Genomic DNA, 70819 nt, shown 5'->3' with positions numbered 1-70819 from the left:
TGGAACCATAAGGATTCTGTTGGGAGAGAAAAGTTATATGTCTTCTGGCACCGCCAGTCTGGATTCTCCTCTGTCTCAGGTCTGAGGCCATGGCCACAGAGAGCCTCAACCTTCTGTCTCACTAGTACCACATTGTTGTTGTTTTCTTGTATCATGCAGTCTGCCGTGTAGTAATGGTCCAGTTCCTATCTTTAACAGAGGACTCCTCCCAGTTCCTTCCCAGCGTTCCATGGAGTGGTCTCCAAGTTTTAATCAACTTGGCATAATTGGAGTGATTTCCTGTCTTACTTTATTTTTCAATCCATCTGTATAATTAGGCTGAGTTAAAGTCAGATGGAGCATAGAGGGAGAGGGCTACAGTAGACCCTCCCCTGCCCATTCACCTTCTATTTAAACCACACACAATTACACACCAGCTTGAGAGAAAGAGGAAATTACCTTCTTTGTCATCTCATTTTTCACTGGGGGCTCAGCACGCAAAGCGCTATTCACTGTTACTTAGCGTCAACTGTAATTAATGCATTGCAACCTGGGCTTGTGAATATCTAATATGACACATTAGACAATTACCACCACACTTTTAGCAAACCACTCACAGATAATGTATTGTGTTCAGATCATCTACATTGTCTCAGGACCAGTGTGTTTGGGAATAGGGAAGAAAAGCATCACACTGCAGGTAAACACAGGTCTTCATTTCTCTGGGTGGGTAACAGCCATTACTGTGAAATGTCGATGTCAAATACAGTACCATCATTGGACTTCATGGTATCCTGATATAATGTGCTTACTTCCTATCCCGATAGCTAAACAACCAAAGCTTCTGTGCATGTGCGGAATTGTCTACTTTACACACAGATTATTTTACATTTACATTTACATTTCCCTTGGTTGTCAGTTATGGTTAGGGTTGAGGCTTGAGGTTGACACGGGAACAGGACTGCTATGGGTCTTGCGGGTCCCAAGGGATTCCTGCGGGAACAGGAGTGAAATTCTAGAGTCAAGTTTGGGACCGGATTGGACAGGATCAACAGACTACAGGAACGGGCAGTACAGGAATTATTAGAATTTTTGTTAGTTTTAAGCAGTTTTAGTGGGACATATTGTTTTGAACGTTTTTCCCAACTGTAACACACATTCTTCGGTCTTCAATCACTATTTCAACATGTATAATAGGCCTTTATCAGCTGGCCAGGCAATGAAAAGAAGCTAGCTAACAACTCGCTCTCCCATCTCATCTCTAGAGCAACCCAAAACGGAGCCGTTGCTATGGAAACTCACACACGCAGCAGAGTGCAGGTAGGGGAGACAGACAGAGAAGAGCTGCTAACAGAGGAAGGTATTTCTGCGTGTTAAAATGAGCACGGGACGGGAGTGATTTTTATCAGGACAGGACAGAAAAGTTGTCGGGGTTATAGAACTGTTGCGGGATTGGGACAGTACAGGAAAACATTTTTACAGGACAAGACGGGACAGAAATGAATATCCACTCCTGTGTCAACCTGTAGTTGAGGCTAGGGTTAGGGTTGAACTGGGATATGGACATGAAGCTAGGGTTAGGGTTGAGGCCAGGGTTAGGGTTGACCCGGCACGTAGCACTATCCCTAACCTTCACCCTAACCCTGGATTGGTACCTACAGCAGTAACGCTAACCCTAGCTTCATGTCCACATGTCAGTTAAATGCTAACTCTAGCCTCAACCCTAACCCTCAACCCTAACTCTAACCCAAGCCCGTTTGTCCACGATTGCAATATAGAACTAGCAATTTAGGATATGCACCCCCTGGATGTGATCCAACTTCATCATCTTCATTTGTTCTCCGTCTCTCTTGTCTTCTTCATATCCTGGCTGTAACATCAATCCCAAACTCGCCAGTATGTCTGTTCTCTTCCTAACCTGTAGTCCAACCCCGAGGCCAGCGGATTGACACTGACCTCTCTCTCCCCCACTCCCTCTCTCAGTCAGCCCACTCCCAGCTCATTTCCCGGCGCTCACCACTTTCCTAACGGCGTGTGTCTGACAGCCCATTTCCACTGTGGCAGGGTGCATCTATCTCCTGTAATGCTGCAGATTAGAGGACCTGGTCAGAGGTGAGATCCCCCAGATACCACCACTCAGACTCACAACGCAGGACCCTCCACATCTTCATCAGACCTCTTTGGCCTCATAGGACTCTGGGTCAGCTCTACTCTATGTCATATCTTCTGTGGGATCCAGGTCACAGCACCAGTGTATTGAACAAATATCCTACACTACTCAAACCTGTGTTAGCCAGCTATGCTGAAACCAAGCTGTTAGCTGGACGATATTGTCAGCATAACCAGTGATTCTCAAAATAATTTGTTTTTTATTACCTAATGACTATAAGATTGTTAACATTACAAAACTAAACAAAATTGATTCAATTATAATAGATAAACAGACATTGACGAGTTTAAGGATCAGACATGAAATGGGTTTAGAATATTTATTGAGGAAATGGAATGGATGGGAGAGTGAGGATTCAGTGAGGAAATGGAATGGATGGGAGAGTGAGGATTCAGTGAGTAAATGGAATGGATGTGAGAGTGAGGATTCAGTGAGGAAATGGAATGGATGGGAGAGTGAGGATTCAGTGAGGAAATGGAATGGATGGGAGAGTGAGGATTCAGTGAGGAAATGGAATGGATGGGAGAGTGAGGATTCAGTGAGGAAATGGAATGGATGGGAGAGTGAGGATTCAGTGAGGAAATGGAATGGATGTGAGAGTGAGGATTCAGTGAGGAAATGGAATGGATGGGAGAGTGAGGATTCAGTGAGGAAATGGAATGGAATGGATGAAGCCAAGGGCTGCAGATGAAGGATCCGAAGGGGTTGACTCTGTAGGGTTTGGCTTGGAGTCTCAGGTAGACATCACCGTCAGGCCATGGTAGTTAGGCTGCTGTGGTGAAGGCACGCACCCTCCCCCCCCAAAAAAAGTTCCTTGACGCAACCTAAGTGAAAGGAGGAGGAGGGATGCAACACAAAACAGAGAGGAGGAATGACTGTTTGGTCAGGTTTAAGTAGGGTGGTGGTGGTGATTAAGGAGAGTGAGAACAGGTGTTGAGGCCGATTAGCAGTTAGCAGCAGCTGGAGCTTGTTTGACGTGTTACGTTCAAGGCAACTTGTTACAGTAAAAGTGTTGCAAACAGTAGGCAATGGTTAGCAGCTGGTGCTTGTTGAGTTGCTAGGGAGCTGCGTTCTAGGCAGCTAGTTAAGTGTTACAGTGGGGGAAAAAAGTATTTAGTCAGCCACCAATTGTGCAAGTTCTCCCACTTAAAAAGATGAGAGAGGCCTGTAATTTTCATCATAGGTACACGTCAACTATGATAGACAAAATGAGAATAAAAAAATCCAGAAAATCACATTGTAGGATTTTTTATGAATTTATTTGCAAATTATGGTGGAAAATAAGTATTTGGTCAATAACAAAAGTTTCTCAATACTTTGTTATATACCCTTTGTTGGCAATGACACAGGTCAAACATTTTCTGTAAGTCTTCACAAGGTTTTCACACACTGCTGCTGGTATTTGAGATCTGGAGACTGGCTAGGCCACTCCAGGACCTTGAAATGCTTCTTACGAAGCCACTCCTTCGTTGCCCGGGCGGTGTGTTTGGGATCATTGTCATGCTGAAAGACCCAGCCACGTTTCATCTTCAATGCCCTTGCTGATGGAAGGAGGTTTTCACTCAAAATCTCACGATACATGGCCCCATTCATTCGTCCTGGTCCCTTTGCAGAAAAACAGCCCCAAAGCATGATGTTTCCACCCCCATGCTTCACAGTAGGTATTGTGTTCTTTGGATGCAACTCAGCATTCTTTGTCCTCCAAACACGACGAGTTGAGTTTTTACCAAAAAGGTCTATTTTGGTTTCATCTGACCATATGACATTCTCCCAATCATCTTCTGGATCATCCAAATGCACTCTAGCAAACTTCAGACGGGCCTGGACATGTACTGGCTTAAGCAGGAGGACACGTCTGGCACTGCAGGATTTGAGTCCCTGGCGGCGTAGTGTGTTACTGATGGTAGGCTTTGTTACTTTGGTCCCAGCTCTCTGTAGGTCATTCACGAGGTCCCCCGTGTGGTTCTGGGATTTTTGCTCACCGTTCTTGTGATCATTTTGACCCCACGGGGTGAGATCTTGCGTGGAGCCCCAGATCGAGGGAGATTATCAGTGGTCTTGTATGTCTTCCATTTCCTAATAATTGCTCCCACAGTTGATTTCTTCAAACCAAGCTGCTTACCTATTGCAGATTCAGTCTTCCCAGCCTGGTGGAGGTCTACAATTTTGACCATAGTGGAGTTTGGAGTGTGACTGTTTGAGGTTGTGGACAGGTGTCTTTTATACGGATAACAAGTATCAAACATGTTGCAATAATACAGGTAACGAGTGGAGGACAGAAGAGCCCTCTCTAAAAGAAGAAGTTACAGGTATAGTGAGAGCTGAAATCTTGCTGTTTTGTATGGTGGACCAAATACTTATTTTCACCTAATTTGCAATAATTCATTAAAAATCTACAATGTGATTTTCTGGAATCTTTTATCTAAATTTGTCTGTCATAGTTGACGTGTACCTATGATGAAAATTACAGGCCTCTCTCATCATTTTTAAGATGGGAGAACACTTGCACATTGGTGGCTGCTAAATACTATTTTTTTCCCCCATGTACGTTCAAATCTGGTCCATCCTTAACACAATAAAACAGATCAAATAAAAATGAAACAGATAATGTGTACTTCAATTTTGATTTAAGATTTCGCCCAAACAGAAAACAGAGGTGCATGCTAAATCCTTTGGTATTGGGCAGAGAGAGAGCAGTTTTCAGAGCAGTTTGAAGTATGAAACAGAAGAACCCTTTTGAGAGCAGTATGTACAACAACTCCCAGAGGCCCTCACTGACAAAAGGCTTTTTGTTTTACCACAGCACTTCTGACAAAAATTAAGTTGCGTCAAGCATCAAAAGTTAGAGGACCAATTCACTTTTTGGTGTAGCTAATGCAGCGGTGGAATTATAGTTGTATAAGTTTGAAATGATTTTTAGTAATGTATGATCATTAGTGCAGGTCATTGCTCCTAAAACTGCCTATTCTCTATACGATGTGAACCTCAATTAATTTTATGAATAAGAATGAGATAATGATAACTATTAATTCATAGTCAGTACATTCCTCAGTCTCAACATCGATTCAGGGTAGAAGCATCATTGGATGTGTAATCAGTGGGTAGACGTATGAAGATATAGGCAGTGTAACATCGAATGTCGTAATATGTACCCAAGCACCCCTCTTGTTAACTCCAGGCATGACATTTGTGCAGCCGCATAATCAGAGCGCTGTAGTGAGCTAGCAGTACTGCTGCTGCTGCTGTACAACACAAACCAAGCTGTAAGTAAAGTGCAGTTTACACTACAGTCTAACAACTCTAGACAATCTAAGGCCTTGTTGTTTCAATACTTTTATGTCTGTAGTCTTTGAACCTCTGTTATGATGATGTAGGCCTATTGTTCTGATGTAACGATGTAGGCCTATTGTTATGATGTAATGATGTAGGCCTATTGTTATGATGTAACGATGTAGGCCTATTGTTATGATGTAATGATGTAGGCCTATTGTTCTGATGTAACAAGGTAGGCCTATTGTTATGATGTAATAATGTAGGCCTATTGTTCTGATGTAACGATGTAGGCCTATTGTTATGATGTAACGATGTAGGCCTATTGTTATGATGTAATGATGTAGGCCTATTGTTATGATGTAACGATGTAGGCCTATTGTTATGATGTAATGATGTAGGCCTATTGTTATGATGTAACGATGTAGGCCTATTGTTATGATGTAATGATGTAGACCTATTGTTATGATGTAATGATGTAGGCCTATTGTTCTGATGTAACAAGGTAGGCCTATTGTTATGATGTAATAATGTAGGCCTATTGTTCTGATGTAACAATGTAGGCCTATTGTTATGATGTAACGATGTAGGCCTATTGTTATGATGTAATGATGTAGGCCTATTGTTATGATGTAACGATGTAGGCCTATTGTTATGATGTAACGATGTAGGCCTATTGTTATGATGTAACGATGTAGGCCTATTGTTATGATGTAATGATGTAGACCTATTGTTATGATGTAACGATGTAGGCCTATTGTTATGATGTAATGATGTAGGCCTATTGTTATGATGTAATGATGTAGGCCTATTGTTATGATGTAATGATGTAGGCCTATATGTTATGATGATGTAGGCCTATTGTTATAATGTAACGATGTAAGACTATTGTTATGATGTAATGATGTAGGCCTATTGGTATGATGTAACGATGTAAGACTATTGTTATGATATAACGATGTAGGCCTATTGGTATGATGTAACGATGTAAGACTATTGTTATGATATAACGATGTAGACCTGTTGTTATAATGTAATGATGTAGGCCTATTGTTATAATGTGATGATGTCAAATCAAATCAAATCAAATTGTATTTGTCACATGCACCGAATACAACAGGTGTAGACCTTACCGTGAAATGCTTACTTACAAGCCCTTAACCAACAATGCAGTTCAAGAAATAGAGTTAAGAAAATATTTACTAAATAAAATAGAAAGAATAAAAATAATAACACAATAAAATAACAATAACGAGGCTATGACAAAGGAGATGATTGTGGACTACAGGAAAAAAAAGAGGACTGAGCACGCCCCCATTCTCATCGACGGGGCTGTAGTGGAACAGGTTGAGAGCTTCAAGTTCCTTGGTGTCCACATCACCAACGAACTATCATGGTCCAAACACACCAAGACAGTCGTGAAGAGGGCACGACAAAGCCTATTCCCCCTCAGGAGACTAAAAAGATTTGGCATGGGTCCTCAGATCCTCAAAAAATTCTACAGCTGCACCATCGAGAGCATCCTGACTGGTTGCATCACCGCCTGGTATCACCGCCTGGTTTTTTTTTTTAGGCTGGGTTTCTGTACAGCACTTCGAGATATTAGCTGATGTAAGAAGGGCTATATAAAATAAAATTGATTGATTGATTGATTGATTGGTATGGCAACTGCTTGGCCTCTGACCGCAAGGCACTACAGAGGGTAGTGCGTACGGCCCAGTACATCACTGGGGCAAAGCTTCCTGCCATCCAGGACCTCTATACCAGGCGGTGTCAGAGGAAGGCCCTCAAAATTGTCAAAGACTCCAGCCACCCTAGTCATAGACTGTTCTCTCTGCTACCGCACGGCAAGCGGTACCGGAGTGCCAAGTCTAGGTCCAAAAGACTTCTCAACAGCTTCTACCCCCAAGCCATAAGACTCCTGAACAGCTAATCATGGCTACCCGGACTATTTGCACTGCCCCCCCACCCCATTCTTTTTACGCTGCTGCTACTCTGTTAAGTATTTATGCATAGTCACTTTAACTCTACCCACATGTACATATTACCTCAACTACCTCAACTAGCCGGTGCCCCCGCAGATTGACTCTGCAACGGTACCCCCCTGTATATATAGCCTCCCTACTGTCACTTTATTTTACTTCTGCTCTTTTTTTCTCAACACTTTTTTTGTTGTTGTTTTATTCTTACTTTTTTTGTTTAAAATAAATGCACTGTTGGTTAAGGGCTGTAAGTAAGCATTTCACTGTAATGTCTGCACCTGTTGTATTCGGCGCATGTGACCAATAACATTTGATTTGATTTGATTTGATTTGATTTGATATACAGGGGGTACCGGTACCGTGTCAATGTGCAGGGCTACAGATTAGTCGAGGTAATTTGTACATGTACAGTGGCTTGCGAATGTATTCACCCCCCTTGGCATTTTTCCTACTTTGTTGCCTTACAACCTGGAATTAAAATGGATTTTTGGGGGGTTTGTATCATTTGAGTTACACAACATGCCAATCAATTTGAAGATGCAAAATATTTTTGGGGGTGAAACAAACAAGAAATAAACTTGAGCGTGCATAACTATTCACCCCTCCAATACTTTGTAGAGCCACCTTTTGCAGCAATTACAGCTGCAAGTCTCTTGGAATATGTCTCTATAAGCTTGGCACATCTAGCCACTGGGATTGTTGCTCATTCTTCAAGGCAAAACTGCTCCAGCTCCTTCAGGTTGGATAGGTTTGTCACGATCGTTGAGAGACGGGTCAGACCAAGGTGCAGCGTGATATGCGTACATATTTATTAAGACGAATAAACACTTGACGAAATAACAAAACAACGAAAATGTGAAGTCCTATGGGCTATACACACAACAAGCCTAACAGGAACACAAACAAGATCCCACAACTAAGGTAGGCAACCAGGCTACCTAAGTATGATCCCCAATCAGAGACAACGAGCGACAGCTGTCTCTGATTGGGAATCACACCCGGCCAAATACAAATACTAGATCATAAACATAGAATCTAATAACATAGATCTCAAACGACACTCACACCCTGACCCAACCAACAACAGTTATCTCGATCAGGGCGTGACAGGGTTCCACTGGTGTACAGCAATCTTTAAGTCATACCACAGATTCTCAATTGGATTGAGGTCTGGGCTTTGACTAGGCCATTCTAAGACATTTAAATGTTTCCCCTTAAACCACGTGAGTGTTGCTTTAGCAGTATGCTTAAGGTCATTGTCCTGATGGAAGGTGAACCTCCGTCCCAGTCTCAAATCTCTGGAAGACTGAAACAGGTTTCCCTCAAGAATTTCCCTGTATTTAGCGCCATCCATCATTTCTTCAATTCTGACCAGTTTCCCAGTCCCTGCCGATTAAAAACATCCCCACAGCATGATGCTGCCACCACCATGCTTCACTGTGGTGATGGTGTTCTCGGGGTGATGAGAGGTATTGGGTTTGCACCAGACATAGCGTTTTCCTTGGTGGCCAAAAAGCTCAATTTTTGTCTCATCTGACCAGAGTACCTTCTTCCATATGCTTGGGGAGTCTCCCACATGCCTTTTGGCGAACACCAAACGTGTTTGCTTATTTTTTTCTTTAAGCAATGGCTTTTCTCTGGCCACTCTTCCGTAAAGCCAAGCTCTGTGGAGTGTATGGCTTAAAGTGGTCCTATGGACAGATACTCCAATCTCTGCTGTAGAGCTTTGCAGCTCCTTCAGGGTTATCTTTGGTCTCTTTGTTGCCTCTCTGATTAATGCCCTCCTTGCCTGGTCCGTGTAGGCCTATTGTAATTATGTAATGATGTAGGCCTATTGTTATGATGTAATGATGTAGGCCTATTGTAATTATGTAATGATGTAGGCCTATTGTAATGATGTAATAATGTAGGCCTATTGTTATGATGTAATAATGTAGGCCTATTGTAATGATGTAATAATGTAGGCCTATTGTTATGATGTAATATTGTAGGCCTATTGTAATGATGTAATAATGTAGGCCTATTGTAATGATGTAATAATGTAGGCCTATTGTAATGATGTAATAATGTAGGCCTATTGTAATGACGTAATAATGTAGGCCTATTGTAATGATGTAAAAATGTAGGCCTATTGTAATGATGTAATAATGTAGGCCTATTGTAATGACGTAATAATGTAGGCCTATTTCAATGACATAATAATGTAGGCCTGTTGTAATTATGTAATAATGTAGGCCTATTGTAATGATGTAATAATGTAGGCCTATTTTAATGACGTAATAATGTAGGCCTATTGTAATGACATAATAATGTAGGCTTATTGTAATGACGTAATAATGTAGGCCTATTGAAATGATGTAATAATGTAGGCCTATTGTAATGATGTAATAATGTAGGCATATTGGATGTCACAAATGAAAGTCCCAGACCAAACAGAGCCATGTAATTATCTGTCATATAATTCAGTAAAGATTAATTAAAGTTCAGTTAAATTAGGGATACTCATGCTTGAGTTTTTATCTGATTGTTAGAGCAATGTGAAGACCAGATAACATGGGCACTAATATTACATCATAAAGTAATGAATACAGGAATACATTTTCCATAAGAAGAGTTCAGTTATCTTGGCGGCTACACACAGACACGGTAAATGAGTGTAAATATTTTCATAAGAAAGGGGACAAATCACGTTACATTTTTTTTGTCACATGAAGCATTTTTCCAATTAGTGTTAGTAATTGGGGTGTGTGTGCAGGCAGCGCCCGGACACACAGAGGATAATCTGGCCTTTCTGTATTAGATAGGAAGTGGACCGTGAAAGTAATTGGTGAGTGTACCACAAATTGGATCTTAAGGTGATGTGGTTTTTATTCCTCTGAGGCAAAGTGATTAGAACAATGCTGCTGCTGCACATTTTCAAAACGTTTTATTACATACGTGTAACATTTATGATCACATTCTTAGCAGGTTTAGTAATCACTCAACTGTTTCCAAACTGTTTCCAATTAGAATTCAGATTAGACTGCTCTGAAATAAACTGGCAAATCAAGCATAACAAAAACGGATGCAGTGTTGTTTTACAAGGAATCCCACAGAGACTAAAAAGGCTTATTTCTATACCAGGGGTTCCTGTTAGGGATGTTTTAAAACAGGTTTTAACCGTCAAACGCTGTGTGAGGCCTTTACAAATAACACGATTAGAGACAGATTCATTAGGCAGTATCACCGCGGTAACACCGCTGGGTAATGAGATGTGGTGCTGGAGCGGTAACCACCAGGGGTTTGGTAAGCCTGCCTTTCTCACACCGCTGTGACCCTGGGATCAAAATACCAGAGATATTGGAATATCTGCAGCCCATGGAACACCATGGAACACTATGGAACACAGAGGAACACCAAGGAACACAGAGGAACACCACAGAACGCCTCCAGCTGATAAATGGTAGTTATCACCTGGGCTAACCAACCCATGGCCAGCAGACATGCCTGGCTGAATACTGAACAGCCTTATTTTATGGTGACTTAGCCATGTTCTGTATAACAGGGTTTTCACCCTGAGAGAGAGGAGGTTGTGTTGTATCTGTATTGAGGTGTGGATGTGGATGTCGTCTGGAGTGGAGCTGTTGAATAAGCTGGGAGCTTCAGAACAGGAACGGGTCTCTGAGTTGAGAACCGGACTACAAACACCACACAAGAAGATACTGTAGGGTTAAGGATGAGATGATTAACAATAGCAGACATATTTACAGCAATCTCAATCTCTGGCTGTTTTCAGCTCATCCCTAATCTTATTGGTGAGAGTGAATTGTTGGAAACGGGTCCAGTCCCTCCCACTTGCTGCTAGGTGCCTGTGGCAGTAAACCCCCATCAATTACCCGCAGTATGTTTCATGCTGAACACGGAGGAACATGTCAACACCCCTGGATATTGCACTGCACACACTCGCACTTAGGGATAGATTTTATCATATCTGCGCTAGCCGACCACGGCATAGCAGCTGTTTTGGTGGTGTCGGAGGTGGAAATGCATTACAGTGGGTTTTCAACAACAACGAATTAGGCCTACATTAGGCTGATAGAAATCCTCATTATTTAGTTTAATTACTTTCAATTTGAGCATCATTATTTCTATACTGGACAAAAATATAAACGCAACATGTAAAGTGTTGGTCCCATGTTTCATGAGCGGAAATAAAATATCCCATTCTAATTGGCTGGGCCTGGCACCCCAGTGGGTGGGCCTATGGCTGTGTGTGTGAAATCCATAGATTAGGGCCTAATGAATTTATTTCCATTGACTGATTTCCTTATATGAACTGTAACAGTAAAATCGTCGAAATTGTTGCATGTTGCATTTATATTTTTGTTCATACACTTTCTCATTCTGAACTTCTAATGTGTGTTGGACGGGTGTGGCTTCATGACGGTGACCACACAAGCAGCTGCTCACCGATTCGACATCTCTACACTCAAAAAATTAAGGCTTCAACAAGGGTTCTTCTAAGATCTTCAAAGTTCTTTGAAGAATCTTAGGGTTCTTGGCACTGAAAATTGCACCCAAAAGGTTCTTCCAAGAACCCCATAGGAGGTGGGGTTCATCGAGGAACCTCCTTAGTTGGTGAGGGTTCTTGCAGGAACCTAACTGCCCAACTGAAACATTTGTATTTGAATTTGAAAGGACAGCAGGTGCAGGCACTTAACTGAAAAATTTAAAGATCTCCTCAATTTAAGGTAAGGTTTGTCCCTTGTATGATCTAAATTGATATTGTTTTCTGATGACACTATCCATCTTTTCATATATGTGCAAATCTTTCTAAAACAGAAAATGGACACAATTCAATGGATATAAATCAACAAAGAGGTAAGAATATGTACTGTAGGCTATAAGAATATGTTGAAGGCTAGCTGTATTGTGTGCAGATGACTGAACTGCTCACTTTTGTGTCTGTGTCTGTAGGTATACAGACGAGGAGGCATACAAAGGTATATCAATTGGTATTAGTATGTTATGCAGATCACATGTACCATCCTCCTCCCTTACCTCTACAATGAATATCCCATAGGCCTCTACATTATGGACAAGGTATGTGTATTAAAACCATTATTAAAACAGTTTTTTTCATTCACATTTACCACAGAAACCAAGGTATGAATACTGTCGTGTGCATGTTTTGTTAATCATCTGTATAATTACTATTTTTTGGATTCACAGACTTCACCCTCCCTACACCTCTGATGATGTGAGAGTGTGATTTGAAGGAGTCAGGCGCAGGAGGGTAAATCACTGAATCCAGAGTTTATTCCGTAGGACACAGTTACGCTGGATAGCGTCAGCAGCACAGGGCGTAATACAGGCGCACTGGAACACAATACAGGCACACAGGGAGAAATAACCCCGGCAATACAAAGTACGGGTAGCTCAACCGAGCTACACTCATCTTCACATAAAACAATCACCCACAAGGACAAGGGGGCAGAGGGAACACTTATACACGGACTAATGAGGGGATATGAACCAGGTGTGTGTAATTGACAAGACAAGACAAACGGAATGATGATATATGGAGCGGCAGTGGCTAGTAGGCCGGTGACGGTGAACGCCGAAGCCTGCCCGAACAAGGAGGGGAGGCAGCCTCGGCGGAAGTCGTGACAGATGAATATAACAGGAAACCTGCTCGATCACCATGCACTGCAAAATCATTCTGGCTATGGGTACGGAGAACATCAACACATTAACATCAACATGCCAGAGGATATACCCATTGGACTTGGGGCTCTGCTGGGATTTTACCTTTTGATTTTTCTATTCTGCTTTGCCACTAAAATCAGAATAAACACTGACAACTAAAATATTGTGTTATTGTTGTTATTGTTAAGCGTATTATTAATAATAATAATAGGGGGGTGTTGTTAAAAAATGAACCCCAAAAGGTTATTCAAAAGGTTCTTTGAGGATCCATTAAAAGGGGTTATTTGAAGAACCCTTTTAAAGAGTTCTTTGAAGAATTTATAGGCATTCCCCCACAGTTTCAATTTGAAGAACCCCTGAAAGATCCTCCAGGAAACATTACTTTTTAGAGTGTAAAGCCTCCGACACCGGGTGTCGATTATCACGGGTTAAAGCTTGATCTGATTGAATCTAGGCGTTACCCACACACACAAACGCATGCTTACACACCCACACAAACCCCTACAAACACACACACACACATGCGCGCACATAGACACGCATGCACGTGCGCACACAGACAAACACACACACACGCAGACACAGTAAAGCCTGGACATGCAAAGAGAGGGAAAGAGGAAAACCCCTGACAGCATAAATTAGTGTGTGGAAAAAGGGGAAAGCTCTGTACATGTATCACGCCTTGTCTCCTGTCATACAGGGCAGATAGGAAAACAAAGGGAGGAGGAGACCAGCAGAGAAAGAAAAAGAGTGGGATAGAGGATGAGAGAGAGGTAGGGAATGAAAGAAAGGAAAATGGAGATAGAGAGGGTGGACAGAATGGGGGAGACACCCAGTTAGCGCATAACGTTCTGAGAACCATATGTTTCACCGTGGTTGTCCTATGGTTATTTTTTGCATACAATCTTCCCACAACGTTCTGGGAATGGTGCAGGATAGTTGCTTGGCTTTCTCAGTTGGGAGAGCATGGCGCTTGCAACAACGGGGCTGTGGGTTTGATTCCCACGGGGGACCAGTACAAAAATGTATGCACTCACTATGGTAAGTCGTTCTGGATAAGAGCATCTGCTAAATGACTAAAACGTTAAATGTAAAACAGACAGGGGAATCCTCCAGTATTGGAGACAGTCTCTTGGCCAATCAACAGGCAGGGGAAGCCTCCAGTATTGCAGACAGTCTCTTGGCCAGTCAACAGGCAGGGGAAGCCTCCAGTATTGCCTTCCCATAACACTATCATGGTAAACCAGAAGTAAAAATAGCCCTCAGTTGTTAGTGCTGGGTAGAAGAAGATAAACAACCCGCGGTGTATGGTGGTAGTGTGAGGGAGAGGAGCACTAGAACTCTGTGATGAGAGCTGTGTTTGGATCCTCCCAGAGCAGGGCCCAGCCAGGCATCATTAATCAGAACAGCTCACCCTACAAAGAGACCCAAAATAACGACGCATCTCCCTAAATATCTCCCTGCTCCCATTTCTCCTTCTCCATCTCTCCCCCATCTCCCTCTCCCTCACTTTACCTCTCTCTCTCTCGGATCCTCTTAATGTGCCGCCATCTCTTCGTGTTAATTTGCTGCTTCAGTGACACGCATCATTGAGGGAGTCGTTTCTAATAACCCCGCCAGCCCTCATGCAAAAGCCTTTGAGTCGTGCACAGAGGTGTCACTCAAATTATTAACCATAATGGTGACAAGGATGCGTTTCTAAAGCCTGGCTCCCATGTGACATGACCGCAGTTCACTCAAAGCGTTCTCCTCCCGCCCTCCTCCTCTCTCTCCAGATATGAGCCCCTGTCCCTATCACGGCTCTGTGAGGAAGGAAGAGCACGTACCGGGCTGCTCTTTAGGCTTGAATCGTTTCATTTCCCTGAGCGGCTTGCCATAAAAATTGAAAAAATAATAATCCTTGATTTCCAAGGATCTTGGCATGTAGCGGCCTCCTCAATGTCACCTTCTTATCACAATTTGTGATGTGGGGTTTTTCATTTTAGGGGGGCTGGAGGGGAGTGGGTTAGAGGTATTTTTCTCTCTCTTCCTGACTGAAGTCAAAGTAATTATTCATTGTTCTAGCGCCGTCAGGGATGATGTCTCTGGCATTTCCTCTCTCCCGCTTTGTTGTTGCAGAGCCAGGGAGCCCAGGCAGGGAGTGGAGGCAGTACAGGGAGGAACGTCAGAGCCCTGCCCTGGTTGTCTCCTTTAGCTAAGGCAGGAATAAACCTTCCTACTCTAGGTCTAAGAAAGTGACTCATACTGACCCAGGGAGGTACGGTGTGTGTGTCTGTGTGTGTGCGCATGCCTGTGTGTACTGGGATTAGGATGTTTAATGTCTTATTTAAAGACAGGTTCTGGACCTACACTACTGAGCTTTGCGATGTGTGAGTGACAGATACTTATATCCAAACATACAAATTAACAGTAATATATTTATTGATGTTTTACTGTAGAAGCAATTAGCTAGTCCACGGATTACAACTACCTTCCTAAAAGAAACATCTTAATTTGCTGAGAGGTTGATAAATGTACTAGGACTACAGTGCCCAAAACCATACAGTGTGGAATTGCTGAATTCAACTTCAGAACCAGCCATGTCCAACAATTTCCTTTGTACTCATTTATTTTTGTCTGTTAACGTTGTATCATATAAAATGGAGTTGGATGGCCCGATAATCTAGCTGTGTTTTTGATTCAAAAAGCAGAAAGAAGATGCCTTGGTAATAAAGACAATTGTACAGGCAGCTCCACCATCTGTTGTTCTGGGTGACCACAGTAATGAGAGGAGTTATGGGAGGAAGGTTATAGTACACAGCAGAGGAAATGGCAAATGTTACTCATCATAAACAGCCAATTACATAGAACCTCATCAACTCAACTGAGAAAGTGGAAAGTGAGAACTGAGTTTGAACCTTATACTGCAGTGGGCTGAATCAGGGTCACACAGAGTTTCTTTGTAGTCTTAAACAAATCTACTTTGAAACAAAAGTATACACCTCACACACATGGTGATGGGTTTTAAAAAAGAAGACACCTGTACCATGCCAGATATCAGGTTGAAATGTATTCCATTTTGAGTTTGAATTCAAATATTACATGTTATATACATCAGAGAAGACTGAATATTATTATTATTTTTTAAGCAGTTTTTAAAAATAGAATTCCACCCATGAGGCCACTAGAGGGCACTTTTGGTCATTGACTGCAGGAAAGGGATACGTATATACTATGTCTTTATGTCCATTTGTATATTACTGACGCATTGCCAGCCTTCTGACCTCTACGAGTGTGGCTCAGCAGGAGTCTGAAACACATAAACACAGCCATGTCTAAGACATGGCCCAAATTCACACTGGAAAAGCCACATCTGTATTCCTATAACAGCCCTCTTGCTCTTTTGCAATCCTCTCTCTCTCTCTCTCTCTCTCTCTCTCTCTCTCTCTCTCTCTCTCTCTCTCTCTCTCTCTCTCTCTCTCTCTCTCTCTCTCTCTCTCCCCCCCCTCCCTCCCTCCCTCCCTCCCATCCATTTCTCTCCCAAGGGTGTGAGGCTTGAGTTGGCACAGATGAGTGGTAAGGTTGTAAGTGTGTGTGTGTGTGTGTGTGTGTGTGTGTGTGTGTGTATGTGTGTTCAAGTGTGTGCGTGTGAGTGCGTGTCTGCAGGGACCTTGCTCGTCGCTTGGTGATTAACTGATTGTGCCTCAGAGAGTGGTGATATTCATGCTCAGGGGTCAGCCATTGTTCTCCTCACAATGGAGCTGCTGGGGACAGGGACACTACACGGCTTCTAGGAAACATACAGTGTTGATGAGGACACTTATCTACTGGTTCAAAGTCTTTAGCTTGTAACAGTCTGTTTCATGGACAAACATATACTGTAGCAGAGACAGATGCAATGATCTTGGGTTTACCTTGGGTTTTCCTTTGATTTACCTAGGGTTTACCTTGGGTTTTCCTTTGATTTACCTAGGGTTTACCTTGGGTTTTCCTTTGATTTACCTAGGGTTTACCTTGGGTTTTCCTTTGATTTACCTAGGGTTTACCTTGGGTTTTCCTTTGATTTACCTAGGGTTTACCTTGGGTTTTCCTTTGATTTACCTAGGGTTTACCTTGGGTTTACCTAGGGTTTATCTTGGGTTTACATTTGGTTTACCTTGGGTTTACCTAGGGTTTACATTTTGTTTACATTGGGTTTTACCTTGGGTTTACCTAGGGTTTACATTTGGTTTACCTTGGGTTTACATTGGGTTTACCTAGGGTTTACATTTGGTTTACCTTGGGTATACCTTTGGTTTACCTTGGGTTTACATTTGGTTTACCTTGGGTTTACCTAGGGTTTACATTTTGTTTACATTGGGTTTTACCTTGGGTTTACCTAGGGTTTACATTTGGTTTACCTTGGGTTTACATTGGGTTTACCTTGGGTTTACATTTGGTTTACCTTGGGTTTACATTGGGTTTTACCTTGGGTTTACCTAGGGTTTACATTTGGTTTACCTTGGGTTTACATTGGGTTTACCTTGGGTTCACCTAGGGTTTACATTTGGTTTACATTGGGTTTACAGTGGGTTTACAGTGGGTTTACCTAGGGTTTACCTTGGGTTCACCTAGGGTTTACATTGGGTTTACCTTGGGTTTACCTACGGTTTACCTAGGGTTTACCTCGGATTTACATTGGGTTTACCATGGGTTTTTCTATTCACACAACATTCCATTTCACTGGAGATGTCTTTCTGTATACCATTATTATTGTCCATATCAACTATAGTACTAAAGGATGGATATCTGTTTCACCTGTTGTTTTCTCTCCATTCTCACCATTAGGTTCTGTGTGTGTGTGTGTATGGTGTGTGTGTGTATGGTGTGTTTGTGTATGGTGTGTTTGTGTGTGTGTGTGTGTTTGTGTGTGTGTTTGTGTGTGTGTATGGTGTGTGTTTGTGTGTGTGTATGGTGTGTGTGTGTGTGTGTTTGTGTGTGTGTATGGTGTGTGTTTGTGTGTGTGTATGGTGTGTGTGTGTATGGTTTGTTTGTGTGTGTGTGTATGTTTGTGTGTTTGTGTGTGTGTATGGTGTGTATGTGTATGTGTGTGTGTGTATGGTGTGTTTGTGTGTGTGTGTATGGTGTGTGTTTGTGTGTGTGTTTGTGTGTGTGTATGGTGTGTGTGTGTATGGTGTGTTTGTGTATGGTGTGTTTGTGTGTGTGTGTATGGTGTGTGTTTGTGTGTGTGTGTTTGTGTGTGTGTATGGTGTGTGTTTGTGTGTGTGTATGGTGTGTGTGTGTATGGTGTGTTTGTGTGTATGTGTATGGTGTGTGTTTGTGTGTTTGTGTGTGTGTATGGTGTGTATGTGTGTGTGTGTGTGTGTGTATGGTGTGTTTGTGTGTGTGTGTATGGTGTGTGTTTGTGTGTGTGTTTGTGTGTGTGTATGGTGTGTGTTTGTGTGTGTATGGTGTGTGTTTGTGTGTGTGTATGGTGTGTGTTTGTATGTGTGTGTTTGTGTGTGTGTATGGTGTGTGTTTGTGTGTGTGTGGTGTGTTTGTGTGTGTGTATGGTGTGTTTGTGTGTGTGTGTATGGTGTGTGTTTGTATGGTGTGTGTGGTGTGTTTGTGTGTGTTTGTGTATGGTGTGTTTGTGTGTATGTGTATGGTGTGTGTTTGTGTGTGTGTATGGTGTGTGTTTGTGTGTGTGTGTTTGTGTGTGTGTGTGTGTATGGTGTGTTTGTGTGTGTGTACGGTGTGTGTTTGTGTGTGTGTGTATGGTGTGTGTGTGTTTGTGTGTGTGTATGGTGTGTGTTTGTGTGTGTGTGTGGTGTGTTTGTGTTTGTGTGTGTATGGTATGTTTGTGTGGTGTGTTTGTGTGTGTGTATGGTGTGTGTTTGTATGGTGTGTGTTTGTGTGTGTGTATGGTGTGTGTTTGTGTGTGTGTGTGGTGTGTTTGTGTGTGTATGGTGTGTTTGTGTGTGTGTATGGTGTGTGTTTGTGTGTGTGTATGGTGTGTGTGTGTTTGTATGGTGTGTGTTTGTGTGTGTGTGTGGTGTGTGTTTGTGTGTGTGTGTGTCATTCTTTCCCATTGCCATTCCATCGGTACTGGCAACAAAAGCTGGCCTTGACAAACCAAATGCATTCTCCTTTTTCCTGACAGCTTTTCTAAAGGAGATGAAGGGATGTGGAGGTAGAAATGCCTCTCTCTGACAGAGCACGATGGACGCATGCACTTACTGCACACACACACACACACACATACGCGTGCACACACACTTCAGAGGGATTAATTGTCAGTGTAGTCACGGTCTGACAGAGCCTCTCATATATGAGTTCCAGAGACAGACAGACAGACAGACAGACAGACAGACAGACAGACAGACAGACAGGCAGGCAGGCAGGCAGGCAGGCAGGCAGGCAGGCAGGCAGGGAGGGAGACAGGCAGGGAGGGAGACAGGCAGGGAGGGAGACAGACAGACAGACAGGCGGACTCTTTATTTATGCATGGATGCATTGTTACATGTGAACATTCCTCTACCTCTATTGTCAAGCAGACAAAGGTTGTACAGTACAGTGGATGCACTGTTGATCACATGAAAAACACAGAGACTGTCTGTCCCTTATTTACAGTCCCTGTGCTACTGCCTATCTAGTGCACAGGAGGCTGCTGAGGGGAGGACGGCTCATAGTAATGGCTGAAACGGAGTGAATGGAATGGCATCAAACACATGGAAACCATAATACCATTCAATCTATTCCATCCCAGCCATTACCAGGCCTCCTGTAGCTCTATTCCATCCCAGCCATTACCAGGCCTCCTGTAGCTCTATTCCATCCCAGCCATTACCAGGCCTCCTGTAGCTCTATTCCATCCCAGCCATTACCAGGCCTCCTGTAGCTCTATTCCATCCCAGCCATTACCAGGCCTCCTGTAGCTCTATTCCATTCCAGCCATTACCAGGCCTCCTGTAGCTCTATTCCATCCCAGCCATTACCAGGCCTCCTGTAGCTTGCAACGCCAGGGTTGTGGGTTCGATTCCCACGGGGGGCCAGTATGAAAAAAGTATGAAAAATGTATGCGCTCACTAAGACTCTGGATAAGAGCGTCTACTAAATGACTAAAATTTAAAAAATTTAAATTACTATGAGCCCCTCCTCCCTAATTAAGGTGCCACCGGCCGCCTGTGATTTAGTGGTACAGTAGCCGACATGCCCTCCTGTAATTAACGCAACAAGAAATTGTGTGGTGGTTTTGGGGCGTTGTCTCCCACTGTGTTCGTTAACACACATCGTTAATCAGGGAGGTTTCCATTAAGCAGGTCATTCAGGATCATGCTGAACAACTAAGGCTGATTAAGAGATGTTCATCAGCTCTGGAAGGAGACAATGAATGTGGAAGGAGAGATGGGAAGAGGATCTATGGGTTTAGGAAAGACAAAGGAACGGGGAGACAATTCTAAAGTAGTTCATAAAATGAAAAAAATGAAGTTGATAGCTAAAGTGAGGGAGGATGTACACACAAACACACACTTATAACACTCACACACACTTATAACACAAACACACTCACAGACAAATATATCTCAAAGACACTCATGCATAACAGGTTGTCACAGTCATGTACAGTGCCTTGCAAAAGTATTCATCCCCTTGGCGTTTTTCCTATTTTGTTGCCTTACAACCAGGAATTAAAAATTATTTGTTTGTATCATTTGATTTACACACATGCCTACCAATTTGAAGTATCTACCGTATATACTCTATCTATCCACAGTATCTATATACTCTAGCTACAATATATACTCTATCTATCTACAGTATATATACACTGAGTGTACAAAACATTAGGAACACCTAATATTGAGTTGCACCCCCTTCCGAACTCAGAACATCCTCAATTCGTCAGGGCATGGACTCTACAAGGTGTCAAAAGCGTTCCACAGGGATGCTGGCCCATGTTGACTCCAATGCTTCCCACAGTGTGAAGTTGGCTGGATGTCCTTTGGGTGGTGGACCATTCTTGATACACACAGGAAAATGTTGAGTGTGAAAAACCCAGCAGTGTTGCAGTTCTTGACACACTCAAACCTGTGCGCCTGGCACCTATTACCATACCCCGTTCAAAGGCACTTAAATATTTTGTCTTGCCCATTCACCCTCTGAATGGCACACATACACAATCCACGTCTCAAATCGTTCTTTAACCTGTCTCCTCCCCTTCATCTATACTGATTGAAGTGGATTTAACAGGTGACATCAATAAGGGACCATAGCTTTCACCTGGATTCACCTGGTCAGTCTGTCATGGAAAGAGCAGGTGTTCCTAATGTTTTGTATACTCAGTGTACAGTTGAAGTCGGAAGTTTACATACACCTTAGCCAAATACATTTAAACTCAGTTTTTCACAATTCCTGACATTTAATCCTAGTAGAAATTCCCTGTCTTAGGTCAGTTAGGATCACCACTTTATTTTAAGAATGTGAAATGTCAGAATAATAGTAGAGAGAATGATTTATTTCAGCTTTTATTTATTTCATCACATTCCCAGTGGGTCAGAAGTTTACATACACTCAATTAGTATTTGGTAACATTGCCTTTAAATTGTTTAACTTGGGTCAAACGTTTTGGGTAGCCTTCCACAAGCTTCACACAATAAATTGGGTGAATTTTGTCCCATTCCTCCTGACAGAGCTGGTGTAACTGAGTCAGGTTTGTAGGCCTCCAGTTCTGACCACACATTTTCTGTAGGATTGAGGTCAGGGCTTTGTGATGGCCACTCCAATACCTTGACTTTGTTGTCCTTAAGCAATTTTGCAAGTATGCTTGGGGTCATTGTCCATTTGGAAGACCCATTTGTGACCAAGCTTTAACTTCCTGACTGATTTCTTGAGATGTTGCTTCAATATATCCACATAATTTTCCTTCCTCATGATGCCATCTATTTTGTGAAGTGCACCAGTCTCTCCTGCAGCAAAGCACCCCCACAGCATGATGCTGCCACCCCCGTGCTTCACGGTTGGGATGGTGTTCTTCGTCTTGCAAAGCCCCCCTTTTTCCTCCAAACATAACGATGGTTATTATGGCCAAACAGTTCTATTTTTGTTTCATCAGACCAGAGGACATTTCTCCAAAAAATACGATCTTTGTCCCCATGTGCAGTTGCAAACCGTAGTCTGGCTTTTTTTATGGCGGTTTGGGAGCAGTGGCTTCTTCCTTGCTGAGCGGCCTTTCAGGTTATGTCGATATAGGACTCGTTTTACTGTGGATATAGATACTTTTGTACCTGTTTCCTCCAGCATCTTCACAAGGTCCTTTGCTGTTGTTCTGGGATTTATTTGCACTTTTCGCACCAAACTATGTTCATCTCTAGGAGACAGAACGCGTCTCCTTCCTGAGCGGTATGACGGCTGCGTGGTCCCATGTTGTTTATACTATTGTTTGTACAGATGAACGTGGTACCTTCAGGCGTTTGGAAATTGCTCCCAAGGATGAACCAGACTTGTGGAGGTCTACAAAATGTTTTCTGAGGTCTTGGCTGATTTCTTTTGATTTTCCCATGATGGAATTTTCCAATCTGTTTAAAGGCACAGTCAACTTAGTGTATGTAAACTTCTGACCCACTGGAATTGTGATACAGTGAATTATAAGTGAAATAATCTGTCTGTAAACAATTGTTGGAAAGATTACTTGTGTCATGCACAAAGTAGATGTCCTAACCGACTTGCCCAAACTATAGTTTGTTAACAAGACATTTGTGGAGTGGTTGAAGAACGAGTTTTAATGACTCCAACCTAAGTGTATGTAAACTTCCGACTTCAACTGTATCTACTATGTATCTCTCTATCTATTACACTAGAAAGGTGAGTGCACAGTAGATCAGCGTAGTGAAACGTGGGGGTGAGCTATGCAGCCATTGAAGACTCAGTTGTAGAGGATAAGAGCCACATAGATTGAGATCAGTTAGGACTGGTGGGTTGGCATACTGTGGTGGTGGTGGTGGTGGTGGTGGTGGTGGCAGCACACTGGGCTGTTGGGGATGAGAAAGGGACTGACTGCCTCTCAGCTGACACGCAAAGCTGACAGACTTCTGTGGTAACCTGGGCAACTGCCACTGTCTCTGAGCTGAACCTCCCTCTACATAATGAATAGAGGGTGTGGTGAGTACGTCTAGTGTCTAGTGCATTCTGGTGTACATGCGTGTGTGTGTGTGTGTGTGTGTGTGTGTGTGTGTGTGTGTGTGTGTGTGTGTGTGTGTGTGTGTGTGTGTGTGTGTGTGCAAAAATAATAAAGTAGGATAATGACTATAATTGATTTATCTGTTGAACCGATTGGGCTCAAAGTGCAAATGTCATCTTTCATCATATATTAATACAACAGAGCTTGTGAATCTGAGTCATTATTGATATCAGTTACACAAAGGGTTTGTATAATTATAGCACATGGTCTTTAGACTAGCCTCAGCTAGTTGCCCTCCCAAATATCAAACGTCTATAAAGACCTGCACAACTGTTTCAACATGCCCTTAGCATGAGACAGGAGACCAACAGAGAAACAGGCCAGAGAGAGAAAGAGAGAGAGAGAGAGCGAGAGAGAGAGAGAGAGAGAGAGAGAGAGAGAGAGAGAGAGAGAGAGAGAGAGAGAGAGAGAGAGAGAGAGAGAGAGAGAGAGAGAGAGAAAGAGAGAGAGAGAGAGAGAGAGAGAGAGAGGAGAGAGAGAGAGAGAGAGAGAGAGAGAGAGAGAGAGAGAGAGAGAAAGAGAGAGAGAGAGAGGAGAGAGAGAGAGAGAGAGAGAGAGAGAGAGAGAGAGAGAGAGAGAGAGAGAGAGAGAGAGACAGAGAGAGAGAGAAAGAGAAAGAGAAAGAGAAGAGAAAGAGAAAGAGAGAGAGAGAGAGAGAGAGAGAAAGAGAGAGAGAGACAGAGAGAGAGAGAAGAGAAAGAGAAAGAGAAAGAGAAGAGAGAGAGAGAAGAGAGAGAGAGAGAGAGAGAGAGAGAGAGAGAGAGAGAGAGAGAGAGAAAGAGAAAGAGAGAGAGAGAGAGAGAGCGAGAGAAAGAGAGAGAGAGAGAGAGAGAGTGCCACAGTACTACAATCTCTTAGTTGCGGTTGGAATGTAAGGTATGTTCATGTCAGTGTAAGGTATGTTCATGTCAGTGTAAGGTATGTTCATGTCAGTGGCCTGTGTATGAAGTCAGCTGTGGCATGTAGGAAGGGTCTGCCTGGCCATTAAGCCCTGGCAACACATGGTAAACATATGACACTCTACACTGCTTACTAGACTAGCCATGATCATCCCTGCAGCCTGTCATTAAGAACCATTGATCCTCCCAAGACACCACACTTAACATGATGCTATGTTATAATTGGGGGATCACACAAAACCATCTACTGTTTCCCTGGAAGAGCAATTCATTTAAAAGGAAGTGGTGGAACGTTTACAGTCATCTCCAAAAGTATTGGGACAATGACACATTGTTTGTTGTTGTTTTGGCTCTTAACTCCAGCACTTTGGATTTGAAATCAAACAAAGACTATGAGGTTAAAGTGCAGACTGTCAGCTTTAATTTGAGGGTATTTTCATCCATATCGAGTGAACCGTTTAGAAAGTACAGCCCTTTTTGTACATCATTTTAGGAGACCAAAAGTAGTGGGACAAATTCACTTATTGTCACGGTTTCGGCCGAGGCGGCCCCTCCTCCTTGTTCGGGCAGGTTTCGGCGGTCGTCGTCTCCGGAGTACTAGCTGCCACCGTTCTATGTTTCTTGTTTGATTGGTTTTGTCTGTTTGTCACACCTGTTTTGTGTTATGTCTCATTAAGCACCCTATTTAGTTCCTTGTTGTTAGTTAGGTGTTGTGTGTAATTGTTCTTTGTCGTGTTGCTGCGCTACCTGTATTTTGTTACGCTATTTTGTAGCTTACCTCCTTGTTTGTATTTAGGAGAAGATTACGCACTTGTTTAGTGCGCCCGTTTGTGTACGCCTGTGCGCGCTTTTGTCGCCTCCGGGCTGGTTTTGGATTATTTTTGTGTGATCTACTAAAGTATTTTGTTGGACTTTACTTCTGCGTCCTGCGCCTGATTCCACACCACACCTACCTACAGCAACTCTTGACAGAATTACACACCACATATGGAATCAGCAGGAGCACCCACCGACAGCATGGAGGAGCGTCTTCGTGGTCAAGAGGATCGAATCAACCAGATCGGGCACGCCTTGGACCGCGTCATGAACACCCTCCATCGATGGGAGACCAGCGGGGTACCCACACCCCCACCTATCGCACCATCACCATCGGACAGCCCGCCCGTCCAACTACCGGAACCCAGTGGGATTCGGCTCTCGCTCCCGAGGGCGTACGACGGCACCGCTGCCGGGTGTCAGGGGTTCCTATTACAAGTGGAGCTCTACCTTGCCACCATACACCCGGCGCCCTCGGGATACGAGAGCGTTTCCGCCCTCATCTCCTGTCTCACCGGCAAGGCGTTGGAGTGGGCCAACGCCGAATGGAGGGGAATAGACGCCGCCACAGTCACCTATGCGGAGTTCTCCCGCCGCTTCCGTGCTGTCTTCGACCATCCACCAGAAGGGAAGGCGGCGGGGGAGCGTCTATTCTACCTCCGACAGGGGATGAGGAGCGCTCAAGAGTTTGCGCTGGAGTTCCGGACTCTAGCGGCAGATGCAGGGTGGAATGAGAGGGCCCTCATAGACCACTTTAGATGTAGCCTTCGGGAGGACGTCCGCAGAGAGTTAGCGTGCAGGGATACTACACTAACATTTGACCAGTTGGTGGACATGGCCATTCGGCTGGACACCCTGCTCGCGACCCGCGGACGTCCCAGGTGGGGGCCTCCCATTCCACCCTCCAGCGCCTCCGAGCCGAGCCCGATGGAGCTTGGAGGTGCTGGCGCTAGAGGGAGGAGAGGAAGGAGCCCGAGGGGGGCAGTCTCCTGCACCAACTGTGGCCGCGGAGGGCACACCGCGGCTAGGTGCTGGGGAGGGTCTCCTGGTGAGGGAGATGGCAGGTCACACATTGGGGAGTCCTCCCAGGTGAGTAGGCGCCCTACTTACCCAGAGCTTTCTGTCGTACACATTACATTACCTGTTTGTTTCCCACAGGTTGCACCTCGTTCCCAGCATAAGGCGCTAGTCGATTCAGGCGCAGCTGGGAATTTTGTAGATCGTAAATTCTGTGTTGAGTTAGGGATTCCCCTCCTTCCAGTCGATAAGCCCTTCCCTGTACATGCCTTAGATAGTCGTCCATTAGGATCTGGGTTGATTAGGGAGGTCACGGCGCCACTTAGGATGATGACGCAGGGGGGTCATGAGGAGACGATTCAACTCTATCTGATCGACTCTCCTGTGTATCCGGTGGTACTGGGGCTTCCCTGGTTGATTACCCATGATCCTACGATTTCGTGGCGAGAGAAGGCTCTTAAAGGGTGGTCTGCTCAGTGTGAGGGGCTATGTCTGGGTGTTTCCGTAGGGGCGACCTCGGTGGAGAGCCCGAACCAGATGCCAGCACTGCACATTCCGCCTGAGTATGAGGATTTGGCACTCGTGTTTAGTAAGACCAGAGCGGCACGGTTGCCGCCTCATAGACAGGGGGATTGTGCGATAGACCTCCAGACAGGAGCTGCGCTCCCGCGGAGCCATGTGTATCCTTTGTCACAGGAGGAGAAAAGGGCAATGGAGACTTACATTGCCGAGTCTCTGAGACAAGGATACATACGGCCCTCCACTTTTCCCGCGTCCTCAAGCTTCTTTTTTGTGAAGAAAAAGGATGGAGGTTTGCGTCCGTGTATTGATTACCGCGGTCTCAATCAGGTGACTGTGAAATATAGTTATCCACTCCCGCTGATTGCGACCATGACGGAGTCATTACACGGGGCACGGTTCTTCACAAAATTGGACCTCAGGAGCGCATATAACTTGGTGCGCATTAGGGAGGGCGATGAGTGGAAGACAGCATTTAGTACTACCTCCGGCCATTACGAGTATCTCGTCATGCCATATGGGTTAATGAATGCTCCATCAGTCTTCCAATCATTTGTAGATGAGATTTTCCGGGACATGCAGGCGCAGGGAGTAGTGGTGTACATAGATGATATTCTTGTGTACAGTTCTACTCGGGCCGAGCATGTAGCCCTGGTGCGCAGGGTATTGAGGAGACTGTTGGAGCATGACCTGTATGTTAAAGCCGAGAAATGTCTGTTCTTTCAGGAGTCAGTCTCCTTCTTGGGTTACCAGTTGTCTGCGTCAGGGGTGAGAATGGAGGTGGACCGAGTGTCTGCCGTGCGTAATTGGCAAACCCCAACTACGGTTAAAGAGGTGCAGCGGTTCTTGGGTTTTGCGAATTACTACCGGAGGTTTATCCGGGGTTTTGGACAGGTGGCAGCTCCCATAACGTCTCTTCTGAAGGGGGGTCCGGTGCGCTTGCAGTGGTCGGCTGAGGCGGACAGGGCCTTTGGGAGACTGAAGGACCTGTTTACCTCGGCTCCAGTGCTGGCGCACCCGGATCCCGCTTTACCCTTCCAAGTAGAGGTGGACGCATCTGAGGCCGGTATCGGGGCAGTTCTTTCACAACGGTCCGGCACACCACCTAAGCTCCGCCCCTGTGCTTTTTATTCTAAGAAGCTCAGTCCGGCGGAGCGGAATTATGACGTAGGGGACAGGGAGCTGTTAGCCGTAGTACAGGCCCTAAAGGTGTGGAGGCATTGGCTTGAGGGGGCTCAACACCCTTTCCTCATTCTGACCGACCACCGTAACCTGGAATACATTCGGGCAGCTAGGAGACTGAATCCTCGCCAGGCTCGATGGACTATGTTTCTCGCCCGGTTTGTGTTCAAGATCACTTACATCCCTGGGTCCCAGAACGGGAAGGCAGATGCCCTGTCCCGGCGGTATGACACGGAGGAGAGGTGCGTGGAGCCCATTCCCATACTACCGGAGTCTTGTCTGGTGGCACCGGTGGTGTGGGAGGTCGATGCGGAGATCGAGCGGGCATTACGCACCGACCCTAGCCCTCCACAGTGTCCGGTGGGTCGGACGTACGTCCCGCTCGAGGTCCGGGATCGGCTGATTTATTGGGCTCACACGTCACCCTCCTCTGGACATCCAGGTATTGGCCGGACAGTGCACTGCCTTAGTACGAAGTACTGGTGGCCAACGTTAGCCAGGGATGTGAGGGTTTATGTCTCCTCCTGCTCAGTGTGTGCCCAGTGTAAGGCGCCCAGACACTTGCCCAGGGGTAAATTACAACCCCTGCCCGTTCCACAACGACCCTGGTCTCACCTCTCGGTGGATTTTGTTACCGACCTTCCCTCCTCACAAGGGAATACCACCATCCTGGTCGTTGTGAATCGGTTCTCGAAGGCCTGTCGTCTCCTTCCCATGCCGGGTCTTCCTACTGCCCTACAGACCGCTGAGGCTCTATTTACTCACGTCTTCCGGCATTACGGGGTACCCGAGGATATAGTGTCCGATCGAGGCCCCCAGTTTACCTCCAGAGTCTGGAGAGCCTTTATGGAACGGTTGGGGGTCTCGGTGAGCCTTACCTCGGGTTACCACCCGGAGAGTAATGGGCAGGTCGAACGAGTCAACCAGGATGTGGGTAGGTTTCTGAGGTCATATTGTCAGGGCCGGCCGGAGGAGTGGGCGAGATATGTGCCCTGGGCCGAGATGGCACAGAACTCTCTCCGCCACTCCTCCACTAGACTAACCCCTTTCCAGTTGTGTTAGGGTACCAGCCGGTTCTGGCACCTTGGCATGAGAGCCAGATCGAGGCCCCTGCTGTGGATGAGTGGGTGCGGCGCTCTGAAGAGACGTGGAACGCTGCACACGTCCATCTGCAGCGAGCCATCCGTCGACAGAAGACGAGCGCCGACCTACACCGCAGTGAGGGGCCAGTGTACGCACCTGGAGATCGAGTCTGGCTCTCAACCAGAAACCTGCCCCTCCGCCTGCCCTGCCGGAAGCTGGGTCGGCGGTTTGTGGGGCCTTTTAAAGTCCTGAGGAGATTGAACGAGGTGTGTTACAGGTTACAACTGCCCATTGATTACAAGAATATTAACCCCTCGTTCCATGTGTCTCTCCTCAGGCCGGTGGTAGCTGGTCCACTCCAGGACTTTGAGATTGAGGAGACTCCTCCGCCCCCGTTGGACATCGAGGGGGCTCCGGCGTACACTGTTCGGACCATCCTGGATTCGAGACGCCGGATGGGGGGTCTCCAATATCTCGTGGAGTGGGAGGGGTACGGTCCGGAGGAGCGGTGCTGGGTGCCGAGGAGGGACATTCTGGATCCGTCCCTGCTGACCGAATTCCATCGTGGTCATCCTGCGCGCCCTGCTCCGCGTCCTCCTGGTCGTCCCCGAGGCCGGGGGCGGCGCACGGCTGGAGCCGCACTTCAAGGGGGGGGTACTGTCACGGTTTCGGCCGAGGCGGCCCCTCCTCCTTGTTCGGGCAGGTTTCGGCGGTCGTCGTCTCCGGAGTACTAGCTGCCACCGTTCTATGTTTCTTGTTTGATTGGTTTTGTCTGTTTGTCACACCTGTTTTGTGTTATGTCTCATTAAGCACCCTATTTAGTTCCTTGTTGTTAGTTAGGTGTTGTGTGTAATTGTTCTTTGTCGTGTTGCTGCGCTACCTGTATTTTGGTACGCTATTTTGTAGCTTACCTCCTTGTTTGTATTTAGGAGAAGATCACGCACTTGTTTAGTGCGCCCGTTTGTGTACGCCTGTGCGCGCTTTTGTCGCCTCCGGGCTGGTTTTGGATTATTTTTGTGTGATCTACTAAAGTATTTTGTTGGACTTTACTTCTGCGTCCTGCGCCTGATTCCACACCACACCTACCTACAGCAACTCTTGACACTTATAGGTGCATGTCAGTCAAAGGATCAGTATTTGGTCCCATATTCATAGTACTCAATGATTAATTCAAGCTTGTGACTCTACAAACTTGTTGGATGCATTTGCTGTTTGTTTTGGTTGTGTTTCAGATTATTTCATGCCCAATAGAAATGAATGGTAAATATTTTGGAGTCACGTTTACTGTAAATAAGAATGTAATATTTTTCTAAACACTTCTACATTAATATGGATGCTACCATGATTACAGATAATCAGGAATAATGATGAGTGAGAAAGTTACAGAGACTAAATATCATACACCCCCAAAAAAAATGCTAACCTCCCCTGTTATTGAAATGGTGAGAGGTTAGCATGTCTTGGGGGTATGATATTTGATATTTAATGTAGAAGTGTTTAGAAACATATTCTATGTACAAAAAGTGCTGTAATTTCTAAACGGTTCAACTGATATGGATGAAAATACCCTAGATTTAAAGCTGACAGTCTGCAATTTAACCTCATTGATGTTGTGTCATTTCAAATCCAAAGTGCTGGGGTTACGAGCCCAAAAAAATAACTGTCCTACGGGTTTGGAGCTGACTGGTCTATGCCATGGTCACTAAAATTATATGTTAACCTAAACATTGCATGAGATATAGCGATAGAGAGAGAGAGAGATAGAGATATAGAGATAAATCAAATCAAATCGTATTTGCCACATGCGCCGAATACAACAGTTGTAGACATTACAGTGAAATGCTTACTTACAAGCCCTTAACCAACAATGCAAAGTAAAACAAATAAAAAAAGTGTTAAGCAAAAATAAAATAACAGTAGGGAGGCTATATACAGGGGGGTACCGGTGCAGAGTCAATGTGCGGGGGCACCGGCTAGTCGAGGTAATATGTACATGTGGGTAGAGTTAAAGTGACTATGCATAAATAATAAACAGAGTAGCAACAGAGTAAAAAAGGGGGACAGGGTGGGGGGGGGGGGGGGGGGGCAGTGCAAATTGTCAGGGTAGCCATGATTAGCTGTTCAGGAGTCTTATGGCTTGGGGGTAGAAGCTGTTGAGAAGCCTTTTGGACCTAGACTTGGCACTCCGGTACCGCTTGCCGTGCGGTAGCAGAGAGAACAGTCTATGACTAGGGTGGCTGGAGTCTTTGACAATTTTGAGGGCCTTCCTCTGACACCGCCTGGTATAGAGGTCCTGGATGGCAGGAAGCTTGGCCCCAGTGATGTACTGGGCCGTACGCACTACCCTCTGTAGTGCCTTGCGGTCGGAGGCCGAGCAGTTGCCATACCAGGCGGTGATGCAAACAGTCAGGATGCTCTCGATGGTGCAGCTGTAGAACTTTTTGAGGATCTGAGGACCTCCTGAGGGGGAATAGGCTTTGTCGTGCCCTCTTCACGACTGTCTTGGTGTGTTTGGACCATGATAGTTCGTTGGTGATGTGGACACCAAGGAACTTGAAGCTCTCAACCTGTTCCACTACAGCCCCATCGATGAGAATGGGGGCGTGCTCTGTCCTCTTTTCTTCCCTGTAGTCCACAATCATCTCCTTTGTCTTGATCACGTTGAGGGAGCGGTTTTTATCCTGGCACCAGATGGCCAGGTCTCTGACCTCCTCCCTATAGGCTGTCTCATCGTTGTCGGTGATCAGGCCTACCACTGTTGTGTCGTCGGCAAACTTAATGAATGTGTTGGAGTCGTGCCTGGCCATGCAGTCATGGGTGAACAGGGAATACAGGAGGGGACTGAGCACGCACCCCTGAGGGGCCCCCGTGTTGAGGATCAGCGTGGCAGATGTGTTGTTACCTACCCTAACCACCTGGGTGCGGCCCGTCAGGAAGTCCATGATCCAGTTGCAGAGGGAGGTGTTTAGTCCCAGGATCCTTAGCTTAGTGATGAGCTTTGAGGGCACTATGGTGTTGAACGCTGAGCTGTAGTCAATGAATAGCATTCTTACGTAGGTGTTCCTCTTGTCCAGGTGGTAAAGGGCAGTGTGGAGTGCAATAGAGATTGCATCATCTGTGGATCTGTTGGGGCGGTATGCAAATTGGAGTGGGTCTAGGGTTTCTAGGATAATGGTGTTGATGTGAGCCATGACCAGCCTTTCAAAGCACTTCATGGCTACAGATGTGAGTGATATGGTCGGTAGTCATTTAGGCAGGTTATCTTAGTGTCCTGTGCACGGGGACTATGGTGGTCTGCTTGAAACATGTTGGTATTACAGACTCAGTCAGGGGACATGTTGAAAATGTCAGTGAAGACACTTGCCAGCTGGTCAGCACATGCTCGGAGTACACGTCCTGGTAATCCGTCTGGCCCTGCGGCCTTGTGAATGTTGACCTGCTTAAAAGTCTTACTCACATCGGCTACGGAGAGTGTGATCACATAGTCATCCGGAACAGCTGGTGCTCTCATGCATGCTTCAGTGTTGCTTGCCTCGAAGTGAGCATAGAAGTGATTTAGCTCATCTGATAGGCTTGTGTCACTGGGCTGGTCGCGGCTGTGCTTCCCTTTGTTGTCTGTAATAGTTTTCAAGCCCTGCTGCCGGTGTAGTACGATTCAATCTTAGTCCTGTATTGAGATATATAGAGATAGCGAGATATAGAGATAGAGAGAGATATAGAGTTAGAGATAGAGAGAGAGAGCTATAGAGATAGAGAGAGATATAGAGATAGAGAAAGAGAGATATAGAGCTAGAGAGAGAAAGAGAGATATAGAGCTAGAGAGAGAGAGAGAGAGAGAGAGAGAGAGAGAGAGAGAGAGAGAGAGAGAGAGAGAGAGAGAGAGAGAGAGAGAGAGAGAGAGAGAGAGAGAAATGGAGAGAAACGGTCCTGAAATGCTAATGTTCCCTGCTTGTCCCCGGCAGCTGGCCTGTGCTGTTTGACATGTGTGATGAATGGTGTATCGTTGGTACTGCTGCCCTCTCCACTAATGGGCACCAGTCCAGAGACTAACGGGAGGAGAAAGTCAAGAGGAAAAACCCAGCAGCACCAGCAATGGATGCTTCCTTCAATTAACACACCCCAACAGCTCCCTACCCTGCACACACACACACACACACACACACACACACACACACACACACACACACACACACACACACACACACACACACACACACACACACACACACACACACACACACACACACACACACACACACACACACACACACACACTCATCACTGCTCATATCTCACTGCAGTGCTGACGGGTATCTGCTGAGCACAGCTTATTTCCCTCTGCTCTGACAGTTGCTGTGTGTTTCTCCCCACTTGCCTGTAGTCACCCGTGTCTCACATGTGGCAATTACTACAGACACATGGAGGTGTAGAGGCTTTTTAGGGTGTGGAGAGGCAAGACACAGAAGAAAAACAGAGCACTCAAGCGACAGGTGAAAAATGAGGGGAAAAGCGTACATAGAAAAACATCCAGGGAAACAGTTGGAAATAAAGATGGGGAAAGAGGAGAAAGATGCTTAGTTGGCAAAGAGCGGGGCAGTCATTACTCACCCTGCCCCCGGTCTGAGGCTGGGGCTTTTTGGGGCTGAGGCTGGGAATGAGGCTGGGGCTGGGGCTGTTTGGGGCTTTTTGGGGCTATCGCTGGGAATGAGGCTGGACCTGGGTCTGAAGCTGTTTGGGGCTGAGGCTGGGAATGAGGCTGGGAATGAGGCTGGGGCTGGTTTGGGGCTGAGACTGGGAATGAGGCTGGGGCTGGGGCTGAGACTGAAGCTGGGTCTGAGTTTTTGGGCTCAGGCTGAGGCTGAGGCTGAGATTAGAGTTGAGGCTGGGGCTGGGGCTGAGGTGTGGAATAGTGAACAGTCCCTGCATCACCACCACTGATGGATTGATTGCTGAACCGTTGCCATGAAGATGAGTGCAAATATTTTCCAACTGTTTCCAGGTCTTATATCATGTACCTGGAGGGAAGGAAGGCCTTGGGAAAACACACTGATCTGAGACGGGAGAGAGATCGGTCTCATACCCTATTACGCTCCTCCTCCTCTCTGCTTCAATCATTCACATTGATCAAAGAGAGGGAAAGAGCGAGAGAGGACAGGGATGCAGTTTAAGCCCCACCCTCTTCAACATATATTTACATTTAAGTCATTTAGCAGACACTCTTATCCAGAGCAACTTACAAATTGGTGCATTCAACTTAGGATAGCCAGTGGGACAACCACGTCTCGATCACATATATCATATATATCAACAAATTGGCAAGGGCACTAGAACAGTCTGCAGCACCCGGCCTCACCCTACTAGAATCTGAAGTCAAATGTTTACTGTTGGCTGATGATCTGGTGCTTCTGTCCCCAACCAAGGAGGGCCTACAGCAGCACCTAGATCTTCTGCACAGATTCTGTCAGACCTGGGCCCTGACAGTAAATCTCAGTAAGACAAAAATAATGGTGTTCCAAAAAAGGTCCAGTTGCCAAGACCACGAATACAAATTCCATCTAGACACCATTGCCCTAGAGCACACAAAAAAACACACATACCTCGACCTAAACATCAGCGCCACAGGTAACTTCCACAAAGCTGTGAACGATCTGAGAGACAAGACAAGAAGGGCCTTCTATGCCATCAAAAGGAACATAAAATTAGATATACCAATTAGGATCTGGCTAAAAATACTTGAATCAGTTATAGAACCCATTACCATTTATGGTTGTGAGGTCTGGGGTCCGCTCACCAACCAAGAATTCACAAAATGGCACAAACACCAAATTGAGACTCTGCATGCAGAATTCTGCAAAAAATATATTCAGTGTACAACGTATAACACCCATAAAATGCATGCAGAGCAGAATTAGGCCGATACCCGCTAATTATCAAAATCCAGAAAAGAGCCGTTAAATTCTACAACCACCTAAAAGGAAGCGATTCCCAAACCTTCCGTAACAAGCTTGCTTAGGGGACTCTTCTCCAGGCTCATCTCTCCCTGGAGAAGAGTCCCCTAAGCAAGCTGGTCATGGGGCTCTGTTCACAAACACAAACAGACCCCACAGAGCCCCAGGACAGCAACATAATTAGACCCAACCAAATCATGAGAAAACAAAAAGATAATTACTTGACATATTGGAAAGAATTTACAAAAAAAACAGAGCAAACTAGAATGCTATTTGGCCCTAAACAGAGAGTACACAGTGGCAGAATACCTGACCACTGTGACTGACCCAAAATTAAGGAAATGTTTGACTATGTACAGACTCAGTGAGCATAGCCTTGCTATTGAGAAAGGCCGCCGAAGGCAGACCTGGCTCTCAAGAAAAGACAGGCTATGTGCACACTGCCCACAAAATGAGTTGGAAACTGAGCTCCACTTCCTAACTTCCTGACAAATGTATGACCATATTAGAGACACATATTTCCCTCAGATTACACAGACCCACAAAGAATTCGAAAACAAATCCAAATTGGATAAACTCCCATATCAATTGGGTGAAATACCACAGTGTGCAATCACATCAGCAAGATTTGTGACCTGTTGCCACAAGAAAAGGGCAACCAGTGAAGAACAAACACCATTGCAAATACAACCTATATTTATGTTTATTTATTTTCCCTTTTGTACTTTAACTATTTGCACATCATTACAACACTGTATATAGACATACAGTGAGGGAAAAAAGTATTTGATCCCCTGCTGATTTTGTACGTTTGCCCATTGACAAAGAAATGATCAGTCTATAATTTTAATGGTAGGTTTATTTGAACAGTGAGAGAATAACAACAAAAACATCCAGAAAAACGCATGTCAAAAATGTTATAAATTGATTTGCATTTTAATTAGGGAAATAAGTATTTGACCCCCTCTCAATCAGAAACATTTCTGGCTCCCAGGTGTCTTTTATACAGGTAACGAGCTGAGATTAGGAGCACACTCTTAAAGGGAGTGCTCCTAATCTCTGTTTGTTACCTGTATAAAAAACATCAGTCAACAGAAGCAATCAATCAATCAGATTCCAAACTCTCCACCATGGCCAAGACCAAAGAGCTCTCCAAGGATGTCAGGGACAAGATTATAGACCTACACAAGGCTGGAATGGGCTACAAGACCATCGCCAAGCAGCTTGGTGAGAAGGTGACAACAGTTGGTGCGATTATTCGCAAATGGAAGAAACACAAAATAACTGTCATTCTCCCTCGGCCTGGAGCTCCATGCAAGACCTCACCTCGTGGAGTTGCAATGATCATGAGAACGGTGAGGAATCAGCCCAGAACTACACGGGAGGATCTGGTCAATGATCTCAAGGCAGCTGGGACCATAGTCACCAAGAAAACAATTGGTAACACACTGCAGGACTGAAATCCTGCAGCGCCCGCAAGGTCCCCCTGTGCAAGAAAGCACATATACAGGCCCATCTGAAGTTTGCCAATTAACATCTGAATGATTCAGAGGAGAACTGGGTGAAAGTGTTGTGGTCAGATGAGACCAAAATCGAGCTCTTTGGCATCAACTCAACTCGCCGTGTTTGGAGGAGGAGGAATGCTGACTATGACCCCAAGAACACCATCCCCACCGTCAAACATGGAGGTGGAAACATTATGCTTTGGGGGTGTTTTTCTGCTAAGGGGACAGGACAACTTCACCACCTCAAAGGGACGATGGACGGGGCCATGTACCGTCAAATCTTGGGTGAGAACCTCCTTCCCTCAGCCAGGGCATTGAAAATGGGTCATGGATGGGTATTCCAGCATGACAATGACCCAAAACACACGGCCAAGGCAACAAAGGAGTGGCTCAGGAAGAAGCACATTAAGGTCCTGGAGTGGCCTAGCTAGTCTCCAGACCTTAATCCCATAGAAAATCTGTGGAGGGAGCTGAAGGTTCGAGTTGCCAAACGTCAGACTCGAAACCTTAATGACTTGGAAAAGATCTGCAAAGAGGAGTGGGACAAAATCCCTCCTGAGATGTGTGCAAACCTGGTGGCCAACTACAAGAAATGTCTGACCTCTGTGATTGCCAACAAGGGTTTTGCCACCAAGTACTAAGTCATGTTTTGCAGAGGGGTCAAATATGTATTTCCCTCATTAAAATGCAAATCAATTTATAACATTTTTGACATGCGTTTTTCTGGATTTATTTGTTGCTATTCTGTCTCTCACTGTTCAAATAAACCTACCATTAAAATTATAGACTGATCATGTCTTTGACAGTGGGCAAACGTTGTCACGCCCTGGCTCTGGGGACTCTTATATGTTGAGCCAGGGTGTGTAGGGTCTATGTTTTGTGTTCTATGTTCAGTTTCTAGTTCATGTGTTTTCTAGGTTGGCCGGGGTGGTTCTCAATCAGAGGCAACGAGAATCAGCTGTTGCTTGTTGTCTCTGATTGGGAACCATACTTAGGCAGCCTGTTGTGCACTTGTGTTTTGGTGGGATCTTGTTCCGTGTTGGTTTGTGTTGTTAACCGAGGACTTCACGTTTCGTTTTGTTGTTTTTGTTATTTGTCTCGTGTTGCCAGTACACTATTAAAAAGATGTACGCATATCACGCTGCGCCTTGGTCCAATCATTATGACGATCGTGACAAACGTACAAAATCAGCAGGGGATCAAATACATTTTTTCCCTCACTGTACTGTATATGACACTTGAAATGTCTTTATTCTTTTGGAACTTTTGTGTTTAATGTTTACTGTACATTTTTTATTGTTTATTTCTCTTTTGTTTATTATCTATTTCACTTGCTTTGGAAATATGTTTCCCATGCCAATGAAGCCCCTTAAATTGAAATGGAATTAAATTGAAATGAAATGGAATTTAATTGAAATTGAATTGAGAGAGAGCGAGAGAGAGAGAGAGAGAGAGAGAGAGCAAGAGAGAGAGCGAGAGAGAGAGAGATGGAGAGAGAGAGATGGAGGGAGACAGAGAGAGAGAGAGAGAGAGAGAGAGAGAGAGAGAGAGAGAGAGAGAGAGAGAGAGAGAGAGAGAGAGAGAGAGAGAGAGAGAGAGAGAAAGAGAGACAGAGAGACAGAGAGAGAGGAGAGAGAGAGAGAGAGAGAGAGAGACAGAGAGAGAGAGAGAGAGAGAGAGAGAGAGAGAGAGGGGAGAGAGAAAGAGAGCTAGAGAGAGAGAGAGAGGAGAGAAAGAGAGGAGAGAGAGCGAGACAGAGAGAGACAGAGAGAGAGACAGAGAGAGAGAGAGAGAGAGAGCGAGAGAAAGAGAGAGGAGAGAGAAAGAGAGATAGCGAGAGAGAGAGAGAGAGAGAGAGCGAGACAGAGAGAGAGAGAGAGGAGAGAGAAAGAGAGATAGAGACAGAGAGAGAGATAGAGAGAGAGAGGGAGAGAGAGACAAACAGAGAGAGAGATAGTGAGAATAATATACAATTTGAAATGTCTACTTTATTTAAAAACGTTTGTGAGTGTAAATTTTACTAATGTTTCCCTTGTTTATTTCCCTTTTGTTTATTGTTTATTCCATTTTCTTTGGCAATGTAAATATATGTTTCCCATGCCATTAAAGCCCTTTGAATTGAATTGAGAGAGTGAGTAGTGATTCAGGGAGTTGGAGAACTGGTAAATGTAACTAGTTCTTAACTTACTTTCTCTTATGAACACATACTTGTAGGGTTGGTTTGGTAGAGGAGAGTGAGGGGAGCTGTTTGGAACGCTGTTCCTCAAGCTATTGGCTGGAAAGACCCCTTATAGGGCTGAGGTGCCCTAACTCTTGCCTGTTTTAAAGTCCCAGACATAGAGAATTCAGAACAGAGAAGAAGAGAGAAAGAAAGGAGGAGAACGAGAGAATGGGGGGAGAGAAAACAATAGTGAGAGAGAGGAAGAGAGAGGGAGAACTCAAAGATATTAACATGAATAATTGCTGTCATTTAGGTGGAGCGGAGAGAGAGAATGGGATAATGAAATTATTTAATGAACTATAACAGCCTTTTATTGGTTTTCATTACATGAGCCATCGTTCCTTAATTCCATCAGACTATCTCGCTTTCACATTACAAATTAGATGGAGGTCCGTCTATGCTAAGGAGAGCATCACACAAAGCAGCCTGTAAGAACACAGACATACCAAATGACAGGGGACAGAGTGTAACCTAACATTCAGATGAGACATTAGCTTAATACAGTAATAGCAAACTAAGTTGCTATAATGACCTTGTTAAGGAGACAGTATGGACGAGTTTTCCCTCCAAGCGGTTATCAACGCCTCGTTCTGCCACATTTGCTGACTCTCTTTGGTCACATCTCAGTGTTCAAAAAGGAAAAAGATAAAACGCAGTATCTGAGCCACATTTCTGTCTAAGTTATTTTAAGTTAAGTATTAATCAAAGCGAGGGTGCCTGTTTCAATGATTTGATGGATTTGGCGTTCCATTTTATGTTTGCCCTCAGTCAGGCACCCTCTCGCAAACACATACAGTACACACACACACACACACACACACACAAAAGCACACACACACAAACACGCACACACACACACACACAAACATCACAGAAGGAAACTACCAATACCAACACTATTATTTTTAGAGACTTCAGAGTTTTTCTCTTTCTCTTGGAACAAAATATGTCCAGAAAGCCTCTAGATGACAAACAATATAAAAATGGTACAGGAACTTTTCAGCTGAGTTTGAATGATACTGATATTGTGTATAACACCTTGTCAATCAACAGAGTGAAAGGCAAGGGTTCACATTTTTTTACAATATTTTATTTGTTGATAGTGATCCAGGTACAAGGAAAGAAAATAACTTGGATTTATCTTACAGGACATGGAAATGAGACTTTCTTGCTCCAATTTTTTCTTGTTCTTGGACAAGGACATGCAAGTGAAAACAGAAAGTTGTTTACAGGAAAGAAAAGAGAATAAATTCCATTGGAGAGAGGGTATCACCTTGCCCCGCACTGTACAGAAAGACTTCACCCAACAACTTTCTCTTTTTGTCTTTTTTTAATCCTCTTTTTTTGCAAAAAGGCAACACACAGATCCAACAATACTGAGAAAAGTAACAAAAGAGAGGGAAAGTACTTCTCAACCTCCCCAAAAAGAACATTTGTATCTGTCTTGTCAAGCAAATGAGGAACATATCACTCTTTGTGTTTGGAAAAGGTTTTAGTTTCTTTCGTTTTGAGATTAGAGGAAACAGAGTAGTTAACATGCAGGACCAAGTGACTCGGGTATCTCTGACAACTAATGACTCAGCATTGCATCTTACTGTGGACCTGGAGAGTCAATCAAGTCCTTATGGCCTTCTCCGACAGCAAAGTTCACAAAAAAAGAAGACATTTTATATTCCACAAATCTTTATGCATATTTCACAATATACATTTTTATTATCATTTTAATAAATACAAAACAACAACACTGTGATTTAAAAGAAAATCATGAGTATTAAAAACACACAAAAACGCATTAGACATTAGAAATATCGATATTAATTTGGTATGTTCTGTTACTGACATCTTGCCTTAAGGTGGATGGACCAGCACGTTAAACTTGGAATTAAAACCACTGGCGAAAATAAAATGAAACAGGACAGCATCGGACATAAAAGGGGGATATCTTTCAGTAATGAAACTGGAATGAAATAACCGAGTGGAGATGCATATGAATATATACACATATATACACACATACATGAACACCGCCAGAATGTAAAATAACCTGAGATACTCCTTGCACCTCATTTCCAGAACACTGGCCACTAGGTTGATGATCTGACATGACAATGACATGAACACGACAGTACAACAGCATATCTGACAAAGCATTCCTTTTGCTTTCCAACTCTCCTTTTATCAACATTAAGCAGTACAAAAGAAGACAAAAGAAACAGTAATTGAACCAGTAAAATCGTGAACGTTGATTTTGAATTGTTAAGCAGCCTTTTTGAGTCCATGAAAGACATACAAAGAAACAGGATTTAAAAAAATGATAAGAACATTGTTTAAAAAGATACAAATTGAACATCTGAGGCTGAATAGTTCCATGCAGCAGAAGGAAAATGTGTTGTGTTGTGACTGTTGGGCAGATAGAAAGCAGTGGTCTGCTCTACGCTGTAGAGACAGAGGTAGTGGGATCTGCTACTGCAGGTGGCCCTTCTCCATTCTGACTGTACTCTACCTGACTTCCTCTCCACTATCTGATGCATTCTGGGAGTTAGAGTCCCAATAGGGAGTCTAGTTAGTGTTCTACTGTATGCTAGTCATAATACAGTACCATACTTCAGGGCAGGGACTGCAGTGCTCCGACTGAAACAGATACAAAACAGTTGAGGCAGAAGCAGGCCATTGTGTTGTTTTCCATGGGACGACATGGATGTGGAGTACATTAAGTGCTCTAAATTAAGCAAACAAAAGGAAGCAAGTCCTTTGTCAGTGTTAGATTATAGATTAGACCTATTGAACCATGGCGGTGAGGCTCTTCATAGTGTATTCTAAGTGCTGTGGCTTCAGTGACTAGATTCTATTGGTGTACAGGTGGTTGAACATACACCTGCCACACTTGCAGATGTTCACTTTGTGTTATCTACCGTAACTCCATTTTGCTAGACGGATTATACAAATGATCTTCGGATGAAAACAAAAACTCTAGAATTCAATGAAGATAGAATCAAAGAAGATGAGATGAAGATGAAGTTAGAATCGAATAAATAGTGTTCAGCTAGACGTCCATTGTAATGTGGCTGTGTTATGTTCTGAAAACAAGACAATGCCTGGACTGCCTCACAACTGCCAGCTCTAACACGTCTGTATCAGCCTATTTGTAGGACTATAAGGTTTACAATAGAATCAGATGATGTAGGATCGAAGCTAACCCAATAATCAACTCATAGTTAGACGTGAGTCATCATCTTGCTGAACAAAACCCCCTCTCTGCCTCTTCTCTGTCCCCCTACCTCAAAGACACTAACAAACCCCATCTTCTTTCTGATTAGTCCTAACTTGGGAATGGGCATCCATTTAGTTGCTATCCATAAGCAACCCCTTACTCTTTATTATAAACTGGGTGGTTCGAGCCCTGAATGCTGATTGTCTGACAGCCGTGGTATATCAGACCGTATACCATGGATATGACAAAACATTTATTTTTACTGCTCTAATTACGTTGGTAACCAGTTTATAATAGCAATAAGGCACCTCAGGGGTTTGTGTGTATATGACCAATATACCACGGCTAAGGGCTGTATCCAGGTACTCCGCGTTGCGTCGTGCTTAAGAACAGCCCTTAGCCGTGGTATATTGGCCATATACCACACCCCCTCGTGCCTTATTGCTTTAATATCTCTCTGTACATTAGTATATAATTCCTCATCTCTCTTCAGAAACTCCTCTTCACATGTTCGTCCGGTTCTTCATGTCAGCAGGAGCTATGCGTTTGTGCTTATCACCAAAAATCACAGTGCAAAAAACAATAATTAATAACAATAATTATGATAATAATTAATAAATGATAGATATTAACAAATGATGGATTATTAAACAATTATTTTATGGCACAACAGCCTATCAATTCATATATAATACAAATGACTAGATATAACCAACAGCATGGAAAGAAAAACTCAAACTGCAGTAGGCTTGCATAGCAACGCAACAACAATGGAAATTATCTATTTACAGGAAACAACATTCCCTTTTTTCACCAAGGACGGTTATTTTGAAAATTAGTTTTCCCATATAGACGTTTTAATTGTTTTGTTCACTTGCTATTTTCTGACTGAAAAAAATTAAGGTGGGAGGTGGGAAATAATTTTGTTGAGGACAACAACATAGTGGGATGTACAGTATGTATGTCTCCGTTTATACATCACATTTACAGTTCTGTTATGGTGGTCATCATCGTCATCTTCCTCTCCTCTCCTCTGATAATACACAAAGAAGGACAAAGTTCATCGCACCAACGGGTGAGGCTTCATTCTGATGAGGACGACGAGGCTTTCTCCAGTTCAGTTCAGCTCCTACTGCAGGCAGGCCACTCTGTGAGAGAGACCGAGAGAACAGCAATGTCAGGACAAAGCAAAATCTTTGTCAAAATGCTATACATTAAATCAATATAGTTACCTATGACATCACAATGCCTTCTTGCGATAAGACAGTAGACAAGAATGGTGTGATACTTACATAACTCGCCCGAGTACTGTCCCTGTCCGTTGGTCCCCAGGAAGTCGCTGTGGTCTGTGGCAGTCCGTTGGTGTGGCCCTCGAGGCCCATCTCCCTTGCGTGGCCCCGTGGAGCCCTTGGAGGAGGCTGTCCCAGAGGAGCTGTGGCCCCCGGGGGAGGGGAACGAGGGTTTACTGTAGGGGGGTAGGCACCCCTCTTCTGGACAAACACACAGAGGGAAACAATTCATATTGTCACTAGTAACCCTGATTTTAGTTGGGAAGTTGACCGTTATTAATTTTTTATTTTAATTTAACCTTTATTTTACCAGGCAGGTCAGTTAAGAACAAATTCTTACAATGAATGCCTCGCAAGAGGAAAAAGGGCTCCTGTGGTGCTGGGGGCGAGGAGAATACATTCTCATTCACAGAAATGACACGGGGAGGAGCAACAAAAGGTTAGAGCGTTTTACAACATGATGGTTTGTAGATTCATCATGGGGGACTAAGTATGTGTTTAGGCAGCTGCAGGTGGAGAGGCGGGGTGGTGTTGGTTACAGAAGGTGCTATAGTGAGACAGAGGCAGCTGCAGGTGGAGAGGCGGGGTGGTGTTGGTTACAGAAGGTGCTATAGTGAGACAGAGAGCCTGTTGGCAGACCTCCCTTCTAATGACATCTGCAGTGTGTTGGTGGCAGCAGGCAGTGTGGGCTCACACATGGGTCCCTCAGCTAACGCCCTTATGAAGGCAACTACAGATGGGTTAGTGTCTGCTGTGACACCCCCTGCTCCAGGTCAGTATATTGTAGCTCTGACCTGCTGTGACACCCCCTGCTCCATGTCAGTATATTGTATCTCTGACCTGCTGTGACACCCCCTGCTCCATGTCAGTATATTGTAGCTCTGTCCTGCTGTGACACCCCCTGCTCCATGTCAGTATATTGTAGCTCTGACCTGCTGTGACACCCCCTGCTCCATGTCAGTATATTGTAGCTCTGACCTGCTGTGACACCCCCTGCTCCATGTCAGTATATTGTAGTGCTGTCCTGCTGTGACACCCCCTGCTCCATGTTAGTATATTGTAGTGCTGTCCTGCTGTGACACCCCCTGCTCCATGTCAGTATATTGTAGTGCTGTCCTGCTGTGACACCCCCTGCTCCATGTCAGTATATTGTAGTGCTGTCCTGCTGTGACACCCCCTGCTCCATGTCAGTATATTGTAGTGCTGTCCTGCTGTGACACCCCCTGCTCCATGTCAGTATATTGTAGTGCTGTCCTGCTGTGACACCCCCTGCTCCATGTCAGTATATTGTAGTGCTGTCCTGCTGTGGTCTCTAGATCTATAGCATCACATATCATCTAAAATCATCCCACTGTTCCGTTAATGACTCTAACTGGGATTGTCTTGACCCCTCAGAACTCTGTAGTGCATCAGTCAACTTGGAGGGCCTTCTGAACTCTGCTGTGTATCAGTCAACTTGGAGTACACCTCTCATCAAAGCTAGGACAGAGAGACTGAAAAACAGCTTCAATCTCAAGGCCATCAGACTGTTAAATAGCCATCACTAGCCGGCTACCACCCGGTTACTCAACCCTGCACCTTAGAGGCTGCTGCCCTATATGGAATCACTGGTCACTTTAATAATGGAACACTAGTCACTTCAATAATGTTTACATACTGCTTTACTCATCTCATATGTATATACTGTATTCTATTCTACTGTATTTTAGTCAATGTCACTCCGACATTGTTCATCCTAATATTAATATATTTCTTAATTCCACTCTTTTACTTTTAGATTTGTGTGTATTGTTGTGAATTGTTAGATACTAACCCACTGTTGGAGCTAGGAACACAAGCATTTCGCTACACCCGCAATAACATCTGCTAAACAAGTGTATGTGACCAATAACATTTGATTTTATTAGATTTATTGTCTCCTTAAGAAGAATCTGATCAGTGTGACGCCTCTCTGTGTCTCCTGGTCTGTCTGTCTGTCTGTCTGTCTGTCTGTCTGTCTGTCTGTCTGTCTGTCTGTCTGTCTGTCTGTCTGTCTGTCTGTCTGTCTGTCTGTCTGTCTGTCTGTCTGTCTGTCTGTCTGTCTGTCTGTCTGTCTGTCTGTCTGTCTGTCTGTCTGTCTGTCTGTCTGTCTGTCTGTCTGTCTGTCTGTCTGTCTGTCTGTCTGTCTGTCTGTCTGTCTGTCTGTCTGTCTGTCTGTCTGTCTGTCTGTCTGTCTGTCTGTCTGTCTGTCTGTCTGTCTGTCTGTCTGTCTGTCTGTCTGTCTGTCTGTCTGTCTGTCTGTCTGTCTGTCTGTCTGTCTGTCTGTCTGTCTGTCTGTCTGTCTGTCTGTCTGTCTGTCTGTCTGTCTGTCTGTCTGTCTGTCTGTCTGTCTGTCTGTCTGTCCTGGCACAGAGAGGACAGGAACACAGCATGGCGAGGGCTAATGACTCCACACACAGGCAGATGGGTGGAGTGGCCGGCCACTGTTTGTCTGAGAGGGGAAAGCTGGGATGATTAGACTGCATCTGTCTGGCTGGGGCCTCCTGCCTGGACTGGGCTGGAGCCGGACACCATTGGCGACGACTACAGGCTGTGTGTATGTGTGTGTGTGTGTGTGTGTGTGTTTGTGTGTGTGTGTTTGTGTTTGTGTGTGTGTAGGGGGGGAACATTCTGGAAGACAAGTGCAAGTGGTAGACAGTGCAATCTGTTCATGGGAGCCCGGTCTCCTCTCAGCAGGAGAGCTGATTGAACACCAGGGTTTAGTAAAGTTTCTGGGCTGCCAAGGCACCGCAGCCATCAGGACCCTGCTGTCACACAGTTAAGGGCTCTGGATCTCTCTCTGTACAGTAATGACTGCTGACCTAACCACAGATCTACTGGCTCCATACTGTGGTGTGGAATATGAGTTCTATCCTACTGTTCTAAATAGGGTGTTCGCTAACATCCAACACACTGCCACAAGTGCAGAATACAAGAAATTGGCATCTGTAAATTAGAATGAACACATGCACACTGAATGAAATGTGTGGATCAGATCTTAGTCTTTCAGACAATGTGCTGGCATTCTGACTTGCTTCTACCCTCCAGTCCTGTACCTGTTTTGTGTCCCCTGCGTGGGTCGTCTCCTCGGTCCATGGATCCTAGCCTGTCCTGGGCCTGGCGGTGACGCTCCATAGAGGTGCGTGTCTGTCTGTCCATGGAGCTCTTCATCTCCTCCAGCCCAGACAGGGGCATGGCGGCACACATGGGCTGGCGCTCCAGGGACGAGGCCTGCCTCTCGGCTGGGGGGCCCATTCCGCCTACACTACGGGCCCCATGGATATGCCCTGGTCCCTGGATGGGCGGGGGATCAGGGGGAGGAGGTAGGTCTGGGATGGAGGAAAGGGAGGAAGGGTGATGTGGTTAGCTACATGGTTACAGTCTGGTGATATATCAGTAATCAGTCAATCAGTATTAATCAGTCATTCTAATGCAGTCCAAGTCCTTGTAGATCAGGGCTCTCCAACCCTGTTACTGGAGAGTTACCCTCCTGTAGCTTTTCTCCAACCCCAGTTGTACAGTAACTATCCTGATTCAGCTTTTCAACCTGCTAATGATTAGAATCAGGTGCGCTAGATTAGGTTTGGAGTGAAAACCTACAGGACGGTTTCTCTCGAGGAACAGGTTTGGAGTGAAAAACTACAGGACGGTATCTCTCCAGGAACATGATTGGAGTGAACACGTACAGGACTGTATCTCTCCAGGAACGGGTTTGGAGTGAAAACCTACAGGACGGTATCTCTCCAGGAACAGGATTGGAGTGAAAACCTACAGGACGGTATCTCTCCAGGAACAGGATTGGAGTGAAAAACTACAGGACGGTATCTCTCCAGGAACAGGATTGGAGTGAAAAACTACAGGACGGTATCTCTCCAGGAACAGGATTGGAGTGAACACGTACAGGACGGTATTTCTCCAGGAACGGGTTTGGAGTGAAAACCTACAGGACGGTATCTCTCCAGGAACAGGATTGGAGTGAACACGTACAGGACGGTATCTCTCCAGGAACAGGGTTGGAGAGCACTGTTATAGATGATGAGTAAGTTGTGTCAGAGGTAACACTTCGCTGAGACAATGTTCTGGGAAGCTTCTGGTTCAAGCACCGTGCCACCCCAGCTTCTTCTCTTACCGTCTGCACTGGCGTCTCTCCTGTGGGGCGCCGTGCCCTGTCCCCGGGGCTTGCGGGTGGGCCGGGCGGCCCTCTGGTGGCCCAGGCTGTGTGTGCCCACCGTGCTCCCATCTGTAGAGAAGGGACTGCTGGGCCGGGGCCGGTGGGACAGCCCTTTACCTGGAGCAGGAGGGAGAGAAGGAGAGATGCCCCTGTGTTATTGGAGGTACTGAGAGGAACATGGAGAGAAGAGGGTTAAGGAGCATGCCTGGGAAGAGAATGTAGATTTCCAAGCAGGAAGCTCGCAGGATCCCAAGGAAGGTTCAGTTAGTTAATCAGTCAAACACCAGAAATCCTCAAAATCACACCATTATTTTGGTAATGACAAAGTACAGGCAGTGATAGAAGCCTGCAAAGAAATCACCAGTGAGTTCACCCAGATAATTGTCCTCTATCCCAAGTTCGTAGGAGTCAGAGTGCAAAGCTGGAGGAAAGTTAGAGTTGAATCAGGGTTTGTATCCTTTGTTCAGCCACATTTTGTAGACCCATGCAGATTCTCCACCAAACGGCATCCTCCTCAAGCAGCAGTAGAAAGGAGAGCACACCAGCCAGCAGATGGCAGAAGTAGATCAATCACTGAGTCATACAGAGGTTCCAGAGAGAACAGGCTGGAGCGGCTCCACTCCTCATATACCAACCTCTCTTGGCCAGGCTGGTGCCCTCCAGGTGGTAGCCTGCCTTGTCAGCGGCTGCCACCAGGGCTTGGGCGAAGCTACAGTGGGTGTAGAGGGACCCGTCAGAGGAGCTGCCCACGCTGGACCTGTGGCTGGAGTAGTGACGGTCATCTTCCTCTGAGGCTGACCCCCAGCCGTTAACCATGGACCCTGAAGGGCACCGGCAGCTAGAGCATCAGAGCACTGTGCAGGGTGTGTGTGTGTTCACAAATCAGGTAACAATCTTCAATATCCAACCGCACCATGTTTACAGCCTCCAGACCCCAACCGAGGAAATTCCACGGACACAAAGGCTCTTGAATGATCTGCCATATTGAACACCTGCGCTGCGGCTATAGGTTTCAATGGATTCATGTGCTGTGTAATCTTATAATGAGGGGTAATATCAAGTTGTTAGGGTTTCATCTCAGATGGGTTTCTCTGTGCTGCAGTGCCTCTGTGTTCTGACAGACAGACAGACACATGCTGATGGACAGACAGACAGACAGACAGACAGACAGACAGACAGACAGACAGACAGACAGACAGACAGACAGACAGACAGACAGACAGACAGACAGACAGACAGACGCTGATGGACAGACATACAGACAGACGCTGATGGACAGACAGACAGACAGACACGCTGATGGACAGACAGACAGACACTGATGGACAGACAGACAGACAGACACGCTGATGGACAGAGAGACAGACAGACACGCTGATGGACAGACAGACAGACAGACAGACAGACAGAGAGACAGACAGACACGCTGATGGACAGACAGACAGACAGACAGACATGCTGATGGACAGCGTAATCGGGGCCTCTTGAGTTGCTTTTGATTGAGAAAAGTACTATACTTGTCCAGAGCTGAGCCCCAGTACTGCCTCAGGTGACACAGATGAAGCTGCTCACTAAACACCTAATGGTTTAACGGTATAAACACCTGGCTCTCTTATCACGGCTTGCTAAGGCACTCTACGCTCTGTAGAAAGTCCTGCAGCATTGACTTGTGATATACAGTTGAAGTCGGAAGTTTACATACACTTAGGTTGGAGTCATTAAAACTCGTTTTTCAACCACTCCACAAACGTCTTGTCAACAAACGATAGTTTTAGCAAGTCGGTTAGGACATCTACTTTGTGCATGATACAAGTAATTTTTCCAACAATTGTTTACAGACAGATAATTTCATTTATAATTCACTGTATCACAATTCCAGTGGGTCAGAAGTTTACATACACTTGACTGTGCCTTTAAACAGCTTGGAAAATTCCAGAAAATGATGTCATGACTTTAGAAGCTTCTGATAGGCTAAATGACATCATTTGAGTCAATTGGAGGTATACCTGTGGATGTATTTCAAGGCCTACCTTCAAACGCAGTGCCTCTTTGCTTGACATCATGGGAAAATCAAAAGAAATCAGCCAAGACCTCAGAAAAAAAAACTGTAGACCTCCACAAGTCTGGTTCATCCTTGGGAGCAATTTCCAAACGCCTGAAGGTACCACGTTCATTGTACGAACAATAGTACGCAAGTATAAACACCATGGGACCACGCAGCGTCACTCTGTCTCTTAGAGATGAACGTACTTTGGTGCGAAAAGTGCAAATCAATCCCAGAACAACAGCAAAGACCTTGTGAAGATGCTGGAGGAAACAGGTACAAAATTATCTATATCCACATTAAAACGAGCCCTATATCGACATAACCTGAAAGGCCGCTCAGCAAGAAAGAAGCCACTGCTCCAAAACCGCCATAAAAAAGCCTGACTACGGTTTGCAACTGCACATGGGGACAAAGATCGTACTTTTTGGAGAAATGTCCTTTGGTCTGATGAAACAAAAATATAACTGTTTGGCCTTAATGACCATCGTTATGTTTGGAGGAAAAAGGGGGTTGCTTGCAAGCCGAAGAACACCATTCCAACCGTGAAGCACGGGGGTGGCAGCATCATGCTGTGGGGGTGCTTTGCTGCAGGAGGGACTGGTGCACTTCACAAAATAGATTACATCATGAGGAAGGAAAATTATGTGGATATATTGAAGCAACATCTCAAGACATCAGTCAGGAAGTTAAAGCTTGGTCGCAAATGGGTCTTCCAAATGGACAATGACCCCAAGCATACTTCCAAAGTTGTGGCAAAATGGCTTAAGGACAACAAAGTCAAGGTATTGGAGTGGCCATCACAAAGCCCTGACCTCAATCCTATAGAAAATGTGTGGGCCGAACTGGAGGCCTACAAACCTGACTCAGTTACACCAGCTCTGTCAGGAGGAATGGGCCAAAATTCACCCAACTTATTGTGTGAAGCTTGTGGAAGGCTACCCAAAACGTTTGACCCAAGTTAAACAATTTAAAGGCAATGTTACCAAATACTAATTGAGTTATGTAAACTTCTGACCCACTGGGAATGTGATGAAAATAATAAAAGCTGAAATAAATCATTCTCTCTACTATTATTCTGACATTTCACATTCTTAAAATAAAGTGGTGATCCTAACTGACCTAAGACAGGGAATTTTTACTAGGATTAAATGTCAGGAATTGTGAAAAACTGAGTTTAAATGTATTTGGCTAAGGTGTATGTAAACTTCTGACTTCAACTGTAATAGGAATACCAAATCAATGAAGGTCAATTATATCACTAAACCAAAGCAGCAGAAATATGTAGCCCGTTATATCACTGTCAGGAGGCTTTAAAGACAAAAGGGGAAAATGTCACAAAATAATCAATATCTAGATTTCCCAGAAATACTGGAAACTTATGGAAACCCTCGTGGATGGAAGCTGTTCCCGTAAAGTATAGCCTATATTGTGAATGTTTCTGCTGTTAGTTTGTCTTTATCCTTTCAGATCCTTCTAAAGAAAACCTTTCCAGCACTTGAAATAAAAAGTTTAATCGTGCCAACAAAAATATGCCATTCTGGCAGGCGAGACTACAGTCAGCTTATATGACAGCTTTCTGAGAGGCTTGCTTGGCAGACACAGTGAAGTGGCACTTATCCAAACTCACACACACATAATCCCGTGGTCCGCAGACAAGCACATGAGACGAAAATGAAAAGCAGCATGATGGTGTGATGAAGAGAAAGGAGGAATATGACACAGAGCTCAGATGAAGGAGTAAAGTCATGGGGAGAGAGGGGTACTGAGATGGGTTCAGAGGGGAACAGAGGGGTACTGAGATGGGGTCAGAGGGGAACAGAGGGGTACTGAGATGGGGTCAGTGGGGAACAGAGGGGATGAGAGGGGTACTGAGATGGGGTCAGTGGGGATGAGAGGGGTACTGAGATGGGGTCAGAGGGGATGAGAGGGGTACTGAGATGGGGTCAGAGGGGAACAGAGTGGTCCTGAGATGGGGTCAGAGGGGATGAGAGGGGTACTGAGATGGGGTCAGAGGGGATGAGAGGGGTACTGAGATGGGGTCAGAGGGGAACAGAGGGGATGAGAGGGGTACTGAGATGGGGTCAGTGGGGAACAGAGGGGATGAGAGGGGTCCTGAGATGGGGTCAGTGGGGATGAGAGGGGTACTGAGATGGGGTCAGAGGGGATGAGAGGGGTACTGAGATGGGGTCAGAGGGGAACAGAGGGGATGAGAGGTGTACTGAGATGGGGTCAGTGGGGAACAGAGGGGATGAGAGGGGTCCTGAGATGGGGTCAGAGGGGATGAGAGGGGTACTGAGATGGGGTCAGAGGGGATGAGAGGGGTACTGAGATGGGGTCATTGGGGATGAGAGGGGTACTGAGATGGGGTCAGAGGGGAGAGAGGGGTACTGAGATGGGGTCAGAGGGGATGAGAGGGGTACTGAGATGGGGTCAGAGGGGATGAGAGGGGTACTGAGATGGGGTCAGAGGGGATGAGAGGGGTACTGAGATGGTGTCAGTGGGGAACAGAGGGGATGAGAGGTGTACTGAGATGGGGTCAGTGGGGAACAGAGGGGTACTGAGATGGGGTCAGTGGGGAACAGAGGGGTACTGAGATGGGGTACTGAGATGGGGTCAGTGGGGAACAGAGAGTGACAGTCACAAGTCTGGCCAAGGCAGGCCCATAGAGGACCAGGCATACCAGAGGTCTGGCACACAGTTAGACAGAGAGAGAATGGAGAGGATCAACTAAAGCCAAACACACACATGCACCAGCTGTCCTGATAGAGTCCCTTTCATACTACACTTCTCATTGGAACACAACGTTAGTCCAGTACTGTAACTGACATAAATAACAATGTCTGATTTATGTTTGTGCAGCCCAAGGAAATCAGGAAACTGAGGAAACTCCCTAAAAGTGCTTTTCAATTTCTCGCCCCTGAGCCCCTTCACATCACAACGTTGGGGTTTGTGCAGAACCCAAATTAAACAAGGCCTCAGGGAACTAATGCCTTCAACCACCAGCTCACCTTATAACAGCTTTTCTCTTTGAGAAACGATGGCAGCAAATTATCCACAAATTAATGGAAAACTTCAATAAACTTGTGAAACCATGTGAAAACCTTAAAACCTTGCACATTCCAATTTTACTGCACTTACTGAAAATACCCAAGACACTAACTACTTTCTGGCCTTTATCTTGCCATGTTATTTTCTCTGAAACAACTTTTCTCTGAGTTTTCCTTCTAAGAAGAAAAAACTGAGAGTGCCATTCCTCTGGGTCCAATCCTCCCACAAAGACTAGTGCAGATAATGAAGTATAAGCAGAGCGAGGCAGCCAAGCCACGGCACTGAGGCTTCCTTCCAACTAAACTCCTCCAGCTCAGAACCACTGCCTCAGCACATAACATCACACGGTGAGCTTTCAGCCACACTAACTGCTACTCTCTGCTACTCTCTACTACTAGTAAAGGGAAGCTAGCCACTATCCAGGGGCAGTTACAGGAAGCTAGCCACTATCCAGGGGCAGTTACAGGAAGCTAGCCTCTATCCAGGGGCAGTTACAGGAAGCTAGCCACTATCCAGGGGCAGTTACAGGAAGTTAGCCACTATCCAGGGGCAGTTACAGGAAGCTAGCCACTATCCAGGGGCAGTTACAGGAAGCTAGCCACTATCCAGGGGCAGTTACAGGAAGCTAGCCACTATCCAGGGGCAGTTACAGGAAGCTAGCCACTATCCAGGGGCAGTTACAGGAAGCTAGCCACTATCCAGGGGCAGTTACAGGAAGCTAGCCACTATCCAGGGGCAGTTACAGGAAGCTAGCCACTATCCAGGGGCAGTTACAGGAAGCTAGCCACTATCCAGGGGCAGTTACAGGAAGCTAGCCACTATCCAGGGGCAGTTACAGGAAGCTAGCCACTATCCAGGGGCAGTTACAGGAAGCTAGCCACTATCCAGGGGCAGTTACAGGAAGCTAGCCTCTATCCAGGGGCAGTTACAGGAAGCTAGCCACTATCCAGGGGCAGTTACAGGAAGCTAGCCACTATCCAGGGGCAGTTACAGGAAGTTAGCCACTATCCAGGGGCAGTTACAGGAAGCTAGCCACTATCCAGGGGCAGTTACAGGAAGCTAGCCACTATCCAGGGGCAGTTAAAGCCAGGCAGCCCATGTCCCTCTCGCCACTAAAAGTGATGTTATGCTGACGGAGCGGCTCATCTGCATGTCGTTAAGCAGGGAAATCGTTCCCCCTGACAAGCGACAGGAGACGTGACCCCGCTCCCCCCAGCCCTCCCTGCCAGGGTGTTGATGGGAGAATAATGATCCAGAGAGACAAAGCACTGAGATCCCTGTGGAAGTTATAGTGCAGCATCAGTAACATCCTACACAGATTGGCTACTCTAGACTAACACACCACCCTGGGATACAGTACCTGTGTGTTTTCATCTCAGCCTAGCCATGGTCATTTAATACTGCTTCAGGTGGATTCACCTTTATCTTTAGAAAAATATGCTGTATTACACAGCACATTACATAATACAAAGACATGCACACACAGACAATCTCTGTACTGTAAAATAATTTCAGTGCTTTTTTTTCTGGGGCCAACGGTGAGAATTTTTTGATTTAGTGGCCTTTGGTGTAACATTAAGGAAACAGACCTATTTCCATATGATTAAAACAATGAATAATCTATCATGTTGGGCTCCACAGGAATCTGTTCCTGCCCCCCTCTCTCCACAGCCTCAAAATGGTGGCCGCGATAAATCTCAGCGTTTTCCCCCTTCCTCCCTCTGTCCCTCTCGCTAACCCTGGAGATGGGACCGTGTCTGTGCTGTCAAACGGTGGGGAGCGGGGAGACTTGTGGAGAGATAAGAAGAAATAGTGCTGTCTTCAGAGTAATACAGTGCAGGAGAGATGCAGCAGATTAAGGCCCAGTCGCAGCTTTATATTCCTCTAAATATATATACAGCAGCATGTGTCATAGCCACCACAGCCCATGTTCCATCATCCCACAGAAAAACTACACTCTGGGGTTACAGTCGACAGGCCAGCCAAACAGCCGTGTCAACCCTCCCTCTCTCTCTCTCTCTCCCTGTCCCTCTTTCTATAGATACAGTATCTCTCTCTCTCTCTCTCTCTCTCTCTCTCTCTGTCTGTCTGTCTGTCTGTCTGTCTGTCTGTCTGTCTGTCTGTCTGTCTGTCTGTCTGTCTGTCTGTCTGTCTGTCTGTCTGTCTGTCTGTCTGTCTGTCTGTCTGTCTGTCTGTCTGTCTGTCTGTCTGTCTGTCTGTCTGTCTGTCTTCTGTCTCTCTCTCTCTCTCTCTCTCTCTCTCTCTCTCTCTCTCTCTCTCTCTCTCTCTCTCTCTCTCTCTCTCTCTCTCTCTCTCTCTCTCTCTCTCTCTCTCTCTCTCTCTCTCTCTCTCTCTCTCTCTCTCTCTCTCTCTCTCTCTCTCTCTCTCTCTCTCTCTCTCTCTCTCTCTCTCTCTCTCTCTCTCTCTCTCTCTCTCTCTCTCTCTCTCTCTCTCTCTCTCTCTCTCTCTCCCTTCTTTGTTCTATCCCTCCCCACTCATAAAACACAGAGCTGCTCCATCCTGTCTGTAGTATAGCAGTCAGCCATGTCCAGTATAGAGGAATAGTATTTTCTGTTCAGTTGGTATGAGAGACGCAGTAGGACACAGCCATACCGTCTCACCTTCTCCAATGTCATGCCCTTCACATGTCCCTCTCTCCCAGACAGACAGACGGCTGTAAAAGCTTTTAGTGAGTTGTAAAAATGGAAATGGTGCCTCCAGTCTAGAATGGAATATGCTGCACATGAAATGTATTATATATCATCTTGGGAAGATATGGGGTGCATGGCACTCGCTGACGCTGTGTATGAGCTAAATCTCTATTTTTTTAACAGTGCTTTTCAAACACTATGAGATTGCGGTGACGTGGGGAGCAAGAAAATACCCTCCCTTGGGCTAGAAACATGTTATCTTTTTAACCACAGATCATAGAAACATGTTATCTTTTTAACCACAGATCATAGAAACATGCTATCTTTTTAACCACAGATCATAGAAACATGTTATCTTTTTAACCACAGATCATAGAAACACGCTGTTTTCACATATGTAGACACTGGTTTGGTGCGAGGCGGAATAGTCCTTTAAATGTGATATGTTACCTGATAAGGGGTCTGTGATCTTTTTGAATTACTGTGTAATGACAACTGAACATGCTTTTGTAATAAAAATATTTTTCTTTTGGGAAGCAATTTCTGATGATTTCTTTGTAATACCCAAATCATTAATAAGAGAGTGGCAGAAAACTGCATAAAATCAGACAGATTTGAATCCTAACGAAGGGGAAAGAAGCTCCAATACCTTTCTCTGAATGAAAACAATGATGTCTGTCATAAGCCAGATGTCCATTGTTCTGTCCACATGTCATTGTATCAGTGCAGTATCTCACCTGTTACAGAGCTGTCTAGGTTGTCCATGCTGGACCCTGGCGTGTGCTCAATACCATAGAGAGGCCTGGACATCTCATAGCCTTCATCCTCCTCCTCTTCCTCATCCTCCTCATCCTCGTCAGGGATGTCAGTATCCAGGTCAGACACCAGGGTGCTGGACACGTACCCCACTGGAGGGGCGGGGGCCTGGGGAGGGAGGGGGGGGAGGGAGCCACCCTGCATGTGCCTGTCAGAGAGTCAGAGTAATATGGGTTATCATCATGCTACAGGTACGCACCAATACACAGAGACAGGAGAGGGTGAGGCGGTAGTGGGGGGACAGGAGAAGGTGGGGCGGTGGTGGTGGTGGTGGGACAGGAGAGGGTGGGGCGGTGGTGGTGGTGGTGGGACAGGAGAGGGTGGGCGGTGGTGGTGGTGGTGGGACAGGAGAGGGTGGGCGGTGGTGGTGGTGGTGGGACAGGAGAGGGTGGGCGGTGGTTGGGGGACAGGAGAGGGTGGGGCGGTGGTGGGGGGACAGGAGAGGGTGGGGCGGGGACAGGAGAGGGTGGGGCGGTGGTGGGGGGACAGGAGAGGGTGGGGCGGGGACAGGAGAGGGTGGGGCGGTGGTGGGGGGACAGGAGAGGGTGGGGTGGTGGTGGGGGGACAGGAGAGAGTGGGGCGGTGGTGGGGGGACAGGAGAGGGTGGGGCGGTGGTGGGGGGAGAGGGTGTGGCGGTGGTGGGGGGAAAGGAGAGAGTGGGGCGGTGGGGGGGGGACAGGAGAGAGTGGGGCGGTGGTTGGGGGAAAGGAGAGAGTGGGGCGGTGGTGGGGGGACAGGAGAGGGTGGGGCGGTGGTGGGGGGACAGGAGAGGGTGGGGCGGTGGGGGGGGGACAGGAGAGGGTGGGGCGGTGAGGGTGGGGCGGTGGTGGGGGGACAGGAGAGGTTGGGGTGGTGGTGGGGGCACAGGAGTGGGTGGGGCGGTGGTGGGGGGAGAGGAGAGAGTGGGGCGGTGGTGGTGGGGAGGTGGTGGGGGGACAGGAGAGGGTGGGGTGGTGGTGGGGGCACAGGAGAGGGTGGGGCGGGGACAGGAGAGGGTGGGGCGGTGGTGGGGGGACAGGAGAGAGTGGGGCGGTCGTGGGGGGAGAGGAGAGAGTGGGGCGGTGGGGGGGGGACAGGAGAGAGTGGGGCGGTCGTGGGGGGAGAGGAGAGAGTGGGGCGGTGGTGGTGGTGGTGGGACAGGAGAGGGTGGGGTGGTGGTGGGGGGACAGGAGAGGGTGGGGCGGTGGTGGGGGGAGAGGAGAGGGTGGGGTGGTGGTGGGGGGACAGGAGAGAGTGGGGCGGTGGTTGGGGGAAAGGAGAGAGTGGGGCGGTGGTGGGGGGACAGGAGAGGGTGGGGCGGTGGTGGGGGGACAGGAGAGAGTGGGCGGTGGTGGGGGGACAGGAGAGGGTGGGGCGGTGGGGGGGGGACAGGAGAGGGTGGGGCGGTGAGGGTGGGGCGGTGGTGGGGGGACAGGAGAGGTTGGGGTGGTGGTGGGGGCACAGGAGTGGGTGGGGCGGTGGTGGGGGGAGAGGAGAGAGTGGGGCGGTGGTGGTGGGGAGGTGGTGGGGGGACAGGAGAGGGTGGGGTGGTGGTGGGGGCACAGGAGAGGGTGGGGCGGGGACAGGAGAGGGTGGGGCGGTGGTGGGGGGACAGGAGAGAGTGGGGCGGTCGTGGGGGGAGAGGAGAGAGTGGGGCGGTGGGGGGGGGACAGGAGAGAGTGGGGCGGTCGTGGGGGGAGAGGAGAGAGTGGGGCGGTGGTGGTGGTGGTGGGACAGGAGAGGGTGGGGTGGTGGTGGGGGGACAGGAGAGGGTGGGGCGGTGGTGGGGGGAGAGGAGAGGGTGGGGTGGTGGTGGGGGGACAGGAGAGAGTGGGGCGGGGACAGGAGAGAGTGGGGCGGTCGTGGGGGGAGAGGAGAGGGTGGGGTGGTGGTGGTGGGACAGGAGAGGGTGGGGCGGTGGTGGTGGTGGTGGGACAGGAGAGGGTGGGGCGGTGGTGGGGGACAGGAGAGGGTGGGGTGGTGGTGGGGGGACAGGAGAGAGTGGGCCGGTGGTGGTGGGACAGGAGAGAGTGGGGCGGTGGTGGTGGGAGAGGAGAGAGTGGGGCGGTGGTGGTGGTGGTGGGACAGGAGAGCAGAGAAGAGAATGAACATCAAAAGACATCATGAAAGACAAAGCTGGTGAATGAAAGACAGGATGACTTAAAGAAGGAATCCAAGGTAGACGAAAGGAACTGTCAAACTACATTTAGAAATTCTTTCCGATTCCGCCGCTTTGAATAAATTGGAACAATTCCACTAATTCTACGTCTCTCCTCCTTGCATGCCAACACAATGACCCTGTAATTGCAGTTGAAGAGGTTACAACGGGCCCGCTCTCTGGGCCTGTCGACACGAGGCTGTCACCCCTCACATAGCCCTCTCCACGCCGCTCCACGCCCACCTCACGTCGCTGACAGCCCCGTTTGTTTGAGGAGCGCCATGGTGTTTTGGATGCGGTCTGCGGCGGGAGGGATTCTGATTCTGATGTAATTACTGCCTCTTTCCTGTTGTCAAAGATGCTCTCAAACGTAGTCATTACTGGCTAACAAGACGGCTCCTTCCTGACAAGTGTTCCCTATTCCCTCTACTGTAATGAATGGATGCCAGTCTCTCCCGCTTTCTCTCCCTCTTTCCCTCCCTTCCTCCTTCGTTCTCTCCCTGTCTTCCATCAGCATGAAACATGGGCTTCAGTGCTTTAGACATCATGCTTCTTACAGTGAGCAGAAGGGGTAGTCGTGTAAGTGGTAACACTGGCCCATTAAAATTACATGATTCATGTTTCTGTTTTGCGCAATGCGGTGACTGTACAGCTAACATAACACCTAAATAAAACATGGAAGGGAGGAATAAACAGATACTGAAAGCAAAACACATCCAGCACAATATACACAATAGGCATTCTCATATCACCCCATCTGAACCTTGTACTGTTTTCTCCAGTGGGCGTACATACCATGTCTGTTTGGCCATGTCCAGTTGGTAGGCACGGGTGATCTCGTCCAGGTGGGCCTGGAGCATGGGCTGCAGCTCCTCCCGGGGAGAGGGGGTGAGGGTGGCCGTGGACTGCTGGCCGAAGGACACCGCTGCTGGGGACGAGGCCACGCCACGGATGGGTGGGGTGGGGACCCTCTCTTCCTCCTCCTCTAGCTCATCCTCCATTCCCTGGTGGAGGTAGGTCTGCACGGGCATGGGAGGACCCCAGCCATCACTCTCATACCTGGGGTGGCCACACAGAGAGAGAGAGAGGGCGGAGGGGTAAGAGAAGTGCTCTAACCCAACTTTGTGCCAGACTAGTGTGACCTTGACTAGTGTGACCTTGTCAAACGTTCTAAATGACTTTGTAGATACGAGCCATAAGTGGAGCAGCGGAGGGAGGGATGCTTTCATTTCCCATTACGGTTCTTATACATGCTGAAATAATACTAGTCGTAAAGAAAATGTTCATTAAAGAAATTTGTCAGTGCACCCTCCTGTGAGTGAGCATTTCTCCTTTGCCAAGATAATCCATCCACCTGAGAGGTGTGGCATATCAAGAAGCTGACTAAACAGCATGATCATTACACAGGTACACCTTGTGCTGGGGACAATAAAAGGCCACTTTAAAATGTGCAGTTTTGTTACACAACACAATGCCACAGATGTCTCAAGTTTTGAGGGAGCATACAATTGTCTAAGCCTGTATGAAGGGTCAGACAATGATAGATAAATATAATTGTTCTAATTAGTGTGGAAGAATCTAGTTGGACTGCATGGACAGAGTGTAGACTGTTTTGCATCTACATGGATGTATAGAGTGTATGCTATGGTGGGTGTGGCTCGTACCCTCCTCCTTCATAGTGCTCGTTGGGGTAGTGGTCCATCTCGGTGCCAGGGAGAGGGTGTAGAGGGGGAGGGGGCAGGGGCAGGGGCACATTGGTCCAGTTGGAGACGTTAGCCTTGGTGGGTTTGGTGCCAGCCTTGACCTTCTTCTTCTTACCCCCCTTACCACCTATGGACGAGTTAGAGAGATTGACTCAGACAACAGGAAGAATTCAATTACTAGAAAAATCTATAAAACCATATAGCATGGGTGGCTACGTGCTGTATTCACTGTCAGTCTAACAAACAGATATTGCCAACAGAAATCGACTGAACATATAAAGCTGAACATTCCTTTATTTCGAAACAGGTCATTTCAACACCTCCTTCAAAAAGTTATCCACATTCTCAAACAAACGGCTTCAATGAGCCGTGCCTGTCAGCAGCCTCATACAGAACAACCTCAAGGCTAACTAATGTAAAGCGTGCTTCCATTGATTGATTTGCTGAAAGGACTCAAATCTCCATAGAAACAGGGCGAGAGCAGCAGTAAAGAAGCAGAGGGTAGACCCGGTCCTCCAGCCATCTCTCAGTGTCCCCATCTCACTAGAGGTGTGGGTCCACCATGAAATACTTCACTAGAGGTGAGGGTCCACCATGAAATACCTCACTAGAGATGAGGGTCCACAATGAACTATCGCACTACAGGTGTGGGTCCACAATGAAATATCTCACTTCAGAACACCATCATAATGAATGGGTCCGTGTGGCCGTAATGGAATTCACAGAGAGGCTATTACACTTTTATGGGTTTGATTACGCCAGAGAGAGAGAAAGAGAGAGAGCTCCCCATCCACAACCATTTCCCCTCGCACCCCTCTGAGACTGGATTCTCCTCTGCTCTGCCCCATCTCCATCTTTATACATCTGCCAGCCAGGCCTAGATTGGGGTTGATATGATTTGGTGACTGTGGTGGGGGTGGGGGGGACAACTCTCTTTGTCCCAGAGATGATCTTTGACATCTAAAGTCCACTGTTATCTTTCTCAGCTGTCCTCAGTGTGGTCCGCAGGCCTCAGATCACTTGTCATAGAGAGGAAAAGGCTGCAGGCTGTTGTTGCTGCTATATATATATATAGATAGAGAACATAGTATTTAGATATATAGATATATAGATAGAGGACATAGTATTTACAGTGGGGAAAAAAAGTATTTAGTCAGCCACCAATTGTGCAAGTTCTCCCACTTAAAAAGATGAGAGAGGCCTGTAATTTTCATCATAGGTACATGTCGACTATGACAGACAAATTGAGGAAAAAAAATCCACAAAATCACATTGTATGATTTTTTATGAATTTACCAAATTATGGTGGAAAATAAGTATTTGGTCACCTACAAAGAAGCAACATTTCTGGCTCTCACAGACCTGTAACCTCTTCTTTAAGAGGCTCCTCTGTCCTCCACTCGTTACCTGTATTAATGGCACCTGTTTGAACTTGTTAACAGTATAAAAGACACCTGTCCACAACCTCAAACAGTCACACTCCAAACTCCACTATGGCCAAGACCAAAGAGCTGTCAAAGGAGACCAGAAACAAAATTGTAGACCTGCACCAGGCTGGGAAGACTGAATCTGCAATAGTTAAGCAGCTTGGTTTGAAGAAATCAACTGTGGGAGCAATTATTAGGAAATGGAAGACATACAAGACCACTGATAATCTCCCTCGATCTGGGGCTCCACGCAAGATCTCACCCCGTGGGGTCAAAATGATCACAAGAACGGTGAGCAAAAATCCCAGAACCACACGGGGGGACCTAGTGAATGACCTGCAGAGAGATGGGACCAAAGTAACAAAGCCTACCATCAGTAACACACTACGCCGCCAGGGACTCAAATCCTGCAGTGCCAGACGTGTCCCCCTGCTTAAGCCAGTACATGTCCAGGCCCGTCTGAAGTTTGCTAGAGTGCATTTGGATGATCCAGAAGAGGATTGGGAGAATGTCATATGGTCAGATGAAACCAAAATATAACTTTTTGGTAAAAACTCAACTCATCGTGTTTGGAGGACAAAGAATGCTGAGTTGCATCTAAAGAACACCATACCTACTGTGAAGCATGGGGGTGGAAACATCATGCTTTGGGGCTGTTTTTCTGCAAAGGGACCAGGACGACTGATCCGTGTAAAGGAAAGAATGAATGGGGTCATGTATCATGAGATTTTGAGTGAAAACCTCCTTCCATCAGCAAGGGCATTGAAGATGAAATGTGGCTGGGTCTATCAGCATGACAATGATCCCAAACACACCGCCCGGGCAACGAAGGAGTGGCTTCGTAAGAAGCATTTCAAGGTCCTGGAGTGGCCTAGCCAGTCTCCAGATCTCAACCCCATAGAAAATCTTTGGAGGGAGTTGAAAGTCTGTGTTGCCCAGCGACAGCCCCAAAACATCACTGCTCTAGAGGAGATCTGCATGGAGGAATGGGCCAAAATACCAGCAACAATGTGTGAAAACCTTGTGAAGACTTACAGAAAACGTTTGACCTGTGTCATTGCCAACAAAGGGTATATAACAAAGTATTGAGAAACTTTTGTTATTGACCAAATACTTATTTTCCACCATATTTTGCAAATAAATTCATAAAAAATCCTACAATGTGATTTTCTGGATTTTTTTTTCTCATTTTGTCTGTCATAGTTGACGTGTACCTATGATGGAAATTACAGGCCTCTCTCATCTTTTTAAGTGGGAGAACTTGCACAATTGGTGGCTGACTAAATACATTTTTTCCCCACTGTATATAGATAGATATATAGATAGAGGACATAGTATTTATATATATAGATATATAGATAGAGGACATAGTATTTATATAGATAGATATATAGATAGAGGACATAGTATTTATATAGATAGATATATAGAGGACATAGTCTTTATATATATATAGATATATATATATAGAGATAGATACAGTGGGGGAAAAAAGTATTTAGTCAGCCACCAATTGTGCAAGTTCTCCCACTTAAAAAGATGAGAGAGGCCTGTAATTTTCATCATAGGTACACGTCAACTATGACAGACAAAATGAGAAAAAAAAAATCGTATACATATATATATACAGTGGGGAGAACAAGTATTTGATACACTGACGATTTTGCAGGTTTTCCTATTTACAAAGCATGTAGAGGTCTGTCATTTTTATCATAGGTACACTTCAACTGTGCGAGACGGAATCTAAAACAAAAATCCAGAAAATCACATTGTATGATTTTTAAGTAATTAATTTGCATTTTATTGCATGACATAAGTCTTTGATACATCAGAAAAGCAGAACTTAATAATTGGTACAGAAACCTTTGTTTGCAATTACAGAGATCATACGTTTCCTGTAGGTCTTGACCAGGTTTGCACACACTGCAGCAGGGATTTTGGCCCACTCCTCCATACAGACCTTCTCCAGATCCTTCAGGTTTCGGGGCTGTCGCTGGGCAATACGGACTTTCATCTCCCTCTAAAGATTTTCTATTGGGTTCAAGTCTGGAGACTGGCTAGGCCACTCCAGGACCTTGAGATGCTTCTTACGGAGCCACTCCTTAGTTGCCCTGGCTGTGTGCTTCGGGTCGTTGTCATGCTGAAAGACTCAGCCACGACCCATCTTCAATGCTCTTACTGAGGGAAGGAGGTTGTTGGCCAAGATCTCGCGATACATGGCCCCATCCACCCTCCCCTCAATACGGTGCAGTCGTCCTGTCCCCTTTGCAGAAAAGCATCCCCAAAGAATGATGTTTCCACCTCCATGCTTCACGGTTGGGATGGTGTTCTTGGGGTTGTACTCATCCTTCTTCCTCCAGTTTAGACCAAAAAGCTCTATTTTTGTCTCATCAGACCACATGCCCTTCTCCCATTCCTCCTCTGGATCATCCAGATGGTCATTGGCAAACTTCAGACGGGCCTGGACATGCGCTGGCTTGAGCAGGGGGACCTTGCGAGCGCTGCAGGATTTTTATCCATGACGGCATGGTGTGTTACTAATGGTTTTCTTTGAGACTGTGGTCCCAGCTCTCTTCAGGTCATTGACCAGGTCCTGCTGTGTAGTTCTGGGCTGATCCCTCACCTTCCTCATGATCATTGATGCCCCACGAGGTGAGATCTTGCATGGAACCCCAGACCGAGGGTGATTGACCGTCATCTTGAACTTCTTCCATTTTCTAATAATTGCGCCAACAGTTGTTGCCTTCTCACCAAGCTGCTTGCCTATTGTCCTGTAGCCCATCCCAGCCTTGTGCAGGTCTACAATATTATCCCTGATGTCCTTACACAGTCTTGGCCATTGTGGAGAGGTTGGAGTCTGTTTGATTGAGTGTGTGGACAGGTGTCTTTTATACAGGTAACGGTTTCAAACAGGTGCAGTTAATACAGGTAATGAGTGGAGAAGAGGAGGGCTTCTTAAAGAAAAACTAACAGGTCTGTGAGAGCCGGAATTCTTACTGGTTGGTAGGTGATCAAATACTTACGTCATGCAATAAAATGCAAATTAATTACTTAAAAATCATACAATGTGATTTTCTGGATTTTTGTTTTAGATTCCGTCTCTCACAGTTGAAGTGTACCTATGATAAAAATTATAGACCTCTACATGCTTTGTAAGTAGGAAAACCAGCAAAATCGGCAGTGTATCAAATACTTGTTCTCCCCACTGTATATATAGAGGACATAGTCTTTATATACATAGAGATATATATAGAGGACATAGCCTTTATATATATAGAGATAGATATACAGTTGAAGTTGGAAGTTTACACACACCTTAGCCAAATACATTTAAACTCAGTTCTTCACAATTCCTGACAAATAAGCCTAGTAAAAATTCCCTGTCTTAGGTCAGATAGGATCACCACTTTATTTTAAAAATGTGAAATGTCAGAATAATAGTAGAGAGTATGATTTATATCAGCTTTAATTTCTTTCATCACATTCCCAGTGGGTCAGAAGTTTACATACACTCAATTAGTATTTGGTTAGCATTGCCTTTAAATTGTTTGACTTGGGTCAAACGTTTCGTGTAGCCTTCCACAAGCTTCCCACAATAAGTTGGGTGAATTTTGGCCCATTCCTCCTGACAGAGCTGGTGTAACTGAGTCAGGTTTGTAGGCCTCCTTGCTCGCACACGCTTTTTCAGTTCTGCCCACACATTTTCTATAGGATTGAGGTCAGGGCTTTGTGATGGCCACTCCAATACCTTGACTTTGTTGACCTTAAGCCATTTTGCCACATCTTTGGAAGTATGCTTGGGGTCATTGTCCATTTGGAAGACCCATTTGCGACCAAGCTTTAACTTCCTGACTGATGTCTTGAGATGTTGCTTCAATATATCCACATAATTTTCCTTCCTCATGATGCCATCTATTTTGTGAAGTGCACCAGTCCCTCCTGCAGCAAAGCACCCCCACAGCATGATGCTGACACCCCCGTGCTTCATGGTTGGTATGGTGTTCTTCTGCTTGCTAGCCAACCCCTTTTTCCTCCAAACATAACGATGGTCAATATTGCCAAACAGTTATATTTTTGTTTCATCAGACCAGAGGACATTTCTCCAAAAAGTACGATCTTTGTCCCCATGTGCAGTTGCAAACCGTAGTCTGGCTTTTTTATGGCGGTTTTGGAGCAGTGGCTTCTTCCTTGCTGAGCGACCTTTCAGGTTATGTCGATATAGGACTCGTTTTACTGTGGATATACAGTGGGGAGAACAAGTATTTGATACACTGCCGATTTTGCAGGTTTTCCTACTTACAAAGCATGTAGAGGTCTGTAATTTTTATCATAGGTACACTTCAACTGTGAGAGACGGAATCTAAAACAAAAATCCAGAAAATCACATTGTATGATTTTTAAGTAATTCATTTGCATTTTATTGCATGACGTAAGTATTTGATCACCTACCAACCAGTAAGAATTCCGGCTCTCACAGACCTGTTAGTTTTTCTTTAAGAAGCCCTCCTGTTCTCCACTCATTACCTGTATTAACTGCACCTGTTTGAACTCGTTACCTGTATAAAAGACACCTGTCCACACACTCAATCAAACAGACTCCAACCTCTCCACAATGGCCAAGACCAGAGAGTTGTATAAGGACATCAGGGATAAAATTGTAGACCTGCACAAGGCTGGGATGGGCTACAGGACAATAGGCAAGCAGCTTGGTGAGAAGGCAACAACTGTTGGCGCAATGAGTGGAGAACAGGAGGGCTTCTTAAAGAAAAACTAACAGGTCTGTGAGAGTCGGAATTCTTACTGGTTGGTAGGTGATCAAATACTTACGTCATGCAATAAAATGCAAATGAATTACTTAAAAATCATACAATGTGATTTTCTGGATTTTTGTTTTAGATTCTATCTCTCACAATTGAAGTGTACTTATGATAAAAATTACAGACCTCTACATGCTTTGTAAGTTGGAAAACCTGCAAAATCGGCAGTGTATCAAATACTTGTTCTCCCCACTGTAGATACTTTTGTACCTGTTTCCTCCAGCATCTTCACAAGGTCCTTTGCTGTTGTTCTGGGATTGATTTGCACATTTCGCACCAAAGTACGTTCATCTCTAGGAGACAGAACGCGTCTCCTTCCTGAGCAGTATGACGGCTGCGTGGTCCCATGGTGTTTATAGTTGCATACTATTGTTTGTACAGATGAATGTGGTACCTTCAGGCGTTTGGAAATTGCTCCCAAGGATGAACCAGACTTGTGGAGGTCTACAATTTTTTTCCTGAGGTCTTGGCTGATTTCTTTTGATTTTCCCATGAGATCAAGCAACGTTTGAAGGTAGGCCTTGAAATACATCCACAGGTACTCTTCCAATTGACTCAAATGATGTCAATTAGCCTATCAGAAGCTTCTAAAGCCATGACATCATGTTCTGGAATTTTCCAAGCTGTTTAAAGGCACAGTCAACTTAGTGTATGTACACTTCTTACCCACTGGAATTGTGATACAGTAAATTATAAGTTAAATAATCTGTCTGTAAAAAATTGTTGGAAAAATTACTTGTGTCATGCACAAAGTAGATGTCCTAACTGACTTGCCAAAACTATAGTTTGTTAACAAGAAATGTGTGGAGAAGTTGAAAAACTAGTTTTAATGACTCCAACCTAAGTGTATGTAAACTTCCGACTTTTGTCTGTTCATTTCCAAACTGTCCTTGAAATGAAGATAAAATATATCTATGACCATTGCATGTGTGAGTTTGTGTAGGTGTGCTATGACGATTGCATGTGTGAGTTTGTTTAGGTGTGCTATGAGCATTGCATGTGTGAGTTTGTGTAGGTGTGCTATGAGCATTGCATGTGTGTCTGAGGTCTGAGATAACTGGGAAATAAATAGAGAGTTTGGAGTCCTTTCTAGGAATTCACATTTGTGGCAGACTCCACTTTTAGTCTGCCAACGGACACCTCACATCTCAATCCAGAAAATACTCCCCAGTTGATGTCGTCAGCCACACATACAGGCTACATTTGTATCTGTCATCTGTATCTACATTTGTATCTGTCATCTGCTGGTTAAGCCTCACTGCCAAAGGCCTGTAATCACGTTGCTCAAAGCCACAAAAAAGCTCAATTTCAGGGAACCCTGCATCTTGTGCCATGCAACACCATGTAACCTAATAGACTGTCCAAACTAGGACATGGCTATAAATTAGCTCAATGTCATCAAAAAAGACCTTCCATCAATGCTCAGGGATATTTTGGGAAATGAATCTCTATGATCCAGTAAGGCGGAGGTCAGAGACAGAGAAAATACAGCATATTGCTTTAGCAGTAGATCCCTATACGATTTTAGCTGTTCCCGGGCAGAAATGTTCCCATCGAAGATGATTGGATTGCAACAATGTAACAATGTTGCAGGAGAACATGAGAGAGAGGTTAGGACTGTGAGGAGGATAGTCTGATAAAGACTGAGTAATAAAATAACAACAGTAAGCCCAAGGCAGGAAGTATAGTCTTAATGTAATTATGTTTCCTAATCGTTCCTCTGGGCAACGCTCAACTTTTCCCAATAAATGGCGATTTGGCGTGATTGCTCAATCACCCCCAGTCCCTCCTCACCGGAGCAGGCATCAATACTGTAAATGAGCCTCTTCCATGGAGGGAAGGACGGCTGACACTGATATTACAGTCAGAAGCACAAACATATGAAAAATACAAAGAAAGATTTGGCTAGAAACTACACAGGAATTACACAGCAGACCCATTTCACGCTGACAAACACTGGGCCTGTCTTCAAAAGGATCTACCACTATATTTAGTTGTGGAGTTGGGTATTTATACCGCCTGGTTTGGGCGCTCCCTCCCAGTCTATAACTGTGGGGCCAAGCCGAGCCCAGCAGCCTTGAACTGGCTCTGTTTTTATTGGGTGCCTCAGCGCCGAGTGAGAGACACAGGCAGAGCCTCCTACTCTATCTCCTCTCCTCCTCTATCCCCTCCTCTATCTCCTCCTCTATCTCCTCTCCTCTATCTCCTCCTCTATCTCCTCTCCTCTATCTCCCCCTCTATCTCCTCTCCTCCTCCTCTCCCTCCTCTATCTCCTCCTCCTCCTCTATCTCCTCTCCCTCCTTTATCTCCTCTCCTTCATCTCCTCTCCTCCTCTATCTCTCTCCTCCTCTATCTCTCTCCTCCTCCAGCACTGTAGCTTTTAATGAGCAACACCACCACATCCACAGTGGAGACCCACGCTACCATGAAAGCGACTATATTTCTGTTCCTCTTCCTCTGGTTCCTATCTCAGACCTAAAGTTAATTATTTCCTCCCCAGCACCTTGAAGCTTTGCTGCTCTTTTTACTTTGTTCCTTTTCAAACCTCTGGTTTTTCATTAGCTGACTTCAAAACATGAAGTGCAGTAAAGTTTCCTTCATTGCCACCCAAACTCTGGCCATTGAAGTTCTCTACCTATAATACGTTATTCTGTCAGAACTCTGTTGTGTATTTCTGTAGGGTTTAGTCCTCGTAGAGAAACATTGTGGCATATAGAGAGATAAGCCACAGATGAATAGAGATGAGCAAACTAAATTAGATAAATGCATATTTAATAGGATCCTGATTCACTTCAACCAGGGCCCTTATCAAACCAGTGTGTATAGCATGCCTCACAGTACACACAATACATCTCAGTAATTATATGATTTCTTAAGGGCTACCACGGAGGCGTAAGTGCAAGGGTACAGTCCCAATTGAGTTCCTATACAGGTGAATTGAATTAGTAGGACCAATATGCTCTAAATCCCTGACATTTCAAGAGAAGATATCCTGAAGCTACCAAACGAAATACACGTTAGCTTAAAATAATCAAGAGCTTCTTGTCCCCTGGCCTCTCTGTGTTTATCAAGAGCTTCCTGTCCCCTGGCCTCTCTGTGTTGATGCAAAACTGAGCCTCTATCTGCACTTCTCATTTGAGCACTACAGTATGCATCTCTCTCTCTCTCTCTCTCTCTCTGTCTCTCTCTCTCTCTCTCTCTCTCTCTCTCTCTGTCTCGCTCTCTGTCTCTCTCTCTGTCTGTCTCTCTCTCTGTCCTTCCTTCCTTCCTTCCTTCCTTCCTTCCTTCCTTCCTTCCTTCCTTCCTTCCTTCCTTCCTTCCTTCCTTCCTTCCTTCCTTCCTTCCTTCCTTCCTTCTCTTTATTTTTTTACTAATTTCTACATTGTAGAATAATAGTGAAGACATCAAAACTATGAAATAACACATATGGAATCATGTAGTAACCAAAAACGTGTCAAACAAACCTAAATATATTTTATATTTGAGATTCTTCAAAAAGCCACCCTTTGCCTTAATGACAGCTTTGAATTTGTGCAATTTCTTTCCTTCTTAACGCGTTTGAGCCAATCAGTTGTGTTGTGACAAGGTAGGGGTGGTATACAGAAGATAGCCCTATTTGGTAATATACCAAGTCCATATTATGGCAAGAACAGCTCAAATAAGCAAAGAGAAATGACAGTAAATCATTACTTTAAGACATGAAGGTCAGTCAATACGGAACATTTCAAGAACTTTGAAAGTTTCTTCAAGTGCAGTCGCAAAAACCATCAAGTGCTATGATGAAACTGGTTCTCATGAGGACCGCCACAGGAAAGGAAGACCCAGAGTTACCTCTGCTGCAGAGGATAAGTTCATTTGAGTTACCAGCCTCAGAAATTGCAGCCCAAATAAATGCTTCACAGAGTTCAAGTATCAGACACATCTCAACATCAACTGTTCAGAGTAGACTGCGTGAATCAGGCCTTCATGGTCGAATTGCTGCAAAGAAACCACTACTAAAGGACACCAATAATAAGAAGAGACTTGCTTGGGCCAAGAAACACGAGCAATGGACATTAGACCGGTCCAAATTTGCGATTTTTGGTTCCAACCGCCATGTCTTTGTGACGCAGAGTAGGTGAACGGATAACCTCCGCATGTGTGGTTCCCACCATGAAGCATGGAGGAGGAGGTGTGATGGTGTGGGGCTGCTTTGCTGGTGACACTGTCTGTGATTTATTTAGAATTCAAGGCACTATTAACCAGCATGGCTACCACAGCATTCTACAGCGATATGCCATCCCATCTGGTCTGCGCTTAGTGGGACTATCATTGGTTTTTCAACAGGACATTGACACCAAAACACACCTCCAGGCTGTGTAATGGCTATTTGACCAAGAAGGAGAGTGATGGAGTGCTGCATCAGATGACCTGGCCTCCACAATCACCTGACCTCAAACCCAATTGAGATGGTTTGGGATGAGTCGGACCGCAGAGTGAAGGAAAGCAGCCAACAAGTGCTTAGCATATGTGGGAACTCCTTCAAGACTGTTAGAAAAGCATTCCTCATGAAGCTGGTTGAGAGAATGCCAAGAGTGTGCAAAGCTGTCATCAAGCTGGTAGAGCACGGCGCTTGTAACGCCAAGGTAGTGGGTTCGATCCCCGGGATCACCCATACACAAAAAAAATAAAAAATGTATGCACGCATGACTGTAAGTCGCTTTGGATAAAAGCGTCTGCTAAATGGCATATTATTATTATTATTATTATCAAGGCAAAGGGTGGCTATTTGAAGGTTAAGGGAGAGGATGGGAGGTTAGAGGAGAGGAGGGGAGGGGAGAGGAGAGGAGGTTAGGGGAGAGGAGAGGAGAGGAGAGGAGAGGAGAGGAGAGAGAGGAGAGGAGAGGAGAGGAGAGGAGAGGAGAGGAGAGGAGAGGAGAGGAGAGGAGAGGAGGGGAGGGTAGGGGAGAGGAGGGGAGGGGAGAGGAGAGGAGGTGAGAGGAGAGGAGGGCTGCGTCTGTGCCCTAT

The 70819-nt window shown here is 45.7% G+C and overlaps 1 protein-coding gene across 1 annotated transcript; it reads right to left on the bottom strand.

The window, feature by feature from the left end:
- Nucleotides 1-42429: 42429 nt before the first annotated feature.
- LOC311114542 (roundabout homolog 2-like) lies at nucleotides 42430-59695 on the bottom strand (the record flags this gene model as incomplete). Its single annotated transcript, XM_084189786.1, has 8 exons — nucleotides 42430-42836; nucleotides 42981-43178; nucleotides 46052-46324; nucleotides 47125-47283; nucleotides 47802-47987; nucleotides 55650-55876; nucleotides 58661-58924; nucleotides 59530-59695. Coding segments are annotated over 8 exons (1475 nt in total), but the record flags the coding sequence as incomplete, so codon positions are not given.
- Between the last annotated feature and the right edge of the window lie 11124 nt (nucleotides 59696-70819).

The sequence above is a fragment of the Coregonus lavaretus genome (assembly GCF_964263955.1).
Source record: "Coregonus lavaretus genome assembly, contig: HAP1_SCAFFOLD_2958, whole genome shotgun sequence".
NCBI lineage: Eukaryota > Metazoa > Chordata > Actinopteri > Salmoniformes > Salmonidae > Coregonus > Coregonus lavaretus.
Note: the sequence above shows the minus strand (reverse complement) of the source record. Positions and strands in the feature narration are given on the sequence as shown.